This window comes from Dendrobates tinctorius, unplaced genomic scaffold (genome assembly GCF_039654945.1).
Source record: "Dendrobates tinctorius isolate UK_male_01 unplaced genomic scaffold, ASM3965494v1 ptg000038l, whole genome shotgun sequence".
NCBI classification, from domain to species: Eukaryota; Metazoa; Chordata; class Amphibia; order Anura; family Dendrobatidae; genus Dendrobates; species Dendrobates tinctorius.
Window position 1 is genome coordinate 2853511 of NW_027361706.1, and position 72089 is coordinate 2925599.

The 72089-nt window shown below is 46.8% G+C and overlaps 1 protein-coding gene and 1 pseudogene across 1 annotated transcript; both read left to right on the plus strand.

Moving 5' to 3' along the window:
- The first annotated feature begins 19401 nt into the window (after positions 1-19401).
- On the plus strand, positions 19402-28830 carry LOC141088180 (NADP-dependent alcohol dehydrogenase-like). Its single transcript, XM_073574103.1, has 3 exons — positions 19402-19422; positions 23206-23291; positions 28206-28830. The coding sequence occupies exons 1-3, from the start codon at positions 19402-19404 to the stop codon at positions 28828-28830; spliced, it is 732 nt and encodes a 243-aa protein (XP_073430204.1).
- Positions 28831-29045: 215 nt separating this feature from the next.
- LOC141088181 (NADP-dependent alcohol dehydrogenase-like) lies at positions 29046-44350 on the plus strand (annotated as a pseudogene).
- The last annotated feature ends 27739 nt before the right edge of the window (positions 44351-72089 follow it).

A 72089-nucleotide genomic window follows, 5' to 3' on the forward strand; every position in this document is an offset into this window, starting at 1 on the left:
GAGTGCCCACCATGGAGGGAAGCGGAGTCCCGTCAGGCATGCTGCATTACTGCCAATGATTTCTTCTCCTGTGCCCCACGAGATCCAGGAAACTCGCCCGTTGCCTGTCTCGTTCTGCACAACCGCGTTCTACAGCGGAACGCACGCCGACCTGCTCTGGCATTACCGGAGGAGCGACGCCTTCTTCTCCCCCGATTTCCGTAAGTAGCAGTGGCTTGCAGGCCGGCGTCAGAGCCGAGAGCCTCGACTGTGGGAGGAAGCGGCTCTACCCAGGAGCCTCGTCCGCACCCTGGTCTCTGTGGCTGAGGGACCCCCCTAGGAGGGTTTCAGCCCCGGGCTGCTTGACAGGGGGAAGGTTTGGCCCAGCCGCCCGATCCCCCTGGGCCCGTCAAACGTTCACCTTCTATCTTCACTCCTCCTGGAGCAACCTCTCCTATGACCGTCCCCTTTGGGACAGGAAAAACACTGGAGGCTGGAGGGACCTTTTAACCTCTCTGTGATCCTGTCCCGCTATAGGTCAAGGGAGGACTTCCTCCATGGTGTTGTCCAGAGGGACGAAATGGAAAACATGAATATTTCAATGTGAAGCGAAAAAAAGAGAAATATGCAGCACTCCAGTCTTGGACCCGTAGAAGCGAGTAATCGCGAAATGGCCGTTGTCCGGCACCTCCCTCCCCTAGCATTCCTCTAACATCCTGCATGTCCACTTAACTATTGATGGAATTTATGTGAAATAAAGACGCACAGTTTTTCAGCTATATCGGTGAGTGCTGCATATTTCTCCTTTTTTCGCTTCACATTGAAATAGATCTGTGGCTGACACCGCTGAACCCACAGCCAGGCATGGTTGTGTGTGACAATGGCTGGAACCTGGTGGCTGGTCTGTGGCGATGCGAGCTCACACATGTGCCATGGCTGGCTCATGCGCTTAATCTCATTAGTCAATGTTTTCTGAAAAGCGACACAGAGCTGACAGATCTGCTAGAAAAGTACAACTCTCTGCGTACCCATTTTGAAAGTCATCTCCATCTTCATCCGCCCTTGCTGTGCCTCAGCGGCGCTTGCAGCTTCTGGCTCACTGACTGGTGTGTGATGTCCTCAGGGGATGGAACTCTACACTGCAGATGTTGGAAAGGATTTGTGAGCAGAAGAGGGCATTTGGTGACTAATCTACCAGCATCAACAAGGTTGTCGGTAATCAGTTCTGACTTCACACATAAGATCTCAGGAGTGGACATGGATTTCAGACATATGTGCCATCCTCCAAAACTTTGAGGAATCCACCAAGTTGGTGGTTATTTATATAGAGCAAACATATTTTCAGTTTAACAGTTTCAAGCACAACAGTCCTAAGTAATAACGACAACAATAATACAATAATTAAACCAAAATAAAATGACTCTGCTCGTGACAGCTTGCATTCTACACTAAGTAACAACGATATCAATAATTAACCCCCAAAAATGCAATCCTGCTCGTGACAACTTACAATTTACAATGAGGTGGGGGAGATAAAAACTACAGGGGTATATTTACAAGAATGTATTTACAACTAGCTGAAGAGCCCGGCGCTGCCTGGGCATAGTTACTAACTGTGGTTAGTTATAGCAAATTATAATTATCCTCCATCCCATAGTCCCGTGCCCATATACCCATCGTACATAACCACTATCCCATAGGCCTGTGCCCATATACCTGTAGTACATATCCTCCATCCCATAGTCCAGTGCCCATATACCCATCACACATCCTCCATCCCATAGTCCCGTGCCCATATACCCGTCATACATATCCTCCATCCCATAGTCCAGTGCCCATATACGCATCACACATCCTCCATCCCATAGTCCCGTGCCCATATACCCGTCATACATATCCTCCATCCCATAGTCCAGTGCCCATATACCCATCACACATCCTCCATCCCATAGTCAACCATTATGACATCATAATGAGCGGCAGGGCTTGCAACCTATGATGACATCAGCGTCGCCATGGCAACCATTATGACATCATAATGAGGGGCGGGGCTTGACATGCACACACTCTTTCCCCATTATGTAGATAGGGGCATTATGACATCATAATGAGGGGCGAGGCTTGACACGCACACTCTTTTTCCACATTATGTAGATAGGGGCACAATTATTTGGTAAATTGGAATGCGCAGGGTTAAAATTTCACCTCACAACATAGCTTAGGACGCTCTCGGGGTCCAGACATGTGACTGTGCCAAATTTTGTGGCTGTAGCTGCGATGGTGCGGATGCCTATCCCGGACATACACACACACACACACACATACATACATACACACTTTGAGCTTTATATATAAGATGATGTTTTTACAATGATATTACTGAGGTTAGTCGAAAGTCGTGGAGGCCTGAGGACAAGGAGGAGGAGATCATGGTCAGTCGTACTCTTGGTAAGGACACGGAAGTATTGACTGTTAGCAGTCTTACACGCATGGCTGAGTTTATGTTACGCTGCTTTTCCCGTCACCCTTGCATTTTCAAAATTTTGCTTGATGGGCAATACTGATTGGTGACACTTATAGACCCACGCTACAAGGAGAACTTTATATCTCTTATTCCAGAGGCAGACAGGTGTACTAAAATGTTGGAGGACCAGAGGGCCCTTCTTGCGGAATTATTAAAAAAATTCCCATATGAAAACGCTGACAGCAGAGGTCTCAGTTCATTGGCGAAGCAAGGAGTACAGGTGAGAGAGACACAACTCCAATCCAGCAGACGCAGTGGTACACTGGCAAAGTTCGGGGAGAGTTTTCTCAGACCATCCCATCGCCCTGACCCCGAGGCACGGGGGACTCTCACAAAGAGTGCAAAGTTTGGGAAAATGCTGCGGGAGTACCTTGCTGACCGCACAAACGTCCTCTGTCATTCCTCTGTGCCTTATAATTATTGGTTATCCACGCTGAACACGTGGCATGAACTTGCTCTCTCTACTGCGCACGTGCGTGGTACTCATGGTCAAGGAACGCACAGCGCCTCGCTCTCTGGTGGTCAGTGGGCACACAGCGCCTCGCTCTCTGGCAGTATCACTTTTAGTGGCGGGAGCCAACGGGAACAGCCCTTTGCAGCGCCAGTGCTCTAAGGATGGAGCACACTGCTCAGCCTCCTATGCGCTGCTTGTCCACGCCAAAAATCTCTGCTGTCATGCCCGCTTTCTCTTAAGCTGGCCCCCTGCCTCTAGGTCACTGGGTCTGTCCGTCTGCTACAGTTTGACGCGGCGTTGGCACTTTGGGTGCGTAGTGCACTGCCCCCCTTGCTGCTCACACGCTCACAGCTGGGGACTCACTCCTACTTTGCATTTTTTTCCTCAGCTTCCGGACAGGTTCCCTGTCTAAACATGCCCCCTCTTCCTGGGTAATGGGGTCTGTCCGTTCCCCTATTCCTTCCCCTGGGAAATAGGGGACGCAGCCTTGACAATTCCAGACCCGATGCAGCACATGTACCCGCAGCCCGGTCATCCTGACCCCGTACATATCTGGCCAATCAGTTCTTTAATGCAAGCATCATTACATCCAGAACAGTTTCATTTTGAAGGACTTTGTGGCTCATATCAATCCACAAGATGACACTAGTCATCTTGTCTCCTAGTCTCCAGCATCCATACTACCCAGTTGCACACAGTATGTTATCTGCCTCACTAGAGACAACAAAACAATGGACTTGTTCTTTGCCAATGTGAGAGGGGCATATGCCTCGTCAGCCCTACCGCACCTTGGAAGATCGGATCACAACCTAGAGCACCTCCAACCCGTGTACAAGCCACTTGTACAGAGAACCTGCTGTCACTCGCACAGTGAGGATATGGACTGTCCTCAGTGATGATGCTCTGAGAGACTGCTTTGAAACAACCACTTGGGAAGTGCTGCAAGATTCATATGGTGATGACATGGATGGTCTCACACACTGTATAACAGACTACATTAATTTCTGTGTAGACAACATGGTACCCACAAAAGTAGTGAGGTGCTTCTCTAACAATAAACCAGGGATCAGCCCCGGAATAAAGGCTCTTTTCAAAGAGAAGTTGGCCTTCAGATCAGGTGACAAGGGCAGGCTGAGAGAGGTGCAGAAAGATCTGAGGAATCTAATCAGGCAGGGAAAGGCTAATTATAAGACAAAGATTGAACTGAAATTGTCACAGAAAAGGATTCATGAAGTCTGGGAGGGTCTAAAGCCTATGTCTGGGCATAGACAGACTGTCACCAGGATGGTTGTAGATAAAGAGGGGCTTAATGAACTTAATCTATTCTTTAACAGATTTAATCACACACTGGCTGCTCCTGCCCCTGCATATCATTCACACCTCTCTGCTACAATAACCTCACCCCCTGCTGCAACTTGTCAACTGAGCCAGGGTCTGTTCTTCACAAGTACCCAGGTTGCAAAAGAACTGGATAAGATCAAAGTTTTGAAGGCTGCAGGTCCTGATGGTGTTGAGGTAGGGCTAAATTAACCCTTCACGGTTGAGCCAGTGATTTCCAAATTAATTCACAGGGCGTTGCTAGCAACTGGGAATGACCACACGGAGACGGGGGTCTCTGTACGGGAGGATCGAGGCAGATCACTGAGCCCCTTTACTGAATCTCACATTACATAGCATTCTGCTTAATTATGCAAAGTATACCGCTACCAATAGAATCGTAATACATGTAAGCCAATAGTATTGCAAGAGAATCAGAATATGTCCCTAGCTGCGTGACGTAGAATATAGAACAATAGCACATTCTTTTAGGGTCTCATCTCATATCTCATATCTTGTACAAGCTGGAACAGTCTGGCTTCATAACAGCCGTGAACTTTCATCTAGTTAAGTTACAAAATTTAACTCGTAAACAGCAAAATGGCGTCGCAAGCACAAAAATGGATCCCGGAGAACAAGATGTCCTGTACATCTGAATACTGTACTTCACAATTCCCCCCTAGATAAATTTTGATAACACATATGCAGCATCAGAGGTGCTATCCCAAGCTAACAGCTTGAGGGGTACTGGTCTTCACATGACTGATGCCGTGTTACCAGTCATGGCTGTCGCGGCGCACCCGTCCCCCCCTGTATACTGCAGTTCACAAATAACAATTTTTGATGCCGGTGGTGGAGATCTTTTGTAGGTAGCCATGCGCTTGGCTTCAACATCTTCATCAAGTAGCCTTTTAAGATCGGTGTAGAGAAGAGCAGGGGCAACGACACCTTTGGTATCATCATTATCTGGCTTAGTGCAGAATTTCCTAATACATACAGAAATACACCAAAGAACAAGTTTTAGTATCACATATACAACAAGGATACAGGCAGCAATGTGTAACAAGCTCTGTAAGATCCCAGCTCTCCAGCCCCCAATTCCCTTAAACCAATTGGCTGGATTGAGAAAGGAGAAGGTGTCTGACCACCAACTGTCCTTAGTACGATCATTGTCTTTATCGTATTGATCTCTGAGTCTTTGAATGTCTTCTAACTTTAACTTCATAGTACTGTTAGGATCTATATAATGACAGCAAGCGGGTCCAATGACCTGACACATACCACCTTGTGCTGCTGTTAAGTAGTCCAGCACTATAGTTTGTTGATTAGTGACTATAATAAGTTGATTTTGGACAGCAACAGTAGTGTTAAGTATGTCCAATATATCCCAAATTTGATCATCTAGATAATCTGTGGCCCTAACCAATTTATCCCACATTTGTGTAATCATAGGGTAAATGAAAATGGAACTGACAATTTTATTGGCCACACTCATCTGTACTATATGTGGTCTCCCTGAAGGGCGGGGTGAATTGTCCGCAGCTCTTTTGTATAATAATAATAATAATAATAATAATCTTTATTTATATAGCGCCAACATATTCCGCAGCGCTTTACAATTTAACAGTTTCAAAACACAAGTCATAAGTAACAACGCTAACAATGCAATAATTAAAGCAAAATAAGACGAAATAAGACGACCCTGCTCGTGAGAGCGTACAATCTACAATGAGGTGAGGGAGATACAGAGTACAGGTGTGTATTTACAATGGTGTATTTACAATGAAGGTCCAGCCATCTTGCAGGAGTGAAGGATGGATGGAGATAGTGAATGGGCTACGCACGCACACTTACACAGAGATTGACTTTGATTAGTGAATGTGATAGGCCGCTCTGAACAGGTGTGTTTTGAGGGAGCACCTAAAACTATGCAAATTGTGGATAGTCCTGATTTCTTGGGGTAGAGCATTCCAGAGGATAGGAGCAGCACGGGAGAAGTCTTGGAGTCGGGATTGGGAGGTACGGATTAGTGCAGAGGTTAGTCGAAAGTCGTTTGCAGAGCGCAGCGATCGGCTAGGCCGATAGACAGAAATGAGAGAAGAGATGTAAGGGGGTGCCGCACTGTGGAGAGCTTTGTGGGTGAGAACAAGTACTTTGAATTGGATCCTATAATGAATGGGCAGCCAATGTAAGGACTGGCGAAGAGCGGACGCGTCTGAGTACCGATTACCCAGATGGACGATCCTGGCTGCTGCATTGAGTATGGACTGGAGAGGGGATAGTCGAGTGACGGGGAGGCCAATTAATAGAGCGTTGCAGTAATCCAGGCAAGAGTGGATCAATGCAACAGTGAGGGTTTTTGTTGTTTCCATAGTGAGAAAAGGGCGGATTCTAGAGATGTTCTTTAGGTGTAAGCGGCAAGAGCGGGCAAGGGATTGTATATGGGATGTAAAGGAGAGATTGGTGTCAAACATAACACCCAGACAGCACACCTGCTGCCGGGGTGTTATTGTGGTACCACCCACGGAGAAGGAAATGTCAGATTTAAGGAGGTTAGTAGACGGCGGGAGCAGAAGAAGTTCAGTTTTGGAGAGGTTGAGTTTCAGATAGAGAGCGGACATGATATTGGAGACTGCGGACAGTCACTGGCGTTCTGTAGTACAGCGGGGGTAAGGTCGGGGGAAGACGTGTATAGTTGTGTGTCATCAGCATAAAGATGGTACTGAAAGCCAAATCTGCTGATGGTCTGTCCAATTGGGGCCGTGTAGAGAGAGAAAAGAAGGGGGCCAAGGACTGAGCCCTGAGGTACCCCGACAGCAAGAGGAAGAGGAGATGACGTGGAGCCAGAGAACAAAACACTGATATAATGTATGTTTGGGTATAGCCTGTGTATCCAACTGTTTGTTCGGAATAACTAAGGTGGCCGGGGTCAAGCGACCCAGAGAACAAGTACCTCTTACCCCTACTGGCAACCATTTATAAGCATTGTCTCCACATACCCAGATCATGTCATCAGGTAAATCCCATAGGGCTGAATGTTGCAGTACCAATCTATAAGTTAAGTCTATGAATGCAGATGCATTCTGAAGCATACACCAAGCTGGAGATTGTCCTAAAGGACTACAATCACCTACATCGGGATTTCCACAAGTGGGGGTTCCTGGCACATATTCAGAGGACTCATTACAAGATATATTGCCAGAAATACTGGCACAGGTTTCGTTAGAACCCTGGGGAAACAAATTAGAAAATTCCCATGACGTGTTATGTAACCTTCTTTCTAGCAACATTGGTTTGAAGGCATCAGTAGAGTGTGAAGTTACATTGAAACTGACTTGTAGACCATACGTTGGAACTTGCCCCAGATTGGTTAGACTAGTCTTATTCTTAGGGACCCAAGCCCCCCCTTTGTAGGCCAAATATTGAAGTTGTGTATTACTTCCTGAAAGGTTACCTTGCCACCAGGGGTATCCCACCCATCCCACAATAGGTATACCAACAGTTAAATTCCATAATTTAGCATTATCTGTGGCACTATTAGCGAGTGTGTCAGAACAGTCAGTCCAAGCAAATAACTCCTCGGGTGGAACAGGGATAGCCAAAAAGGGGATGCTTGTGGCTGACACTGGTGAATACGTGCAGATCCAACAGTCTGCCAGAGACTGGGAATTGTCCAACAAAGCTCTCAGTAATTTTTCATGATGTTGTATAAACTTATTATTCAAGGACGTTGGGGAATTTAGGCTGTCCCATGCGGTTACCAATAATAACATGGAAAATGCGAAAGTCCAAAACATTATGCCCCTTCATTTGCTATTGGCTTGTTGGGTGATGAGGAGGACTTCATAGGGACCGTCATACAAAGGTTCTAGTCCGTGCTTCCTGACATGCCTTTTCACGACTACCAAATCACCAGGCTTCAGGTTATAGCAGGTGTCGGTTTCTGCTGAATCTGGAAAAGAAGAGGAAACTAGAACATGGGGACATGGGTGTTAGTAAAAAATCTTGCTAAGCTGAATAACATATTGAACAGCACGGTCAGTTTCTTCTGATAACTGCTGAGGCTGGAAATTTGCAACTGGGGGCCTAGCACCAAACAATATCTCATATGGGGACAGGCCATATTTTACAATAGGGGTAGTACGAATATGGTATAGTACAATGGGTAGGAGCTCTGGCCATGGAGCCGTAGTCTCCTGCATCATTTTGGTCAATTGTCCCTTCAGTGTGCCATTCAACCTCTCAACTTTCCCACTGGATTGTGGGTAGTACGGAGTATGGAGGGCTACAGTGGATCCAAGCATTGTCAAAACTTCTTGGTACACATGAGAAGAAAAGGCCAGACCTTGGTCACTTTCAACAACTTCTGGAACCCCATATCTGCATATAACTTCCATCACCAGTTTCTTCGCTGTGGTCTTTGCAGTCATGTTGGTAACAGGGAATGCTTTCGGCCAACTGGAGAACCGGGGCCCAGTAGAATTTTTGCACCAGTGCGAGGGCCTGATTCTTTCCTCGATGTGTAGGCCCATGTGCCCATATGGCAATAGCAGGGTACATCCGCTTAGGGAGACACACGAGTTGGTCCTTTTTCCAGAGACCATTATCCATACGTGCCCCATCAGTCTTCCATTGCTTCACCCCTTCCTTTGGAGACATTCTCTGCATCGTCATTAAGCGGTCTCACGGGGTTCGACAGAAAACTTCAGTCTGTTGTAGATCCTCAGGTTCTTGTAGGGTCAGTTCTTCTTGTAACTGTTTACGCTAAGAGCGTGTGGTCACCACAGTTGGTATGGTTGGTTCAACGGGTTACAGAGCGACGGCTTTTGCTTGCATATCCGCAAATGCGTTGCCAACAGTCTGTGGTCTGGTCCTAGGACCGTGCACCTTAACTTTGATAATGGCCAACTGAGTAGGTAATTTGATCGAGTCCATGAAGGTTTTAACAGCTTCAGCATTTTTCACTGGGGTTCCGGCAGTAGTAATAAACCCTCGATTGGCCCATAGAGCCCCAAAATCGTGAGCAATACCAAATGCATACCGTGAATCCGTGTATATATTAGCCCGTCTGTTCATGGCCAAAGTACATGCAGTAGACAGAGCCCGGAGTTCTGCTTCTTGTGCTGACTGTGAGGGCGGGAGCGCAGCTGTGTGCACTACAGTGTCCTCTGTGGTAACAGCATATCCCGAGTGGAATCTACCAAACTCGTCAGCATATCTTGAACCATCCGTGTATAACACCAGATCAGGATTTGGGAGTGGATTCTCACTGACATTTGGTGGAGTAGCTGTTTCTTCAGTCAGAAGTTGGGAACAGTCATGTTGGAGGTAATCCTCATCACTGCCATCTTTCCTTATAGTTCATTATACCGTCTTTCAAGGCGTTGTAAAGGGGTTGCATTATGCGGGATGCATCCGGTATCCACTGACAAAAATAAATACATAGTCCAAGAAAACGCTGGAGTTCAATTTCATCTTTTGGGATAGGAAGGGAGCTGACAGCTATTTTTCTTTCTTCTGCGAGGTGTCTGGCACCCTGAAGGAGACAGTGACCCAAGAATATCACTTGACCAAGGCAGAAGTGAAGTCTCGAGGCCGAAACTCGACAGTTCAGTGCTTCCAGATGCTTAAGGAGGCTAGCAATGGCAGAAATGGCAAAAGACACCTGCTCATATTTTTTTTTTTTTTTTGCAAACTGGTTGGGATTGTTTTAGGCCCCTTGTGGCATAACTGTCCATATTAACTGTCGGCCCTGATAAGTGAATGCAAATAGAAACTGGCAGTCTGGGTGTAACGGAATGCTAAAGAAGGCATTGGTAAGATCAATAACTGTAAACCAAGCAGCATCCTGGGGTATTTGGGACAAAAGAGTATGAGGATTAGGCACCAGGTTTGAGAAACACTTTTACTGGTTCTACAGGCATTTTCCCTATATCAATTGACCCTTTTGACCAGAGTTTAGATAGTATCTCTGAGAGGTATGGGGTGAGTCGTTGATCCTCAGGCAATATTGGGAGTGGATCTGAGCCTATCAGGGCCATCATAACAGTAGGAAGGGCATGCAAAATACAGATTTCCTCACTGTCTTCATCTACATAGGGATTATATAACAAAAAAAACATCTGACCATCATCTTGGAATTGTATTCCGGAGCGGAACTGTGATAATTAATCTACCCCTAGTAAATTTACTGGACATGTGGGAGAGATCACGAACTGAGCAGTAACGAGAATTAGCAGGGAGGGGCCGAGGAGCAAGATTCCCACTAGCTGAAGTCTGAAGAAGGGGGGCGAGAGTTTGCTGTGTGGGCTGAAGGGCACACTGTGTGCTCGCAGCTGCGGTGGGGGCTAGAGGCTGCTGTTTGCTCTTTTCTTTTTTTTTTTCTCTCTCTCTCTCTCCTGAACAGAGCAGGTTAAAGTCTGAAAACTTTTTTTTACTTTCAATGCATCAGCCGGGGTGGAATTCTCAACGTCAAGTCTAACTGAAATTATTGCCTCTTTCAATTCGGGTCTGAGGCCGGACATCAAAGCTGCCACAAAAAGATATGTATGGGCTTCATTATACAGTGAGCATCCTGGGGTATTTGGGACAAAAGAGTATGAGGATTAGGCACCAGGTTTGAGAAACACTTTTACTGGTTCTACAGGCATTCTCCCTATATCATTTGACCCTTTTGACCAGAGTTTAGATAGTATCTCTGAGAGCTATGGGGTGCGTCATTGATCCTCAGGCAATATTGGGGGTGGATCTGGGCCTATCAGGGCCATCATAACTGTAGGAAGGGCATGCAAAATACAGATTTCCTCACTGTCTTCATAACGTAAGAGCCATCTGACCATCATCTTGGAATTATATTCCGGAGCGGAACTGTAATAATAAATCTGCCCCTAGTAAATTTACTGGACGTGTGGGGGAGATTACAAACTGAACAGTAACCTTGGGAAAAGGTCCCACAGAAATAGGGTTTATAAAAGTATATTAATTGGGTCTACCATCTACTCCGATTAAAATAGCAAGGGAATGACAATCTCTGAAAATGTTCGAGTCTGGCACAGTGCCAGCATTAGCAGGGAGGGGCTGAGGAGCAGGTTTCCCAGTAGCTGAAGTCTGTGGGGGGGGGCAGAGTTTGCTGTGTGGGCTGAAGGGCACACTGATACTGATAAGGGACTGTGAACTCGCAGCCTCGCTGGGCACAATGGTGGGGGCTGGAGCAGCTACTGGCTGCTAGCTTGCTTTTTTTTTCTCTGTACGCTGAACAGGCGGGTTAAATTCTTCTGAAAACTTTTTTTTTTTCTTAGCGGGGACTGAGGCTGTCAGCGGTGGCTGATAATAGATACTGTGAGCGTTTAACAAAGAAAAGGTGGGGGCTGCCTCTCGGTCTTCTTGTACAATTCTCATCTAGCAAGGAGACCTCTTCTTTCAAATCATCACTTTTAACTATTAGTCTGCCTAACACATTAGTATCATTAATCTCAGTTCCTTCTTTTAATCACTTCCTCACACCACAGACACTTGCTTGAACCACAATACATCCCGTCCTTGCCATAATAATAGACAATTTTTCCTTCTTCAACATAGCAGTAACAGAAACAATCAGAATTCACTTCCTCTGTTCTTCCTAACACCTTCGTCACACAATTCATGTGCCAAGCCACAAAATTCTTCTTTTCCTACCACAGATTCTCTCATTTAGAGCTAAATATCCTTTAGTTGTGCACAATACTGGAGCGGCCGTCTCAGTTTGTTCCACCAGGTCAACCCCATCTGGGAAGCCCAAAATTCGCGGTACTCAGTGAAAGGAGGAGGGCGTCTCAGACTATCCCTCCGGACACCTCTGGTTATATACAGTTGTGGCCAAAAGTATTAACACCCCTGCAATTCTGTCAGATAATACTCAGTTTCTTCCTGAAAATGATTGCAAACACAAATTCTTTGGTATTATTATCTTCATTTAATTTGTCTGAAATGAAAAAACACAAAAAGAATTGTCCTAAAGCCAAATTGGATATAATTCCACACCAAACATAAAAAAGAGGGTGGACAAAAGTATTGGCACTGTTCGAAAAATCATGTGATGCTTCTCTAAATTGTGTAATTAACAGCACCTGTAACTTACCTGTGGCACCTAACAGGTGTTGGCAATAACTAAGTCACACTTGCAGTCAGTTGACATGGATTAAAGTTGACTCAACCTCTGTCTTGTGTCCTTGTGTGTACCACATTGAGCATGGAGAAAAGAAAGAAGACCAAAGAACTGTCTGAGGACTTGAGAAACCAAATTGTGAGGAAGCATGAGCAATCTCAAGGCTACAAGTCCATTTCCAAAGACCAGAATGTTCCTGTGTCTACCGTGCGCAGTGTCACTAAGAAGTTTAAAGCCCATGGCACTGTGGCTAACCTTCCTAGATGTGGACGGAAAAGAAAAATTGACAAGAGATTTCAACGCAAGATTGTGCGGATGTTGGATAAAGAACCTCGACTAACATCCAAACAAGTTCAAGCTGCCCTGCAGTCCGAGGGTACAACAGTGTCAACTCGTACTATCCGTCGGCATCTGAATGAAAAGGGACTGTATGGTAGGAGACCCAGGAAGACTCCACTTCTTACCCCGAGACATAAAAAAGCCAGGCTGGACTTTGCCAAAACTTACCTGAAAAAGCCTAAAACGTTTTGGAAGAATGTTCTCTGGTCAGATGAGACAAAAGTAGAGCTTTTTGGGCAAAGGCATCAACATAGAGTTTACAGGAGAAAGAAAGAGGCAATCAAAGAAAAGAACACGGTCCCTACAGTCAAACATGGCGGAGGTTCCTTTATATTTTGGGGATTCTTTGCTGCCTCTGGCACTGGACTGCTTGACCGTGTGCATTGCATTACGAAGTCTGAATACTACCAACAAACTTTGCATCATAATGTAGGGCCCAGTGTGAGAAAGCTGGGTCTCCCTCAGAGGTCATGGGTCTTCCAACAGGACAATGACCCAAAGCACACTTCAAAAAGCACTAGAAAATGGTTTGAGAGAAAGCACTGGAGACTTCTGAGGTGGCCAGCAATGAGTCCAGACCTGAATCCCATAGAACACCTGTGGAGAGATCTAAAAATGGCAGTTTGGAGAAGGCACCCTTCAAATATCAGACACCTGGAGCAGTTTGCCAAAGAAGAATGGTCTAAAATTCCAGCAGAGCATTTTTAAGAAACTCATTGATGGTTACCGGAAGCGGTTGGTCGCAGTTATTTTGGCTAAAGGTTGTGCAACCAAGTATTAGGCTGAGGGTGCCAATACTTTTGTCTGGCCCATTTTGGGAGTTTTGTGTGAAATGATCAATGTTTTGCTTTTTGCTTAATTCTCTTTTGTGTTTTTTCATTTAAGACAAATTAAATGAAGATAATAATACCAAAGAATTTGTGTTTGCTATCATTTTCAGGAAGAAACCGAGTATTATCTGACAGAATTGCAGGGGTGTCAATACTTTTGGCCACAACAGTATGTATATATCTATATATACCTGAGTTACGTATCCTACCCATACTGATTGGTGACACTTATAGACCCACGCTACAAGGAGAACTTTATATCTCTTATTCCAGAGGCAGACAGGTGTACTAAAATGTTGGAGGACCAGAGGGCCCTTCTTGCGGAATTATTAAAAAAATTCCCATATGAAAACGCTGACAGCAGAGGTCTCAGTTCATTGGCGAAGCAAGGAGTACAGGTGAGAGAGACACAACTCCAATCCAGCAGACGCAGTGGAACACTGGCAAAGTTCGAGGAGAGTTTTCTCAGACCATCCCATCGCCCTGACCCCGAGGCACGGGGGACTCCAACAAAGAGTGCAAAGTTTGGGAAAATGCTGAGGGAGTACCTTGCTGACCACACCAACGTCCTCTGTCATTCCTCTGTGCCTTATAATTATTGGTTATCCACGCTGAACACGTGGCATGAACTTGCTCTCTCTACTGCGCATGTGCGTGGTACTCATGGTCAAGGAACGCACAGCGCCTCGCTCTCTGGTGGTCAGTGGGCACACAGCGCCTCGCTCTCTGGCAGTATCACTTTTAGTGGCGGGAGCCAACGGGAACAGCCCTTTGCAGCGCCAGTGCTCTAAGGATGGAGCACACTGCTCAGCCTCCTATGCGCTGCTTGTCCACGCCAAAAATCTCTGCTGTCATGCCCGCTTTCTCTTAAGCTGGCCCCCTGCCTCTAGGTCACTGGGTCTGTACGTCTGCTACAGTTCGTCGCGGCGTCGGCGCTTTGGGTGCGTAGTGCACTGCCCCCCTTGCTGCTCACACGCTCACAGCTGGGGACTCACTCCTACTTTGCAATTTTTTCCTCAGCTTCCGGACAGGTTCCCTGTCTAAACATGCCCCCTCTTCCTGGGTAATGGGGTCTGTCCGTTCCCCTATTCCTTCCCCTGGGAAATAGGAGACGCAGCCTTGACAATTCTGGACCCGATGCAGCACATGTACCCGCAGCCCGGTCATCCTGACCCCGTACATATCTGGCCAATCAGTTCTTTAATGCAAGCATCATTACATCCAGAACAGTTTCATTTTGAAGGACTTTGTGGCTCATATCAATGCACAAGATGACACTAGTCATCCTAGTCTCCTAGTCTCCACCATCTATACTACCCAGTTGCACACAGTATGTTACCTGCCTCACTGAGAGACTGCTTTGAAACAACCACTTGGGAAGTGCTGCAAGATTCATATGGTGATGACATGGATGGTCTCACACACTGTATAACGGACTACATTAATTTCTGTGTAGACAACATGGTACCCACAAAAGTAGTGAGGTGCTTCTCTAACAATAAACCAGGGATCAGCCCCGGAATAAAGGCTCTTCTCAAAGAGAAGTTGGCCTTCAGATCAGGTGACAAGGGCAGGCTGAGAGAAGTGCAGAAAGATCTGAAGAATCTAATCAGGCAGGGAAAGGCTAATTATAAGACAAAGATTGAACTGAAATTGTCACAGAAAAGGATTCATGAAGTCTGGGAGGGTCTAAAGTCTATATCTGGGCATAGACAGACTGTTGCCAGGATGGTTGTAAATAAAGAGGGGCTTAATGAACTTAATCTATTCTTTAACAGATTTAATCACACACTGGCTGCTCCTGCCCCTGCATATCATTCACACCTCTCTGCTACAATAACCTCACCCCCTGCTGCAACTTGTCAACTGAGCCAGGGTCTGTTCTTCACAAGTACCCAGGTTGCAAAAGAACTGGATAAGATCAAAGTTTTGAAGGCTGCAGGTCCTGACGGTGTTGAGGTAGGGCTAAATTAACCCTTCACGGTTGAGCCAGTGATTTCCAAATTAATTCACAGGGCGTTGCTAGCAACTGGGAATGACCACACGGAGACGGGGGTCTCTGTACGGGAGGATCGAGGCAGATCACTGAGCCCCTTTACTGAATCTCACATTACATAGCATTCTGCTTAATTATGCAAAGTATACAGCTACCAATAGAATTGTAATACATGTAAGCCAATAGTATTGTAAGAGAATCAGAATATGTCCCTAGCTGCGTGACGTAGAATATAGAACAATAGCACATTCTTTTAGGGTCTCATCTCATATCTTATATCTTGTACAAGCTGGAACAGTCTGGTTTCATAACAGCCGTGAACTTTCATCTAGTTAAGTTACAAAATTTAACTCGTAAACAGCAAAATGGCGTCGCAAGCACAAAAATGGATCCCGGAGAACAAGATGTCCTGTACATCTGAATACTGTACTTCACAACCTCATCAGTGCAAGGCTAATCAAAACCTGCGGGCACCAGCTGAGTGAGATCATTACATATCTGTTCAATATGAGCCTGAGAATAGGTATAGTACCACAATTGTGGAAATTATCGTGTGTGGTACCAGTTCCGAAGAAACCTTATCCGAAAGACCTTAATGACTATAGACCTCTAGCATTGACATCACACCTGATGAAGGTACTAGAGAGATTAGTTCTCACACGTCTCCGTCCTCTAGTGAGCTCGGATATGGACCCTCTCCAGTTTGCCTACAGGCCGGGCATTGGTGTGGATGATGCCATTATCCACCTTCTAGATAGGACTCTCTCTCACCTGGAGAAACTTGGGAACACTGTGAGAATGTTCTTCGATTTCTCTAGCGCTTTTAATACCATACAGCCAGCTCTACTGAGAGACAAACTGGGCCTTGTTGGCGTGGACCTCCAACTCTCCACCTGGATCCTTAACTACCTCACGAACCGACCTCAGTTTGTAAAGGTTCAGGACAGTGTGTCAGACACAGTGATCTGCAATACAGGGGCACCTCAAGGTACAGTTCTTGCCCCTTTTCTCTTCACACTGTACACTGCGGATTTTAAGTGCAACTCATCTAGCTGCTACTTGCAGAAGTATTCTGATGACTCTGCAATAGTAGGCCTCATCTCAGGAGGAGATGAAAGAGAGTACAGAGATACTAACCAAGCTTTTGTGGAGTGGTGTGAGAGGAACCACCTTAGGATTAATTCCGTGAAGACCAAGGAATTGGTGGTGGACTTTCGCAAGGGAAAAAATCCACCAGTAGTGGTGAACATTCAGGGAAATGACATTGAGATAGTCGACACCTATAAGTACCTTGGTGTGATCCTCAATAATAAGCTTGACTGGGCCCATCACTTGGATGCAGTGTACAGGAAGGGCCAAAGTAGGCTTTATCTGCTCTGAAGGCTGAGGGCCTTCAGAGTTAGAGGGGCACTCCTTGCATCCTTCTCCAACTCTGTTGTGGCATCAGTCATCTTCTTTGTTGTGGCGTGCTGGGGTAGTGGCATATCAACCAGGGACAGAAATAGGCTGGACAAACTGATTAGAAGGGTCAGCTCTGTCTTGGGATGCCCCCTTGATCCAGTTCAGGAAGTAGGCGACAGGAGGATACTGGCCAAGGTGAGCTACATGGTGCAGAATGATTCCCATCCCATGCATGAGACCGTGACAAAGATGTGCAGTACTGTCAGTGACCGGCTACTTCATCCTAAATGTGAGAGGGAGCACTATCGAAAGTCCTTCCTTCCTGCTGCAGTTAGGCTGTATAACCAGCACTGTCCAAAATGGAGAACGACCCAAACAGTGAACTGATAGATCCAAAGTTGTGATAGTCCGGTTACATCTTTTTTTTTTTTTTTTCGTATATGTACCTACCTACTGTCAGTGTAATGCCTTTATGCATCTGTATCTGTACTTGTTCCTGCCTTGCTGCTGTAATGCTCTGAATTTCCCCTTGGTGGGACGATTAAAGGATTATCTTATCTTATCTTAGTCTCATACTTCAAAATTTTGGTGGTAAATCAATTCCCCATTGTTAGGTTGTGTATGTTTTGACTTATGACTTTGGACGGCTCAGTCCACATACGCTTTCCAGACGCCAGCCATTTAACATTTCCACTGGCCATCCAGACTCTATACTTTGTCCTTCTTTTGGCTACCATTGCAAGGATTTATTTATTTCAGTAAACGAGATTTTTCTGATGAAGGTCCTATGCTGGACCGAAAACGTTTAAACCTTTCTGTCTGGATGCACAAAATAAAAGTGTCTGAATATTTCACATATTGACTGCAAAGATTTTTGTCATTTTTTGATTGATGGGTTGGATACCCGACTTGAGCACCAACAACCAAGCTATTCCTGAGTGCCGTGCTCTCTTTATAGGATTGATTTGACTTATGTAACATCAATTGGGTGATAATTATTCACACCTAATTGTTTCACAATATATTCATCTTTTTCTTCAAGGCTTCGGAATATAATGTTGTAAAAGTGAAAGCAAATTGGTGAAGAGAGTTTTAACTCAAATGTGAAACTAATTGTCATCTTTACTATTTCTCCATTCCGTGTGCGGCTAACCACCTCATTGATCTTATTGAGTTTCTTTGGCAGGAAAACAACAGCTCCATCAATACCATGTGTTTTTCCTATTAATTCATCATGCTGGTAAAGCAGAGGTGAGATTAGGGATCTAAATTACATTTGTGGACTGTAGTAAAAATGACACTGTGCAAGACCCACTAGGGTCTAGCTACCAATTTGACATACCATATATACTCGAGTATAAGCCGACCTGAGCATCACCCGAGGCCCCTAATTTCGTCACAAAAAACTAGGAAAACTTATTGACTTGAGTATAAGCCGAGGGTGGAAAATGCAGCAGCTACTGGTAAATTTCAAAAATAAAAATAGATACTAATAAAAGTAAAATGGTGGCCCCATAAGATGCTCCATATTAATATATGCCCCATATAATGCTGCACAAAGGTTAATGGTGGCCCTATAAGATGCTCCATATTAACCCCTTTCTGTCATATGATGTACTATCCCGTCCATGTGACCTGGGATTTAATTCCCATGGACGGGATAGTACGTCATAGCGATCAGCAGCGCTCACGGGGGGAGCGCCGCTGATAGTGGCCGGGTCTCAGCTGATTATCACAGCTGACACCCGGCACTATGTGCCAGAGGCGGTCACGGACTGCCCCCGGCACATTAACCCCTGGCACACTGCGATCAAACATGGGCATAGGGAAGAATCACGCAGGGAACAGTGCAGGCCCCTGGATCCAAGATGGCCGCGGGGGCCTTTGGGGTCCTGCAGGGAGGTGGATTTCTCAGTACCTGCTGAGATTAGGCATTGAGAAAGCCTCCTGCAGTACATGTCAGATCGCTGATCTTACACAGTGCACTGCAAAGTGTCAGATCAGTGATCTGACACTTTACAGCAGAGGTCTCAAACTCGGCAGAGTAAATGTGCCGCACATAAAAAAAATTTGAGCTGGCGGGCGCCATTCCTTTCAAACTTAATACACCTCGTACACACACGGCTCCGCTCCATCCACCTCATACATACGTGGCTCCGCTCCGTACACCTCGTACACATGCGACTCCGCTCCGTACGCCTCGTTACTGTAGCCATTATCAAAGTGATCAGACCCATAGAAAACCTTGAAATAATCTTAAGCCAACCTGTTAATAATCATATCAAATTATAGATGTCGATACAGTTGAAAGCAGTAATGAAGGAGAGAGCATCATGTGATGCTCCCTCTCCCATCACTCGCCTCTGACTCAGCATGTACCAACAGGGGAGCTGATTTGAAGCTGAGAAGCTCTGCAGTATGCAGAAGCGAGAGCAGCAGGTAAGTACTGTGTGTGTGTGTCTGCTGTACTATTCTGTGTATGGGGGGACTGCACTATACTGTGTTGTGTATGTCTGCTGAACTATAGTGTGTATGGGGGGACTACACTATACTGTGTTGTGTATGTCTGCTGAACTATAGTGTGTATGGGGGGACTGCACTATACTTTGGTGTGTGTGTGTGTCTGCTGTACTATACTGTGTGTGGGGGGACTGCACTATAGTGTGTTGTCTGCACTATACTGTGTGTGGGGGGGCCTCCACTATACTGTGTTGTGTATGTCTGCTGCACTATAGTGTGTATGGAGGGACTGCACTATACTTTGGAGTGTGTATATCTGCTGTACAATACTGTGTGTGGGGTTGACTGCACTATACTGTGTTGTCTGCACTATACTGTGTGTAGGGGGCTGCACTATACTGTGTTGTGTATGTCTGCTGCACTATAATGTGTATGGGGGGACTGCACTATACTTTGGTGTGTGTTTGTCTGCTGTACTATACTGTGTGTGGGGGACTGCACTATACTGTGTTGTCTGCATTATACTGTGTGTGGGGAGAATGCACTATACTGTTTTTTTGTGTGTCTGCACTATTCTGTGTGTGTGGGGGGACTGCACAATACTGTGTGTTTGGGGGACTGCACTATACTTTGTATGTGTGGGGGCTGCATTAAACTGTGTGTGGGGGCTGCATTATACTGTGTGGGGGGCTGCATTATACTGTGTGTGGGGGCTGCACTATACTTTGTGTGTGTTTGTGGGGGGATGAATTATACTGTGTGTGTGGGGCTGCATTATACTCTGAGGGGGCTGCTTTATACTCTGGGGGTCTACATTATACTGTGTGTGTGGGGGCTGTATTATAATCTGAAAGGGCTGCATTATACTCTGAGGGAGCTGCATTATTCTCTGAAGGGGCTGCATAATACTGTGGGTGTGGGTTCTGCATTATACTGTGTGTGAGGGCTGCACTATGTGTGTGTGTGTGTTTGTGGGGGGCCGCATTATACTCTGAGGGGCTGCTTTATACTCTGAGGGGGGTTGCAGTATACTCTATCAAGGACCATGGGAGCGCATTTTACTATATGTACTATATGGGACCTGCATTATACAGTATCAAGGACTATCTGCACCAATCATTCTCCCTCAGCCAGAGTAAGGGTAGGTGCATACGGTCAGTAAATGATGTGGGTTGGATGCTGCGTACCTGTGCAGCATCCAGATGTTACAGCATAGCGGATGGGATTTCAAGAAACCCCATGCCTACTGTGCGTGCACCGATGCCCGCGGATCACCCAGAGATGGACATGTGGCGTGTCTCTCCAGTTCGCAGCATGTCTATTTATCTTGCAGAGACACAAGCCTCCGTAAGATAAATCTCACCCGTACAATGTATTTGATGGTTTAATTCCGCACAGTTCAATGGACACATTCAGAATCACCTGCATTCAATAGCTGGCAACACTATGGACGTAGCGGACATGCGCTGCATACAAATCGCTGCCAATTACTGAACGTGTGCAGATACCCTAAAAATTCCAGGAAACAAGCGTTGAATGACTTCAATATTGTCGATCGGGCTCGTTTAGCGGCCTGAACTCAGCGCAAGTAAATACAACAGAAATGTTTCTGAGTGATGGAGCGATATGTGAGCATTTGCAGACCCACTTTAAGCTTTTGCCAAGGGCCCCACTTTGTCTAAAACCGACCCTGCATGGCGGACGCATCCCTCAAAGATCAACCCAACCCACCTCGTCAAGGAATCTCTGAAAAGGGACATCTCATTTGGTGTAAAGTTCATTAATAAAACCTAGTTGAAAAAATGATTTTTAGCCCCAAATACATGAATTTTAAGGAAAAAATACCCATATCCCAACAGTAGAAAAGTGAAGGGTATATGTCAAAGACTGAAATAAAAAAAAAAGTTGAGAGTTAAAAAAAATTGGGGGCAATAAATATTATAATATGATTACACAGACAATATTTGTCACAGTAAGTACAGGTATAAATGTGAAACTATCACATTTTCTGCTTTTATTTTTAAGAAAGTTTTTTGCATTCAGGAAACTTTCTGATGTTCTATTCTCTTTAGATTTATTTGTGAGAATACTGACGATCTGCTGACAAAACCGTTCACTGGTGGTATTGATGATGATGGTAGTGATGACCTCACTGGTGGTAATGATGATGATGGTAGTGATGATCTCACTGGTGGTAATGATGATATTGTTGATGTTGTCCATCTTGAACTGTCCTCCCACCTCTCCTCCTGCTCCCTCTTTGACCGCTTACAATCAGGCTTCCGACTGCACCACTCAACTGAAACTGCCATAACTAAAGTCACCAACGACCTACTAACCGCCAAGAGCAAGCGACAATACTCAGTCCTTCTTCTCCTGGACCTGTCTTCTGCCTTCGACACTGTGGACCATTCCCTCCTGCTCCAGATTCTCTCATCTCTGGGCATCACAGGCTTGGCCCTATCCTGGATCTCATCATATCTAACAGACTGATCATTCTGTGTCTCCCTCTCCCACACCACCTCCTCACCTTTCCCATTCTCTGTCAGTGTTCCTCAAGGCTCAGTTCTAGGACCCCTACTCTTCTCCATCTACAACTTTGGCCTGGGACAGCTCATAGAATTCCACAGCTTGCAGTATCATCTCTATGCCGATGACACGCAGATCTACCTATCTGGACCTGACCTCACCTCCTTACTGACCAAAATCCCACAATGTCTGTCCGCTATTTCAGCTTTCTTCTCTGCTCGCTTTCTAAAACTGAACATGGACAAAACAGAATTCATAATCTTTCCCCCATCTCACTCTACCCCTCCACCAGACTTATCCATCAATGTCAATGGTTGCTCACTTTCCCCAGTCCCGCATGCTCGGTGCCTCGGGGTGATCCTCGACTCTGCCCTCGCTTTCAAGCCACTTATCCAAACCCTAACCTCCTGCTGTCGCAATCTCAAAAATATTTCCCGGATCCGTGCATTCCTTGACCATGACACCGCAAAAACACTAGTGCATGCCCTTATCATCTCCGGCCTTGACTACTGCAACCTCCTACTCTCTGGCCTCCCCTCTAGCACTCTGGCACCACTCCAATCCATCCTACATTCTGCTGCACGACTAATCCACCTGTCTCCCCGTTATTCCCCAGCCTCTCCCCTATGCCAAGCCCTTCATTGGCTTCCTATTGTGCAGAGGCTCCAGTTCAAAACCCTATGATATACAAAGCCACCTACAGCCTGTCTCCTCCTTACATCTGTGACATGGTCTCCCGGTACCTACCAGCATGCAACCTTCGATCCTCTCAAGATCTCCTTCTCTACTACTCTCCTCTTATCTCTTCTTCCCACAACCGCATACAAGACTTCTCCTGTGCTTCCCCGATTCTCTGGAATTCCCTCCCCCTACACATCAGACTCTCGCCTACCATGGAAACCTTCAAAAAGAACCTGAAGACCCAGCTCTTCCGACAAACCTATAACCTGCAGTGACCCACAGTCTACTGATCCGCCGCACAACCAGCTCTACCCTCTCCTAGTGTATCCTCACCCAACCCTGTAGATTGTGAGCCCTTGCGGGCAGGGTCCTCTCTCCTTTTGTACTTATGTGTGTCTTGTACTGCTCATGTTTATTGTACTTGTCTATATTTGCCCCTTTTCACATGTAAAGCGCCATGGATAAATGGCGCTATAAATTGTATAATAATAATAATAATAATAATAATGTTGTCTATAAATCTTGATTGTATTCTTTCTTCGTCTCTTTCAGCCTTCCACTGACCTTACCCAGTCCACTATTTCCTCTTTTCTGATATTGAAGGGACGCTCTGTTTGTGAAAAACAGGAGAAGATAATGTAATTATTTCTTTGGGTGTAATGGAGGAGGCCAACTCAAAATTAGTAAAGGTACTGTCACACTAAGCGATATCGCTAGCAATATCGCTACAACTTGTGACGTTATAGCGATATTGCTAGCGATATCGCTGTGTGTGATACTTACCTACAACCCGCTCCCCCCCTGGTTATCGCTGATCGCGCGAGAACGTTCAGGACCGCTTCTCGTCGTCAGCTTCCTGTTGTGATGACGAGCGACGCGTGGAGCCGGGCGGGAGGATGCAGGATCGCCTGGTGTGACAGGTAAGTAGCGACCCCCGTCCCCAGCGATGTCGCTGGTGAGATCTGCCAGTGTGGCAGCTCACTAGCGACCACTTAGCGATGCACCAGCGATCCTGACCGCGTCATATCGCTGGTCGGGATCGCTGGTACATCGCTAAGTGTGACAGTACCTTTAGGCCTCATTCAGATGTTTTGGGGTTGTTTTTGCATGCAAAGAGAAAATTTTCATCCATTTTTGGTCAATGTGTCCGCTTTTTCCATCACGGTACAATCGTTTTTTCCTCTATCCAAAAAATAAGTTCTCCTACCCTTTAAGCAGCAAAAAAAAAAATGCAGTTCATTTGCTTTTTTTTTTATAGACCCACATTATTGTACTTACCTGGGTCATCACTTATTATTTCTATCAGCTCATCTTCTTCCTGAACCTTTGTTTTGTTACTGAAAATAGGAAATAGAGAAAATCTTTAATCTCCTTATCATGGGCAGGAATTCTAGAAGGAAGCAATGTGCAGAATAATGCATTGTCCAACTCCAGGAAATGCACCCTATTAAGAGCGGTTATAGAAAGCTTCGCCCCCAGCAATTTGCCTCCAGCAGTTCGCCCCAGGTACATTTTGCCCCCAGCATTTGGCCCCCAGGATGTTTCGCCACCGCACATTTCACCCCCAGCGTTTCGCCCCTGGATGTTTTGCCCCCGGATGTTTCACCTACAGCATTTTGTCCCTGGATGGGTCGCCATCTGATGTTTCGCCCCTAGCATGTTGACCCCTGATGTTTCACCCTCAGCTTTTGGGGTCAACATGCAGGGAACAAAACATCTAGGGCTGAACATACCTGAGGGTAAAATATACAGGACCCCAATTGCTGGGGATTCCTGTGGCTGCCTTTTCAGCAGCTCACCCAGTGTCTCATCTGGCTGGCCTTAAAGGAGTATTATCACCCTAGAACACAAAAAAACTGACATACTTACCTGTCACAGCTGCAGCTCCTTGGGTATGGGGCGATATGTGCGGGGGTGAAATGTGCGGGGTCGAAACACCCTGGGGGCAAAATGCTGGGGGCGAAATGTGCGGGGGCGAACTGCTGGGGGCGAACTGCGGGGGGCGAAACATCCAAATCCCATATAACACAGTCCACATAGTATATAACACAGCCAAATAGTATATAACACAGTCCACATAGTATATAACACAGCCCACATAGTATATAACACAGCCCACATAGTAAATAACACAGCCCACATAGTAAATAACACAGCCCACATAGTATATAACACAGCCCACATAGTATATAACACAGCCCACATAGTATATAACAAAGCCACATAGAATATAACACAGCCCACATAATATATAACACAGTCCACATCCCCCCCCCCCCCGAGAATGGCCCCACAGTCCAGAACTCACTGATATATTAAAAAACTCCACAATTTTCACCTCTCCTCGTGCCATGCGCTGCTCCCGTCTGGCTCCTACATAAACATAAAAAGTACCAGCACAAAGTCAAGAAAATTTCATGTATATAAACTCAGATACATATCAGAAAATACAGAGAAAAAAATGAGTTTACCATATACAACGAAAAATAAGTATTTATTAATACAGAAGTTCATCAATTACATAAATAGTAAAATGTACAATAAAATATATCATATGTCAATTAGTATGTATGAATACACATGATCCACAAGACTGATGGCCACAGACTATGAGCAGAACATGATAGCAGGACAGAGCAAAAAATAACCTATGTCAAACCAATAGTAATAGAAAGAGTTAATGTAAACATCAGGCAGCTGATTCACTCAGTATCAGGAGGCTCATATAGCCAACCATGCAGTGCAATGGTATGCTGAACAAGTGCCCCTAAATCATAAACATCACCATGGTAGTGTGGGAGGAATGGCCCCCGTCGAGTGTCCGGACCGGAACCAAGGGAGCCGTCATCTGGGTTCCGGGGGAAACTGTCCCCGGGGCACAGAGTTCGAGGACAAGCTGTTGTGACAGACAGATGGGCTGGAGGAGGGAACAATATAAAGGAGGCGGGGAATCCCCGGGACGATGAGTGAGCAGACTGTGACAGAGGCAGCAGGAGACTGTGGGAGCGACTGCAAGATAGAGCGACCTACCAGTGCCAGGGAAGATGCCGACTGAGGACTCCAGAGGGACGGTGGCAGGGCGATCATCCGAGATTTGCTGCCCCGCTCCAGCCCGCGGATGCAGCCTACCCGCGGTCGCCCGCGGCCGCTGCCATCTCGCTCCACCCCGCGGCAGCGACCTGTTACCCGCCACCCGCAGTCGCCCTGCTCTCACCAGTGTTCGCGGCAAGTACAGTGCCGCCGCCGGCCACCACTGTCCCGCAGCGGTTCGCAGCAGGGGCCGAGCCTCTGCTGGCCGTGGACTCCCCGTCGCAGCTGTTAGCTGCGTGGGTGGTCTGTGATTCGCCACCCTACGTCGCTGCCACTTGCCCCAGTCTGGGAACTGCGGCCCATCCGTCCAAGGACTCAGCCGGGGCCTGTGGGGCTCCAGTGTCATCAGAGCGCTGGAGCGTGCGAAGACTACGCCAACGCCTCAGCAACTGGGCCCAGCGACTACTACGCCGAAAGACCACCATCCCGAATGGCGAGGGACGCCTGGACGGCTAAGTTGACTATATATTTACGGACCCGTAGTCAGCCATACCGCAGCCCGATAGTGACCGGCTATTGCCGGAAGTAGTCGTGTTCTACCCGTTTGTGTTTGCTTGTTTTAGAGCCCCTGCGAGGGCAACCCGTGTTACTGTGGCACCCCGGAGGCTTCAGTCGCCACAGAGGTACTGCACCTCCTCCTGAGGTGTGGTGCCCCACCATCCAGGTAAGGTGAGAACTCCTGACCACGCTGCAACACTCGCATCCCACACAACATGGTAGTTCAGCAAAGCCACATTGCGGCTCCTTGCTTAGAGGGTAGCAGAGCACCTTTGGTGGTTCCCTGCTTGGAACACGAAACGTGCTGGGAGGCGGGTGGAGTTTAGACTACATAAAGAGCAGGAAGAGTTAGTTAGTCAGTCAGTCAGTGAGAGAGAGAGTCACTCGGAGAGGAGTGAGGATTCCTGGAAGAGGGATGGAGGAAGGAGTGCTGCAGCTGCCTCAGTGATCTGAGCCAGCTGGCACAGGAAAGGAAAGAAGGAGAAAGACATTGGACTGAAACCTGACCTTCTATGAGAGAGAGGGATTAGTACAGAATGAAGGAGAAAAATGGAACAGAGAGGACGTTGGTTAGAGAAGAACCCTGCCTAGAAGTTCTAAACGCAAGGCCGGGGCCCGGTCCCCGAGGTTGTATGGATACTGAAGGCTCTGCAGCAGACACCGGTGGAGTAGTGAGCTACTCCCATCTAAGACTTGGGGGCACAACAGCAACTTGGATAGTGAGCTGGGACTCAGGAGTAAGGCGTCCCCGAAGCAGGCTACAGCTGTCTGCTGTACAAGTAGAGTTCTTGGGAACATCTGTCAGGAGGCACTCCAGTGTAACTCAGTACTAGGAGTACTTCAGTAAAAGGCGCTATAGAGGAGACATTCAGAAAGGTACATGTTGGCGGAGTGTTCGAAGGGAGCATCCTATCTTGCCTGGAGGTTGACTGAGCCCAGGACCCGGAGGACACAGCACGGAGGCAGGCATCTGTGTGAACTGCAGACTGTGAGTAAAGCTTTGGAACTACATGCCCTGGTGTCCTCCACTTATTCCCGCATCACTACACCCTGCAAAGCTACATCTGGGCAACGGCCTCTACACCGCCTGTGCCTCTCCTCCATTGCTACATCTACACTGCCCTGGGACTACGGCTCCACCTGTGGGGAGCTTCACCATCTTGGCTGCAACCCACCACCAGTCCCAGAGGATCTGCATGCAGCGTCGGTCTAACACCTCACTTGCCGAACACCACAGGTGGCGTCACAAACTATTCATAAACTTTATTTCATTGTTCATTCACCCCCTTTTTTGCCATGGAGCCCCAGGGCCACGGACCGGGTCACAGCTTCCGTGACACTCCCATTGAGATCAACGGGCCCGATACCGAGTACCCCGCTAGGCCCTGGTGTCGGCGCTCCATTACCGCTTTTGGTGATCAAGCCGTGACTGAGGAAAGTTCCCTCTAGTCTTATAAAAGTTATTATAGAAAGCACCAAATTGTCTCGCGACTCGTCACTGCATCCTGCGTACCTGCAATTACCACAGTATCAACAATAAATATATTTATGTATACATTACGTATGCAAAGACCGCTACATGACTAAGTAAAGAATGAAGAGGTTAATTACCCATAATGACTGCCCGTGCTGTGACCACGTTCCCCAACGCACGTTTCGCTTGATATTTCGTCGCTTCCTCAGGGGGCTCCTGTCTCAACGGCTGCACTGCCTGGCACACAGTGAGTGCGCGATGACGTCATCACACACCCGCAGAGTCAGAGGCAGAGGGGAATGATGGGAGAGGAGGCATCAGCTGACGCTCTCTCCTCCATCATTGCTTTGAACCGGAACCACCATGAGCACCGCAGGAAAGGCTATTAAATGCAAGGCCGCTATTGCCTGGGAACCATGCAAGCCCCTCAGCATTGAAGATATTGAAGTAGCTCCTCCAAAGGCTCATGAAGTCAGAATAAATCGTGCAGAGCTTGCGATGGCCAACACAGTAACATCTGCAAAAAATTAGAGTTTGCATTTGGAGCTCAATCAGGACTGATGGATGATGGTACAAGCAGATTTACCTGTAAAGGCAAAGCGATTTATCATTACGCATGCACAAGTACATTCACTGAATACACTGTGGTGTCTGACATTTACGTTGCCAAAGTGGATGCCCGTGCCCTTGTTGAAGTTTGTCTTATAGGCTGTGGATTTTCTACTGGATATGGTGCAGCTGTCAACACTGCTAAGGTGACCAAGCGCTCTAGTTGTGCTGTTTTTGGCTTGGGAGGAGTTGGTTTATCATCAATTGTAGGATGCAAGGATGCAAGCGCTACACGAATCATTGGAGTAGGTTCACATAAGGATAAGTATCCAAAAGCCTTACAACTGGGAGCCACTGAGTGCCTAAACCCAAAGGTTTACGATAAACCCATTCATGAGGTCATTACTGAGCTAACTAATGGAGGAGTGGATTTTGCCGTTGAATGTGCAGGACGCACTGAAACCATGCTGACTGCTCTCCAGTGTACTTACTGTGGAAATGGTGTTGCTTGTTTGCTCATGAAGTCAAAAGAAATCGTGCAGAGCTTGCGATGGCCCACACAGTAACATCTGCAAAAAATTAGAGTTTGCATTTGGAGCTCAATCAGGACTGATGGATGATGGTACAAGCAGATTTACCTGTAAAGGCAAAGCGATTTATCATTATGCATGCACAAGTACATTCACTGAATACACTGTGGTGTCTGACATTTACGTTGCCAAAGTGGATGCCCGTGCCCTTGTTGAAGTTTGTCTTATAGGCTGTGGATTTTCTACTGGATATGGTGCAGCTGTCAACACTGCTAAGGTGACCAAGCGCTCTAGTTGTGCTGTTTTTGGCTTGGGAGGAGTTGGTTTTTCATCAATTGTAGGATGCAAGGATGCAAGCGCTACACGAATCATTGGAGTAGGTTCACATAAGGATAAGTATCCAAAAGCCTTACAACTGGGAGCCACTGAGTGCCTAAACCCAAAGGTTTACGATAAACCCATTCATGAGGTCATTACTGAGCTAACTAATGGAGGAGTGGATTTTGCCGTTGAATGTGCAGGACGCACTGAAACCATGCTGACTGCTCTCCAGTGTACTTACTGTGGAAATGGTGTTGCTTGTTTGCTCATGAAGTCAAAAGAAATCGTGCAGAGCTTGCGATGGCCCACACAGTAACATCTGCAAAAAATTAGAGTTTGCATTTGGAGCTCAATCAGGACTGATGGATGATGGTACAAGCAGATTTACCTGTAAAGGGAAAGCGATTTATCATTACTAGTGTTGAGCTTTCCGATACCGCAAGTATTGGGTATCGGCCGATATTAGCTGTATCGGAATTCCGATACTGACTTCCGATACTTTTTTCGTATCGGATAACGGAATGGGAAGTTCCCATAATGCTATCAGCCCGCTCGCTTTGATTCAGCCAATGGGAATCCTCAGAAGTGTGGGCACATCCTGTTAGGCATGTAAACTATTGGCATGGCTGTGATTGGCTGCTGAAATGATGTCATGATGCACTATAAAAGCCGCCGCCATTTCTGGTCACTCGGCTGTGAATTCAGTTAGGGACAGGCTGCTGTTGAAGACTGTGAGGGACAGTTAGAAATAGCGATTCTCAAAACAATATTGTGCTTTACCCAGGCTACATAAACCACCACTGTAGCTTTCTTTTCCCTAGCAGCAGTGTTCACAGCTGTCTGCAAGGGCTGTGTGAGTGCAGCTCACGCTGTGGAGTGGGTCCTGCAGCCACGTCTGGTTGTAGGCCGCCCAGCGTGCCTCACTGCTGCCTCATACATATTTTTCTTTTTGAGCTGCTTATTTTTAAAAAATTCTATCTAGTGTGCTTCCATCCGTATCAATATACGTTGGTTGCAAACACTAGTAGTAGACAGCGGAGCCTTTCTGCAGCCTTTCAGTGCTAGTGCCCACTTAGCTGCACTATTCACGGCTGTCTGAGAGGTCTCTGACTGTGTGTGAGTGCAGCTCACGCAGAGTAGTGTGTCCTGCAGCTACGTCTGGTTGTAGGCTGCTCAGCGTGTCACTGCCTCACACATTTTTCTTTTATTGCAGCTCATTTTTTCTCCTATTAGTGTGCATCCATCCGTATCCATATATGGTGGTTGCAAACACTCTAGGAGTACACAGCGGAGCCTTTCTGCAGCCTGTCAGTGCTAGTGCCCACTTAGCTGCACTGTTCACGGCTGTCTGAGAGGTCTCTGACTGTGTGTGAGTGCAGCTCACGCTGAGTGGTGTGTCCGGCAGCTACGTCTGGTTGTAGGCTGCTCAGCGTGCGTCACTGCCTCGCACATATTTTTCTTTAATTGCAGCTCATTTTTTCTTCTCCTATTAGTGTGCATCCATCCATATCCATCTACATTGGTTGGTTGCGAACACTATATAGGAGTAGAGGAGCCTTTTTTCTGGCTTGTGCCCTTCAGCTGCAGCCAGATTAGTATTACCCAAATTTTTTGGAGCCTCATCTTTTGCATTGTAGGTTACCTGCCTGCATTGTAATAGCTCCATAAAGTTGGTGATACTCTCACTTTCAAATCTTTGATCACATCATTTTAGTTTTTTTTCCCCCCAAAAAAAACAGCAAAGTTCACCAAACACTACAGTTGAAAGTTGTGTAGGCCACATTAGCTCCCATTAAAGTGTAGTCGATACACACACTTCATAAAATTAGTGTTTCTTATACCTGTAAACAGCTGTTCAGGAATAAGCACACTAAGGCCCCCCTTTGTACTTTTCTGCCTATCTTTCTCAGTCTAGCAAGATGAAGAAGGCAGGGAGTAAGGCACGTGGGCGTGGAGTTTCAGCAGGGAGAGGACGTGGGGATTCTGCAGGGAGAGGACGTGGGGATTCTGCAGGGAGAGGACGTGGGGAGTCTGTGCCTGCTGTTGGCACCAGTGAGTCAGCATCCCCCAGTTTTAGCAGGCAACAGTCCTTTAAGCGCAGCTTTGTAGGACCTCACCGTACCCCACTGCTGCGGGAGGAACAAATTGAAGCCGTTGTGGGATGGATGCCAGCTAACGCATCGACTTCAATTACTTCCACATCCTCTCAGGGCCAGAGCACCGAAGAGCAACCATCTGTCTCTTCACCACCTGCCAAAGTGCCCAGGCAGTCAGAGAGCACTGGACAGGAGCCATCACAGTCTCTACTTCTGTTCTTGGAATCTGTTGGTTTGGAAAGAGGGGACCAGCCAAGCAGCATTCCAGATTGTGAAGAAGAGGGAGTATGCAGTGATGCGCAACTTCTTTGTCCCTCTGAATCTGAAGAGGCGGGTGGGCCAGTGCCTATGGTCAGCACACCTCAGTACGCATCAGATGATGACGAGACACAGTTGCCACTTTCTGTTGCGTACGGTGCTGGCGAGACAACCCAGGAGAAGCAGGTGTTTGAAGAGGGGAGTGTAGATGATGAGGTCCTTGACCCATCATGGCGTGAGGAACAGGAAGGTGGTGGGAGCAACTCTGAGGAAGAGATTCCCCGAACGGCCAAAACCGGAGGGAGAGGGAGAGGGGCAGACTTGGTTGCCTGTAGCCTCCACTTCGGCACACGTTAGGAGCATTCCACTTTCAAAAGGCAAAACGGGCGCTCCCAAGACTTGCAGTGCGTGGTCCTTTTTTGACACAGTTGCAGATGACATTTGCTTTGTCAAATGCAAGCTGTGTCATCAGAGAGTCAAAAGAGGGAAAAATGTCAGCAACCTCAATACCACTAATATGTGGAAACATGTGCGGACCAAGCACGAGGTGGAGTTACACAGACACACTGAAGACGTAGGCCAATGTACAGCACCACCTACCACCTCTTCAGCTCGTGTTGGGGCCTCTTCCTCCAGCTCACACACAGCTGGTTCGGCTTCCTCACAGGATCGCCAAGGAAGAACCTCTGGCACTGTTGTCCGGAGACCCTGTGACATTCCACCCACAGCACCACATTCCAAGTCATCCTCACACTCCCAGGCCACTCGACAGCCATCGGTAGCACAGGCATGGGAGAAAGGTGACCATACTCGGCAAACCATCCCCGAGCACAGGCTATGAATGCTGGCATTGCCAAACTACTGGCACTTGAAATGCTGTCATTCATGCTGGTTTTGACTGACACCTTCCGGGACTTCATGGCATTGGCGGTCCCACAATACACCGTGCCCAGCCGCTTTTATTTCAGCAGGCGAGCCGTCCCTGCCCTGCAGAAACATGTGGAGGCAAACATAAAATATGCGCTACTAAACGCCGTCAGTAGCAAGGTCCACCTGACCACCGATGCGTGGACCAGTAACCATGGACAGGGACACGATACCTTTCCCTCACTGCCCATTGGGTCAATGTTGCTGAGCCGGGTACAGATCTGGAGAGTGGCGCTGTACGTGTTCTGCCAACTCCATGGATTGCAGGAATCCAGTCTGTACACATTGACTCCTCCTCCTACTCAAGTTCCTCTGAAACAGCGCAGCAGGAGCCTGTTATGACTGATATGACCACAGCCGTCGCCAAACGTCAACAGGCCGTACTGAAATTAATTTCTTTGGGGAATCGAAGCCACACAGCGCAGGAGCTCTGGAATGCCATCAAGCAGGAGAGCGACGTGTGGTTTCTGCCAGCGAATCTCCAGCCGGGCTTGGTAGTGTGTGACAATGGCCGAAATCTGGTGGCAGCTCTTGGCCTTTGCAACCTCACTCACATCCCATGTCTGGCACATGTGCTCAACTTGGTCGTGCAGAGCTTTCTGAGCGACTATCCGGATCTTGATGCACTGCTGCACAAGGTCCGCATAGAGTGCGCTCACTTGCAGCGTTCCAGCACGGCAAGGTCGCGCCTTGCTGCTCTGCAGCGCCGATTACGCCTTCCGGAACATCGCATCATATGTGACTTACCCACCAGGTGGAATTCTACGTTACATATGTTGGAGCGGTTGTGTGAGCAGCAGGCAGCAGTCATAGAGTACCAGCTGCATCAGGCGCAAACAAGTCGCACTGTGCGCCGGTCACACTTCAGCACCACTGACTGGGCCTCTATGAAGGACATCTGCCTCGTTTTGCGTGCCTTCGATGATTCCACGCGGATGGCGAGTGCAGATGATGCACTAGTCAGCATGACTGTCCCCCTTATCTGTCTACTTCAAAAAACACTGCAAGCACTAAGGGATGAGGTTTTGGAAGAGGTGGAGGATAAGGAGTCCCAAATGCCATCTGCTACTGGACAGTCTGCGCTACGTGCTTCCTCACAAAGGCCTAGGCAGGGGACACTTTGTGAGGCGGATGAGGAGGATTCGATGGAGGAGGAAGACATCTCTCCAGAGGAGGGAGGTACACAAAGCTCTAGTCAGTATGTACAGCGAGGGTGGGGTGATGCAGAGCAGGCAGAGATCACGCCTCAAGCAGGGGACAGCGGTTCTTTGGCAGTTGGGAGTCTTCAGCACATGGTTGACTTCATGCTGCAGTGCCTGAGAAACGACCGTCGCATCGCCCACATTCTCTATACGGCTGATTATTGGGTGTACACCCTCCTAGATCCTCGCTACCGGGACAACTTGCAAACCCTCACACCAACGTTGAACCGGGAGTGTAAACTGCGGGAGTACCAAGACACACTGGTGCAGTCCATCATGTTTTCCATTCCACCCGACAGCAGTGGTGCTAGTGCTTTACAAAGCACCTCTGTGCGTCGAGCCAGTGGAGGAAACTCGGCACAAAGAGGGAGCAGAGGCAGCGCCTCAGCACAAGGCAAGACCACTATTGCCCAAATGTGGCAAAGTTTTGTGTGTCCGCCACAATTGTCTACACCATCACTGACGGCTCCAGTCAGCAGGAGGCAACGTTTCCATCAGATGGTGACAGACTACATGTCTTGCCCTGTGAGTGTACTCCCAGATGGCTCTTCCCCCTTCAAGTTTTGGGTCTCTAAGCTGGATACATGGCCAGAGCTTAGCCAGTATGCATTGGAGGTGCTGGCTTGCCCTGCTGCCAGTGTATTATCGGAACGCGTCTTTAGTGCCGCAGGTGGTGTACTAACAGACCGTCGCACGCGACTTTCTTCCGATAACGTTGACCGGCTTACTTTTCTGAAAATGAACAAGGCCTGGATCTCCCCAGAATTTGCCAGTCCTCTTCCCGACTAAATAATTGGTTGGCAACTGTATCCAGGTCTCCTGTTGTGTTCATGTTTCTACCACCTGAACTATAATCCCTGGGCTTCAACACAGCCAGTTGTCGCTCAGATGTGTCGTCTGCACAGAGAAAAACACTAGCTCCTGTGTTATTGGGGTTCAGTAATGCCAGCTGCTCCCCTGCTGTGTGGACTGCAAAGTCTCCTGCTCCATCCACATTCAAACTACTACTGATTTTTAACCGTGCTTCACTTAGGCCTCTGGCTCCACTGTCTCTAGTATTTCCCCTGGCCTCCAACCCCGCCAGTTGCTGCTCTGAAGTGGCGTCTGCACAATCCACACTTCTTCCTGAATTACTGGGGCTCAGTGACGTCAGTTGATCCCCTGATGTGTGTCCGGCAAGGTCTCCTGGTCTGTCCACATTCCCATTACTAGTAGTATGAATGAGGACAGAGCAGGAGACCTTGCCGGACACACATCAGGGGATCAACTGACAGGACTGAGCCCAAGTAACACAGGAACAAGTGTGGATTGTGCAGACGCCACTTCAGAGCTGTCACTGGTGGGGTTGGAGGCCAGGGGAAATACTAGAGACAGTGGAGCCTGAGGCCTAAGTGGAGCACGGTTACAATCAGTAGTAGTCTACAACCTCTATAAAACGTGCTGCAAGTTGGCCTCAGCCTGCTCCATGCTTCATCCTGGGCTCCAACAACGCCAGTTGGTGTTCAGAAGTGCCGTCTTCACAGAACAAAACACACTAGCTCCTGTGTTAGTGGGATTCAGTAATGCCAGCTGTTCCCCTGCTGTGTAGACGGCAAAGTCTCCTGCTCCATCCACATGCCAACAACATCAGACCTCAGCCTGCTCCATGCCTCATCCTGTGCTCCAACAACGCCAGTTGGTGTTCAGAAGTGCCGTTTTCACAGAGCAAAACACACTAGCTCCTGTGTTAGTGGGGTTCAGTAATGCCAGCTGTTCCCCTGCTGTGTAGACGGCAAAGTCTCCTGCTCCATCCACATGCCAACAACATCAGACCTCAGCCTGCTCCATGCCTCATCCTGTGCTCCAACAACGCCAGTTGGTGTTCAGAAGTGCCGTCTTCACAGAGCAAAACACACTAGCTCCTGTGTTAGTGGGGTTCAGTAATGCCAGCTGTTCCCCTGCTGTGTAGACGGCAAAGTCTCCTGCTCCATCCACATGCCAACAACATCAGACCTCAGCCTGCTCCATGCCTCATCCTGTGCTCCTACAACGCCAGTTGGTGTTCAGAAGTGCCGTCTTCACAGAGCAAAACACACTAGCTCCTGTGTTAGTGGGGTTCAGTAATGCCAGCTGTTCCCCTGCTGTGTGAATGGCAATGTCTCCTGCTGCCTCCAAACTCACACTGCAACGCATTTTCTCCTCGCTCCAAGTAGGCCTCAGCCTGCTCGGAGCATTGATCCTGGGCTACAACACAGCCAGTTGTAGCTTGGAAGTGCTGTCCGCACAGATTCAAACACTCGCTCCTGTGTTTGTGGTGTTCAGTAACGCCTGCTGTTCCCCTGCTATGTGGATGGCAAAGTCTCCTGCTGCCTCCAAAATCACACTACTACTGATTTTCCACCGTGCTCCACTTAGGCCTCTGGCTCTACTGTCTCTAGTATTTCCCCTGGCCTCCAACCCCGCCAGTCGCTGCTCTGAAGTGGCGTGTGCACAATCCACACTTGTTCCTGTGTTACTGTGGCTCAGGCACGTCAGTTGATTCACTGATGTGTGTCCGGCAATGTCTGCCGCTCTGTCCCCATTCCCATTACTAGTAGTCGGAATGTGGACAGAGCAGGAGACCTTGCCGGACACACATCAGTGGATCAACTGACGTGACTGAGCCCCAGTCACACAGGAACAAGTGTGGATTGTGCACACGCCACTTCAGAGCGGCGACTGGCGGGGTTGTAGGCCAGGGGAAATACTAGAGACAGTAGAACCAGAGGCCCAAGTAGAGCCCGGTTAAAATCAGTAGTTGTGTACAACCAATATAAAACTAGCTCGAAGTAGGCCTCAGCCTGCTGCATGATTGACCCCTGGGCTCCAACATCGCCAGTTGCAGCTCAGAAGTGTCTTTGGCACGGGTACTCCCTCCTGCTCAGCCTGGTTCCAGCACCGTCAGCTGGTTCCCGGCAGAGCCTTTGGCCTAGGTGCCTCCTTATTGGTATCCGAGTTCCAGCAACGTCTGCTGGTCCTTGGTAGTGCTTTTTAGCACAGGTACCTCCTGCTTAGAAACCGTGTTCCAGCACCGTCAGCTGGTCCACGGTTGTGCCATTGGCTCTTGTTCCTTCTGCTGCCCCTCTGAGTTCCAGCACCGTCAGCTGGTTCTCGGTAGTTCCATTGACTCTTGTAGCTTCTGCTACCCATCCGGGTTCCAGCACCGTCAGCTGGTTCTCGGCAGAGTCTTTGGCATGGGTACTCCCTCCTGCCCAGCATGGTTCCAGCACGCCTGTTTCCGGGTAGTGTCAATGTAACTTTGCCACCGATACGTTGTCCTGTCGTGTTGCGGTCGGGTTTGCCGAGTCTATGGTGCCTGCAGTTTTGGTGCTTTCTATGTTGGCTGCGGGTTCTGGTAATAAAGGCTGGTTCTGTAGTGCCAATAGGACAAGCACCCCCTGTTGGACTGTGGGTTTCGGAAACTGCGTCCTGCTCGCGGCCTTGCAACTTTGTTGATCATGGGTACCTTCTGCTACCCATCCGGGTTCCAGCACCGTCTGCTGGTTCCCGGCAGAGCCTTTGGCATTGTTGCCTCCTTGTCGGTATCCGAGTTCCAGCAACGTCTGCTGGTTCTTGGTAGTGCTTTTCAGCACAGGTAACTCCAGCTTAGAAACGGTGTTCCAGCACTGTCAGCTGGTACACGGTTGTGCCATTGGCTCTTGTTCCTTCTGCTGCCCCTCTGGGTTCCAGCACCGTCAGCTGGTTCTCGGTAGTTCCATTGACTCTTGTAGCTTCTGCTACCCATCCGGGTTCCAGCACCGTCAGCTGGTTCTCGGCAGTGTCTTTGGCACGGGTACTCCCTCCTGCCCAGCCTGGTTCCAGCACGCCTGTTTCCGGGTAGTGTCAACGTAACTTTGCCACCGATACGTTGTCCTGTCGTGTTACGGTCGGGTTTGCCGAGTCTATGGTGCCTGCAGTTTTGGTGCTTTCTATGTGGGCTGCGGGTTCTGGTAATAAAGGCTGGTTCTGTAGTGCCAATAGGACAAGCACCCCCTGTTGGACTGTGGGTTTCGGAAACTGCGTCCTGCTCGCGGCCTTGCAACTTTGTTGATCATGGGTACCTTCTGCTACCCATCCGGGTTCCAGCACCGTCTGCTGGTTCCCGGCAGAGCCTTTGGCATTGTTGCCTCCTTGTCGGTATCCGAGTTCCAGCAATGTCTGCTGGTTCTTGGTAGTGCTTTTCAGCACAGGTAACTCCTGCTTAGAAACCATGTCCCAGCACTGTCAGTTGGTCCACGGTTGTGCCATTGGCTCTTTTTTCCTTCTGCTGCCCCTCTGGGTTCCAGCACCGTCAGCTGGTTCTCGGTAGTTCCATTGACTCTTGTAGCTTCTGCTACCCATCCGGGTTCCAGCACCGTCAGCTGGTTCTCGGCAGTGTCTTTGGCACGGGTACTCCCTCCTGCCCAGCCTGGTTCCAGCATGCCTGCTGTTTCCGGGTAGTGTCAACGTAGCTTTGCCACCGATACGTTGTCCTGTCGTGTTGCGGTCGGGTTTGTCAAGTCTATGGTGCCTGCAGTTTTGGTGCTTTCTATGTGGGCTGCGGGTTCTGGTAATAAAGGCTGGTTCTGTAGTGCCAATAGGACAAGCACCCCCTGTTGGACTGTGGGTTTCGGAAACTGCGTCCTGCTCGCGGCCTTGCAACTTTGTTGATCATGGGTACCTTCTGCTACCAATCCGGGTTTCAGCACTGTCTGCTGGTTCCCGGCAGAGCCTTTGGCTTTGTTGCCTCCTTGTCGGTATCCGAGTTCCAGCAACGTCTGCTGGATCTTGGTAGTGCTTTTTAGCACATGTAACTCCTGCTTAGAAACCGTGTTCCAGCACCGTCAGCTGGTCCACGGTTGGGCCATTGGCTCTTGTTCCTTCTGCTGCCCCTCCTGGTTCCAGCACCGTCAGCTGGTTCTCGGTAGTTCCATTGAGTATTGTAGCTTCTGCTACCCATCCGGGTTCCAGTACCGTCAGCTGGTTCTCGGCAGTGTCTTTGGCACGGGTACTCCCTCCTGCCCAGCCTTGTTACAGCACGCCTGCTGTTTCCGGGTAGTGTCAACGTCACTTTGCCACCGATACGTTGTCCTGTCGTGTTGCGGTAGGGTTAGCCGAGTCTATGGTGCCTGCAGTTTCGGTGCTTCCTATTTGGGCTGCGGGTTCTGGTAAAAAAGGCTGGTTCCATAGTGCCAATAGGACAAGCACCCCCTGTAGGACTGTGGGTTTCGGTAACTGCGGCCTGCTCGCGGATGCAAAACTTTGTTAATCATGGGTACCTTCTGCTACCCATCCGGGTTCCAGCAACGTCAGCTGGTTCCCGGCAGAGCCTTTGGCCTAGGTGCCTCCTTGTCGGTATCCGAGTTCCAGCAACGTCTGCTGGTCCTTGGTAGTGCTTTGGAGCACAGGTACCTCCTGCTTAGTAACGGTGTTCCAGCACCGTCAGCTGTTCCACGGTTGTCCCATTGGCTCTTGTTCCTTCTGCTACCCATCCGGGTTCCAGCACCGTCAGCTGGTTTTCGGCAGTGCCTTTGGCCTAGGTGCCTCCTTCTTGGTATCCGAGTTCCAGCAACGTCTGCTGGTCCTTGGTAGTGCTTTGGAGCACAGGTACCTCCTGCTTAGTAACTGTGTTCCAGCACAGTCAGCTGGTCCACGGTTGCGCCATTGGCTCTTGTTCATTCTGCTGCCACTCCGGGTTCCAGTACCGTCAGCTGGTTCTCGACAGTTCCTCAGCCTTCTTGTAACTTCTGCTACTTTTCCAAGTTCAAGCTTGTGGAAATGGTTTTTGATTCTCACTCTGGATCTCCATGAAAATGACCCTGAAGACAAATACCCTGAAGACCACACAGAAGAATACCTAAAAGATGACCCTGAATAAGATGACCAAGAGGACAAAGAACAGGAAGACAACCACCAAGATGCAGAACAACAAGAGACAGAAGACCAAGAAGCATAAAAACAAAAGCAGAAGAACATTAAGCATAAGACTAAAAATCTGAGCAAAGGATATTATCAAATTTATTAGCAGAAGAAGACTAAGCAGTGTATGGGGGTGTGTTATGAAAGAGTCACCGAAGGAGGAAAAAACAAAAATACAAGCTAAGTCCAGAAAAACTGGAGAGATTGGTAGCTATCGGATTGCAGACCCCTGATCCTATCCACAACAACTAACAGTAGCCGTGGGGGGTTCCTACGATGCAATAGACCCCTCGATCACAGACGGAGAACAAAATAGGCCTAAAGAAAGAAAGGTGAAATCTAAACTGCCCCAGAGCAGACCCCAAAGCAATAGGCAGCCCCCAACAAATAATGACGGTGAAGCAAGATGAAAACACTAACACAGATAGAAAGATAGGTTGAGCAAACGATGGGGCCTAAGCTAACTAAAAAGGACAGGATAGAAAAGCTGCTGTCTGCAATCCGTAAAAAACCCTACCAAAAACCCTACCAAAAAATGTCCCAACCGTCTGATAGGAAAAACAGGCCCTGAAGTCGCTATATCAGCACTCAGGTAAATTCTGAAGACAGAGCCAAGAGACCACCATAGTATCTTTTACGGTTTCTGACAAATGCTTCCGAAAGAGAGCTGCCAAGGCACCATCATTCCAGGTAGTAAGGACCGCCCACTTTTGGAATTTTTGACAGTACAACTCTGCAGAATCCCGACCCTGGCTCAATGCCAACAGGGCCTTTTCAGCCTGATCAATAGCATTAGGTTCATCATACAACAACCCCAAGGCTTGAAAAAATGCGTCCACATTAGTAAGAATAGGATCATCAGGTTTCAAAGAAATCCTGGGGATCGCCGCGCAGCAAAGAGATGACAATTTTAACCTGCTGCGCGGAGCTCCCCGACGAGTTAGGCTTCAAGGCAAAAAATAATTTACAATTATTCTTAAAATTCAAAAATTTAGACCGATCCCCAAAAACACATCAGGAGTAGGGTTCTTTGGTTCAGCAGCATGAGAATGAGCAAGATAGGCGGAAATTCCCCGCACTTCAGCAGTGAGCTGCTCCACACGATCAGACAATTGCTTCATCTCCATTGAGAAAGAAAAAAAAAAATTCCCCCTACGGCCTCAGAGACATAGAGGAAGAAATATACACAAAAAAAAAAAAAAAAACATTCTGACAAACTCTCTTTTTTTTTTTACAATTCTTTCCTGCTATTGAGTACCCTAGGATCTGCGGTATGGCTGGTAATTCTGTTATGAATGAGTCACCGAAGGAGGAAAAAACAAAAATACAAGCTAAGTCCAGAAAAACCGGAGAGGTTGGTAGCTATCAGATTGCAGACCCCTGATCCTATCCACAACAACTAACAGTAGCCGTGGGGGGTTCCTACGATGCCCTAGACCCCTCGATCACAGCCAGAGAACTAAATAGGCCTAAAGAAAGAAAGGGGAAATCTAAACTGCCCCAGAGCAGACCCCAAAGCAATAGGCAGCCCCAACAAATAATGACGGTGAAGCAAGATGAAAACACTAACACAGATAGAAAGATAGGTTGAGCAAACGATGGGGCCCAAGCTAACTAAAAAGGACAGGATAGAAAAGCTGCTGTCTGCAATCCGTAAAAAACCCTACCAAAAAATGTCCCAACCGTCTGATAGGAAAAACAGGCCCTGAAGTCGCTATATCAGCACTCAGGTAAATTCTGAAGACAGAGCCAAGAGACAAAAATGGAACTCAGCACACCCCCGACCGGGGATGGCTGAACTCCAAAAAACAAGGTAAACAAAACAAAACTAATAAGTTCAATAGCAGAGCAAAAATTTATCTTTGGGAAGCAGGAATCAGACTGGTCTCCAAGAATCCAGCAGAGAAATCACCAGCGACTCAGAAGGGCGTCGGCTGCCTTATATCCAGTCAGAATTTCCTGTTACCCAGTCATCATCTACCAGATCAGGTGTTTGGTAATCAGCCTCACTACCTTCCTTCACCAGAAGAGGGAGTTCATCAGACAGCGACGGTGAAGGGGAAAATGAACTCACAACAGGGGTGTGTCCGTTCCTCCTCGTGGTGCCCCTGGAAAAGGCCTGCTGCTGCAGGACAAACTGAACGTGGACAAATCCTGTTGTAAATCTTTTGTGACAGGCTGAACGGAAGGTGTAATCTTCAAACTTTTATAGATAACAACTACAGGAATGCCTGACACAAATAAGAATATGATGAAGAAGAATAGGAAGAAGATGAAGAAGTAGAATATGAAGAAGAGTAATAGTTGAATAAGAAGAATATGAAGAATGTAAAAAAAAAAAAAGAAAAAGATGAAAAAAAAGAAGAAAAAGAAGAAGTTGATGAAAAAGATGCTGCTGCTGAGGATCATGAAGGAGAAAGTGTGGGAGAAGTAAAAAAGAAGGTAAAGAGCATGGAAGTAGTGAAACATACATATCTGACAAAAAATTAAAGACTTTAACATAGTCAATATCTTTGTAACTACGAACGTCTTTAAAAAAAATAAAAATCCTGCTATTCCATTTGATTGGGCTAAACCTCTATGGCTTTAATGTCTCCTACACCTCCCACAATACATTCTACATTATTATTAGTTGTTTTTCTTCATGTAGAATTAACCTACAAGGAAAGAAAGGGTTTTTTTTAATTCCGATATTTCTGTTCCATTGACTTGAATGGGACTTCCGGGATCGGAATCTGCGATACCCGATACTTTTTTTTAGATCGGCCGATCCATTCCGATACGATATTTTTCAGTATCGGGTGGTATAGCTCAACACTAATCATTACGCATGCACAAGTACATTTACTGAATACACAGTGGTGTCTGACATTTGCGCTGCCAAAGTGGATGTGTGGCGCCCCTGAGGCTCAGTCGCCACAGAGGTACTGCACCTTCTCCTAAGGTGTAGTGCCCCACCACCTAGGTAAGTAGGGAACTCCTTTCCACACTCCAACACCTGCACCCCACACACAGGATAGTTCAGCAGGACCACATTGCGGCTCCATGCTTAGAGGGTAGCAGCGCACCTTTCGTGGGTCCTTGCTTCGTAACACGAGATGTGCTGGGAGGTGGGTGGAGTTGAGATATATAAAAGGTTGGGAAGGTTTAGAATTACAGATCAGTCTGGAGGTTCAGTCTGACAGAGGGTCAGAAAGGAAGGAAAGGAGCCACTCGGGAGGAGTGGGGATCCCTGGAAGAAGGGATGGAGGAAGGAGTGCTGCAGCTGCCTCAGTGACCTGAGCCATCTGGCACGGAAAAGGAACAGAAGGAGAAAGATGTAGAACTGCAACCTAAGCTTCCATAAGAGAGAGAAGAAACAGTGCGGAACGAAGGAGTAGGAGAACAGAGAGGAGTTGTGGGTTGGAAGAGGAACCCTGCCTATAGGTTCTCAGCGCAAGGCCAGGGACCGGTCCCCGAGGTTGTATGGACACTTATGGTTCTGCAGCAGACACCGGTGGAGTAGTTGGCTGTAAATGCACTACTCCCATCTAAGACTTGGGGCACAACAGCAACTGAATAGAGAGCCAGGACTCCGGAGAAGGGAGTCCCCAAGAGAGGCTACAGCTGTCTGCCATACGAGTAGAGTTGTTAGGAACATCTGACAGGAGGAACTTCAGAGTACCACGGTGCTCGAGCTCTTCACACTAAAAGGCGCAATAGAGGAGTCGTTCAGGAAAGGTACATGTTGGCGGAGTGTTGGAGAGGATAATCCTGACTAGCCCGGGAGGTTGATTGAGTCTCTACCCCGGAGTCAGGCACCAGTGTGTACCATGAACTGTGAGTAAAGCTTTGGAACTGCAAGCCCTGGTGTCTTCCATTCATTTGTGCGCCAACACCGTCAGCACCGCTACATCTGGCTACCAACATTCCTCACACCGCCTACGCCTATACACTGTCCTGGGGTTACAGCTTCACCTGTGGGGAGCTACACCATCTATGCTGCAACACACCATCAGCCCCAGAGGATCTGCACGCAGCGTTGGCTTACCATCTTGCTTGCCAAACACCACAGGTGGCGTCACAAACTATCACATAAACTATATTACAAACCACCATTGATTTGGGCGCCCAGGGCCACGGACCGGGTCACAGCTGCTGTGACTTATCCCACTTACACTGGCCCGGTACTGAGTACCCCACAGCCCTTGGAGGGCGACCCAGATGCCCGTGCCCTTGTTGAAGTTTGTCTTATAGGCTGTGGATTTGCTACTGGATATGGTGCAGCTGTCAACACTGCTAAGGTGACCAAGCGCTCTAGTTGTGCTGTTTTTGGCTTGGGAGGAGTTGGTTGTTCAGCAATTGTAGGATGCAAGGATGCAAGCGCTACACGAATCATTGGCGTAGGTTCACATAAGGATAAGTATCCAAAAGCCCTACAACTGGGAGCCACTGAGTGCCTAAACCCAAAGGATTATGATAAATCCATCCATGAGGTCATTACAGAGTAACGGAGGAGTGGATTTTGCCATTGAATGTGCAGGACACACTGAATCCATGCTGACTGCTCTCCAGTGTACTTACTGTGGAAATGGTGTTGCTGTTGTGTTGGGTGTGGCATCTCCCAAGGACACACTTTGTTTGCATCCAGGTTTGCTTGTCACAGGGCGTACCTTGAAAGGATCTATATTTGGAGGCTACAAGGGTTCTGATATCCCAAAACTGGTTACAAATTATATGAACAAAAGGAACAATCTGGAACATTTAGTAAGCAAGAAGCTAGCCCTGGAAAAAATCAATGAAGCATTTGAACTGCTTAGCAGTGGGGCAGGAGCTCGGAGTATTGTGATATTCTAATCATACTGCAAGTGAAAATATGGAAGTAGACCATGGAGCAGTCCTTGTAGAAATGCACTTTACAGCTTCTGATTAATCATATCTTATATGCATACATTCTCCTATCTGATTGGTGTATGATTTTTTTGTTCACAGTGATAGAATCCACTTAAGAATTTCGGCATTTGCTTTGGTTCAACTTCTATACTAATGCAGACACCGGTATAGTTCAATGTGGCGGCGGTGGGGGGAGTCGCCACTAGCGGCAGGTGGGCCCCCCCGCCTCACGGGCCCCATAGCGGATGTGTGATGTGCCGCTACCCGGGGGCCCCTGGGTTAGCGGGGAACCTAGGCAGCTGCCTGGTCTGCCTGCCCCTAACGCCGTTACTGCTCCTGGGACTCGCCATGGTGGGAGGAAAGAGGATCAGGGTGAGGATTCTGTGGTCCAGACTCCTGGCTAGTGAGACTGGACCGTGTGGAAGACAGGTAGTGCTGGGAAATACTGGAAGCATTATCTGCCATTTAACCAACCACCCACTGATCTGGCTTTAAGAGTGGTGTCCTGCAACCCTCTGCAAAATGGGACAGGAACCTACGTCTCATGGATGATCATGTTTGTTGTGTTCCCAAAGCATGCATAGTTTCACTTGGCCAACGGCTTTGGCCTCTGCGTGCACCATCAGCAGCACGTAAACTTCTCTGTCCCTTACCCCACGCCTTGTGCTTTTTTAAATTACGTATATAATTTATGCATGCAAATTTTCTGGTATTAATAGGTAAAAGAAAATATGTTGCCTTGAAAAGGACTTTTGTTTTTAGCTTACAGCAGCAGTATACCTATGGAAGGCCTGTAAGGCAATAAATCCTGCCTGTATGCCTCTAATCCAAAACTACTTGAGAATGGCACTTGAGCACCCGCGATACTCAATCGAGTAACGAGTGTAACCAAGCACCACGATCAGTGGCGTAGCAACTGTTTGTGGCGCCCGGGGCGGTCGAAAAATTTGCCGCCCCTTTGGTCGTTGATAATACATAAGGGGATGGGGGCCCCACCTATAGCGTCAGACAGAGGGCCCCCACCAAACAGCGCCACACAGAGGGTCCCCACCAAACAGCGCCACACAGAGGACCCCCACCAAACAGCGCCACACAGAGGGCCCCCACCAAACAGCGTCACACAGAGGGCCCCCACCAAACAGCGCCACACAGAGGGCCCCCACCAAACAGCGCCACACAGAGGGCCCCCACCAAACAGCGTCACACAGAGGACCCCCACCAAACAGCGCCACACAGAGGGCCCCCACCAAACAGCGCCACACAGAGGGCCCCCACCAAACAGCGTCACACAGAGGACCCCCACCAAACAGCGCCACACAGAGGGCCCCCACCAAACAGCGCCACACAGAGGGCCCCCACCAAACAGCGTCACACAGAGGGCCCCCACCAAACAGCGCCACACAGAGGACCCCACCAAACACAGTCACACAGAGGGCCCCCACCTACAGCGCCACACAGAGGGCCCCCACCACATAGCAAGTGCCAACCATGATGCTACCAAAGAAAGGAAACCAAAATAAATGTCTCACGAAGATAAACCCTGTATACCCGTCATTGCGAGGTGGTCACCTGCCCAGGACCCCTATGCATTAGCAAGAGCTGTGTGGATTAAAGATGTTTGTGTATTAATACCACAAATATCTGGCCGTCCCCAGTAAAGGTGGATTAACAGCGAAACCCTGTCTGCAATGAAACAATCCAATAAAATATCACAGAAGAAAATAATAAATCCAAAACCTGTTGGTCGCGTTGCTGTACGTCCTGGTGTGCAGTAGCGTGACAGCGCAAACACCGGCACCAGGGCATCCAGAAAGCTCATCCAGCAATTTGACCATTCTGCATTTATAATGCTTTTGCTTAAATTCATCTTACTTACAGATGTAGCAGAGCCATGTTTGTCATTTGGCATAACTCACTCATCTAATATATAAAGCTCAAAGTGTGTATGTATGTATGTATATATGTACAGTTGTGGCCAAAAGTATTGACACCCCTGCAATTCTGTCAGGTAATACTCAGTTTCTTCCTGAAAATGATTGCAAACACAAATTCTTTGGTATTATTATCTTCATTTAATTTGTCTTAAATTAAAAAACACGAAAGAGAATGAAGCAAAAAGCAAAACATTGATCATTTCACACAAAACTCCAAAAATGGGCCAGACAAAAGTATTGGCACCCTCAGCCTAATACTTGGTTGCACAACCTTTAGCCAAAATAACTGCGACCAACCGCTTCCGGTAACCATCAATAAGTTTCTTACAATGCTCTGCTGGAATTTTAGACCATTCTTCTTTGGCAAACTGCTCCAGGTCCCTGATATTTGAAGGGTGCCTTCTCCAAACTGCCATTTTTAGATCTCTCCACAGGTGTTCTATGGGATTCAGGTCTGGACTCATTGCTGGCCATCTTAGAAGTCTCCAGTGCTTTCTCTCAAACCATTTTCTAGTGCTTTTTGAAGTGTGTGTTTTGGGTCATTGTCCTGCTGGAAGACCCATGACCTCTGAGGGAGACCCAGCTTTCTCACACTGGGCCCTACATTATGCTGCAAAATTTGTTGGTAGTCTTCAGACTTCATAATGCCATGCACACGGTCAAGCAGTCCAGTGCCAGAGGCAGCAAAGCAACCCCAAAATATCAGGGAACCTCCGCCATGCTTGACTGTAGGGACCGTGTTCTTTTCTTTGAATGCCTCTCTTTTTCTCCTGTAAACTCTATGTTTATGCCTTTGCCCAAAAAGCTCTACTTTTGTCTCATCTGACCAGAGAACATTCTTCCAAAACGTTTTAGGCTTTTTCAGGTAAGTTTTGGCAAACTCCAGCCTGGCTTTTTTAATGTCTCGAGGTAAGAAGTGGGGTCTTCCTGGGTCTCCTACCATACGGTCCCTTTTCATTCAGACGCCGACGGATAGTACGGGTTGACACTGTTGTACCCTCGGACTGCAGGGCAGCTTGAACTTGTTTGGATGTTAGTCGAGGTTCTTTATCCAACATCCGCACAATCTTGCGTTGAAATCTCTTGTCAATTTTTCTTTTCCGTCCACATCTAGGGAGATTAGCCACAGTGCCATGGGCTTTAAACTTCTTGATGACACTGCGCACGGTAGACACAGGAACATTCAGGTCTTTGGAGATGGACTTGTAGCCTTGAGATTGCTCATGCTTCCTCACAATTTGGTTTCTCAAGTCCTCAGACCGTTCTTTGGTCTTCTTTCTTTTCTCTATGCTCAATGTGGTACACACAAGGGCACAGGACAGAGGTTGAGTCAACTTTAATCCATGTCAACTGGCTGCAAGTGTGATTTAGTTATTGCCAACACCTGTTAGGTGCCACAGGTAAGTTACAGGTGCTGTTAATTACACAAATTAGAGAAGCATCACATGATTTTTCGAACAGTGCCAATACTTTTGTCCACCCTCTTTTTTATGTTTGGTGTGGAATTATATCCAATTTGGCTTTAGGGCAATTCTTTTTGTGTTTTTTCATTTAAGATAAATTAAACGAAGATAATAATACCAAAGAATTTGTGTTTGCAAAGATTTTCAGGAAGAAACTGAGTATTATCTGACAGAATTGCAGGGGTGTCAATACTTTTGGCCACAACTGTATGTATGTATGTATGTATGTGTGTATGTCCGGGATTGGCATCCGCACCGTCGCAGCTACAGCCACAAAATTTGGCACTGTCACACGTCTGGACCCCGAGAGCGTCTTAAGCTATGTTGTGCGGTGAAATTTTAACCCTGTGCGTTCCAATTCACCAAACAATTTTGCCCCTGCCTACATACTGGGGAAAAAGTGTGTGCGCGTCAAGCCCCGCCCCTCATTATGATGTCATAATGCCCCTATTTGCATCCTGGGGAAGCAGTGTGTGCGTATCAAGCCCCGCACCTCATTATGATGTCACAATGGTTGCCATGGCGACGCTGATGTCATCATAGGTTGCAAGCCCTGCCTCCGCTCATTATGATGTCATAATGGTTGACTATGGGATGGAGGATGTGTGATGGGTATATGGGCACGGGACTATGGGATGGTGGATATGTATGACGGGTATATGGGCACGGGACTATGGGATGGAGGATGTGTGATGGGTATATGGGCACTGGACTATGGGATGGTGGATATGTATGACGGGTATATGGGCACTGGACTATGGGATGGAGGATATGTATGACGAGTATATGGGCACGGAACTATGGGATGGAGGATGTGTGATGGGTATATGGGCACTGGACTATGGGATGGTGGATATGTATGACGGGTATATGGGCACTCGACTATGAAATGGCGAATATGTATGATGGGTAAATGGGCACGGGAATATGGGATGGAGGATATGTATGACGGGTATATGGGCACGGGACTATGAGATGGAGGATGTGTGATGGGTAAATGGGCACGGGACTATGGGATGGAGGATGTGTGATGGGTATAGGGGCACGGGACTATGGGATGGAGGATATGTATGACGGGTATATGGGCACGGGACTATGGGATGGAGGATGTGTGATGGGTATATGGGCACGGGACTATGGGTTGGAGGATGTGTAATGGGTATACGGGCACGGGACTATGGGATGGAGGATATGTATGACGGGTATATGGGCACGGGACTATGAGATGGAGGATGTGTGATGGGTAAATGGGCACGGGACTATGGGATGGAGGATGTGTGATGGGTATAGGGGCACGGGACTATGGGATGGAGGATATGTATGACGGGTATATGGGCATGGGACTATGAGATGGAGGATGTGTGATGGGTATATGGGCACGGGACTATGGGTTGGAGGATGTGTGATGGGTATATGGGCACGGGACTATGGGATGGAGGATATGTATGACGGGTATATGGGCACGGGACTATGGGATGGAGGATGTGTGATGGGTATATGGGCACTGGACTATGGGATGGAGGATATGTATGACGAGTATATGGGCACGGAACTATGGGATGGAGGATGTGTGATGTGTATATGGGCACTGGACTATGGGATGGAGGATATGTATGACGAGTATATGGGCACGGAACTATGGGATGGAGGATGTGTGATGGGTATATGGGCACTGGACTATGGGATGGAGGATATGTATGACGGGTATATGGGCACGGGACTATGAGATGGAGGATGTGTGATGGGTATATGGGCACTGGACTATGGGATGGAGAATATGTATGACAGGTATATGGGCACGGAACTATGGGATGGAGGATGTGTGATGGGTATATGGGCACGGGACTATGGCATGGCGGATAATTATAATTTGTTATAACTAACCACAGTTAGTAACTATGCCCGGGCAGCGCCGAGCTCTCCAGCTAGTTGTCACATAATAAGGCAATTGTTTTTGCATTGGGTCCTACTATATATCAAGCAATTGCATTGTGAGCAATTCCCTGGCAATCTTTCTTTTTTTCCCCTCAGTTCTCATCAGTTGTGTCAACCGCCTGCTGTACGACATGCACAAGGGGTGTAAAAAAGTCAAGTCGTAAGGGTACGTAAAATTCAGGCTCCTAAACTGGGCTACAAGATGTGGAATGGGAAAGTGCTTACAATGCAATTGCTTCACTGCTTGTACAGCATGCAGTTATATGACACACCCAACTCTGCTATATCTGTGCATAACCACATCACTATTATCAGCTCTGAGCTGCTGCTGCAGAACCTCTTGGCAGGGATCACACATACAGAGGGCATGCAGCCTGGTGAAGCAGTTTTTTCCATTAATAATAAAAAAAGAAAAAAAAAAAACTTCATGAGTTTTCTACTAGTTGCACATACTAATAGGATTAGCAGGGCTGCCCTGCTCTCCCCCCATGCCTGGGGCACAGATCCCTGCAGCAGAGCTTCCTGGCACTCTATAGCCCCTCACCCACACAGTGCCCCCAGCACAGCAGGGGGGCAGCTTACCTGCAGGGCAGGAGTGGGCATCAGCCTGGCAGAGGACTTGTTTCCCAGGCTGTACAGCTCCTGTCCCGGGCACATTCAGCATGAGTGAGAGCATGGAGCAAACCCTGCCCTGGATCCAGTGTATACACATCAGACTGGGCTGGCCTACAGCAATCCCAGCCACCCCCATAACTGGAGGAAGGAGGAGACCTCCAGCACTGCTGCACCATCCACAGCCAGGGAGACTGGGCGGAAATGAGTTCTCCCACAGAGGAGAGGAATTGCTGCGGCTGCTACCGCGCCGCCCCCACACACGTGCCGCCTGGGGCGGACCACCCCCCCTGCCCCCCCCACGCTACGCCACTGACCGCGATGCTTGATCAAGTATTGAGCAGTGGCAAGCAGGCTTGCTCATCACTTCTAGATACACCTCTGGCTCATACTGTATATAGGGGGCTATGTGTGGTCTCATACTATATACAAAGTGCTATGTGAGGGCTCATATTGAATATAGAGAGGCTATGTGGGGGATCATACTATATATAGAGGCTATGTGGGGGCTCATACTATATATTGAGTGGCTATGTGTGGTCTCATACTATATACAAAGTGCTATGTGAGGGCTCATATTGAATATAGAGAGGCTATGTGGTGGCTCATATTATATATAGAGGCTATGTGGTGGCTCATACTATATATAGAGTGGCTATGTGGGGGCTCATACTATATAGAGGCTATGTGGGGGCTCATACTATATATAGAGTGGCTATGTGGTGGCTCATACTATATATAGAGAGGCTATGTGAGGGCTCATATTGAATATAGAGAGGCTATGTGGTGGCTCATACTATATATAGAGTGGCTATGTGTGGTCTCATACTATATACAAAGGGCTATGTGAGGGCTCATACTATATATAGAGAGGCTATGTGAGGGCTCATATTGAATATAAAGAGGCTATGTGAGGGCTCATATTGAATATAGAGAGGCTATGTGGTGGCTCATACTATATGTAGAGGCTATGTGGGGGCTCATACTATATATAGAGGCTATGTGGGGGCTCATACTATATAAAGAGTGGCTATGTGGGGGCTCATACTATATATAGAGGCTATGTGGGGGCTCATACTATATTTAGAGTGGCTATGTGGTGGCTTATACTATATGTAGAGGCTATGTGGGGCTAATACTATATATAGAGGCTATGTGGGGGCTCATACTATATATAGAGTGGCTATGTGGGGGCTCATACTATATATAGAGGCTATGTGGGGGCTCATACTATATATAGAGTGGCTATGTGGGGGCACATACTATATATAGAGGCTATGTGTGGTCTCATACTATATACAAAGGGCTATGTGAGGGCTCATACTATATATAGAGAGGCTATGTGAGGGCTCATATTGAATATAGAGAGGCTATGTGAGGGCTCATATTGAATGTAGAGAGGCTATTTGGGGGCTCATACTATATACAGAGTGGCTATGTGGAGGCTCATACTATATATAGAGGCTATGTGGGGGCTCATACTATATATAGAGAGGCTACGTGGGTTCTGACAACGTATATAGAGGGGCTATGTGAGGAATCATACTGTATGTAGGAAGCTAAGTGTGAGCTCTTACAGTATAAAGAGGTATAGAGGAGAGCTGTATATGGGCTCATATGGTATGTATGGGGTGTCAGCATATTTAATTCTGCTCAATATTAAGTTATAAAGTTATTATTACTATAAAATAATAATTGTAATTAATATGTTACAGTCTACCATGTAGCCCCTTGGGATAAGTAATAGCCCAACCCTGGTATATAGTAACATTATCCTACAGTAGCATGTCCACCTCCCCATCCAACCATCCATATAATCTAATCTTCTATAATACTGGGATATATGAGTTATTATTATTGATTTATCACTGTTCAAATTAGTAGGAACTACTCCGGAATTACAGTGTATGGTAACATTGTGGCATTTTATAAAAGTTTTAAGAAGCCAAGGTGGATAATTAGAGTCCATTTCATGTATATGGTAATGAATTGGTTGTATGGCCTGCTCTGGTCTCTTTAAACAGCTGCTGCTCCTGCTGATGATGTCACAGAATGTTGAGGTTTCTGGCTCTGCCCCCTTGCATTATGACATCACACACAAACATTGTGTAAAGAGCTGCAGAGCCAACATTCCATCAGACAGTTGCAGACGGTGGAGAGAGATAAGTCGGCGCTATGTCATCTCTTGTTGTGTCCTTCATTTCCTTCTATCATCTATTTCTCATTTATTTTTTATTCACTAAGGAGTCTTTATTCTCTATAATACAAGCAGGTCCAAAATAAATAGTGAACCCCTCATATTAGGAGATGTCCAAATTTTACAGCCTTTCTTCCAACAGTAAAGAGATACATAGGATGTGACGGGATTTATCTTCAAGTACAGAAATGACAATGATTTACCGATTATCCATCACATTTTACTGGTTTCTGACTTTCTTGCTCATCAGGTCCATAGATTAGTTATAATTAAGAGAATCCCCTCAGCCATAACTGGAACATGACGACTTCTTGATTTTTAGGCCATGTATTGTTATAGAATCATCCATATCTGGGAGATTAAAGTTACATCCTGTAAAGGGAACACATGTAACATGAAGATAATTATGTAATTGTCGGATGTTATAGAGACACATAGTAAAATACAGTCCAGGTCACAAATATAAATCCAACCAATATTGGGAAATCCTTGTACAACACCGATGTATATACATATTAGCTCCATATGTAGTAAAACTATTCAAATATTCCCCCACATTGGTAGGATTCATATAGTTTGATCTCTAATATATTGGACAATGCACTTCAGTGGAAGTGAAGTTGTTGGATCCGCACCCACTAGCTGCTACTTGCGATGTCACGGAATGTGGTAACTGTTGGCTCTGCCCACATTAGCTGTTCCTTGTTATGTCTTAGAGCAGCGTTCCCCAGCTCCAGTCCTCAAGAGCCACCAAGGATTCATGTTTTCAGGCTTTCCTTAGTATGGCCTATGTGATAATTGCAGTACCTGCACAGGCAAAAATTCCATCACCTGGGCAATACGAATGAAATCCTGAAAACATGAACCGTTGGTGGCTCTTGAGGACTGGAGTTGGGGAACACTGTCTTAGAGTGATGGGATAGTTGATCCACCCCAAATAGCTGTGTCATATGATGTCACGGAAGATTATGGTTGTTGGCTTCATTCACATTAGCTCTTATTTTTCATTTCACGGAATGTTTTGGTTGTTAGCTTTGCCCCCATAAGACACTACTTGTGATGTCACTAAATGTTTTGGTTGTTGGTTTCACCCCCATTACCTTCTACTAGTGATGTCACTGAATGAATAAAAGTAATAGAAATGTTAAGCTAGTCCTACCTGTATGCCTCAAATTAATGGTCTTGTTGTGGATAAATTTTACATTCTGTCTTTATACTAATGATCACCCCAAAGACTTATAATAACGCACAATTTCATCTGCTTTTTAGGTGGAAATTGGTCCCCTTACCTCTTGTCCTGTCTGCAGTTGTACAAGTTGCACCAACATGTCCGCCCCTGTCCACCCCTGAATGGAGAGATAGGAAGGATGACACTACAGCTACAGAGGTGACCGTATGATAGCCTAGCTTGACAATCCATTTCTCACGAAGACCCTTTCAGCTTTTCAGACATGGGTGGAGCACATGATCTCTGAAAATAGGGTCCCACAGCTGCACCCCAACAGTTTGAGCATCACTCTTAGAAGAGTACATACCCTCAGAGCAGAAGGCGGCGAATCGCCCCTCACTGTGTCACTGAGGAGGATAGCATTCGCTAGGGATTACTCCGGAGTGGTGGTTGTGGTGGGATGCAGGTCAGGACAGCTGTCGTCATCCTAGTAGATAGATAAAAATTTATATATGTCTGTTTATGCTTTAAATAGAATCTGTCATCCCCCCGTGAGACGTCTATGGCCTATTAATATGGGCATACAGGTAATATAAATGTTAAGATACTCCTACCTGTATGCCTCATATTAATGGTCTTGTTGAGGATACATTTTAGATTCTGTCTTTATGCTAATGATCAGCCCAATGACTCATCATAACGCACAGCTTCATCAGCTTTGGAAGTGGAAATTGGTACCCTTACCACTTGGCCCGTGTGCAGTTGCACAAGTTGTACCAACAACATGTCCACCCCTGTCCACCCCTGAATGGAACCATAGGAAGGATGACACTACAGCTACAGAGGTGACCGTCTGATAGCCTAGCTCGACTACCCACCTCTCCTGAAAACCATTTCAGCTTTTGAGACTTGGGTGGAGGACATCATCTCTGAAAATATGGTCCCATAGCTGCACCCCAACAGTTTGAGCATCACTCTTAGAAGAGTACATACCCTCAGAGCAGAAGGGGGCGCGTAGCCATTCACTTTGTCACTGAGGAGGATAGCATTCGCCAGGGATTACTCCGGAGTGGTGGTTGTGGTGGGATGCAGGTCTGGACAGCTGTTGTCATCCTATTAGATAAATAAGAATTTATATATGTATGTTTTATGCTTTAAACTGAATCTTTCCCTCCCCACCCGAGACGTATATGACTTATTAATATGGGCATACAGGTACTAGAAATGTTAAGCTAGTCCTACCTGCATACCTCATATGAATGGTCTTGTTGTGTATAAATTTTATATTCTGTCTTTATGCTAATGATCACCCCTATAACTCATCATAACGCACAGCTTCATCTGCTTTGGAGGTGGAAATTGGTCCTCTTACCTCTTGGCCCGTGTGCAGTTGCATCAACAACATGTCTGCCCTTGTTCACCCCTGAATGGAACCATAGGAAGGATGACACTACAGCTACAGAGGTGACCGTCTGATAGCCTAGCTCGACTACCCACCTCTCCTGAAGACCCTTTCAGCTTTTGAGACTTGGGTGGAGGACATCATCTCTGAAAATAGGGTCCCACAGCTGCACCCCAACAGTTTGAGCATCACTCTTAGAAGAGTACATACCCTCAGAGCAGAAGGAGGCGCGTAGCCATTCACTGTGTCACTGAGGAGGATAGCATTCGCCAGGGATTACTCCGGAGTGATTGTTGTGGTGGGATGCAGGTCTGGACAGCTGTCGTCATCCTATTAGATAGATAGATAATGATTAATATATGTACCTCATCGCCCGTGTGCAGTTGCACAAGTTGTACCAGCAACATGTCCTCCCCTGTCCGCCCCTGAATGGAACCATAGGAAGGATGACACTACAGCTACAGAGGTGACCGTCTGATAGCCAAGCTCGACTACCCACCTCTCCTGAAGACCATTTCAGCTTTTGAGACTTGGGTGGAGGACATCATCTCTGAAAATAGGGTCCCACAGCTGCACCCCAACAGTTTGAGCATCACTCTTAGAAGAGTACATACCCTCTGAGCAGAAGGGGGCGCATAGCCAGTCACTGTGTTACTGAGGAGGATAGCATTCGCCAGGGATTACTCTGGAGTGGTTGTTGTGGTGGGATGCAGGTCTGGACAGCTGTCGTCATCCTATTAGATAGATAGATAAGAATTAATATATGTACCTCATCGCCCGTGTGCAGTTGCACAAGTTGTACCAACAACATGTCCGCCCCTGTCCACCCCTGAATGGAACCATAGGAAGGATGACACTACAGCTACAGAGGTGACCGTCTGATAGCCTAGCTCGACTACCCACCTCTCCTGAAGACCCTTTAAGCTTTTGAGACTTGGGTGGAGGACATCATCTCTGAAAATAGGGTCCCACAGCTGCACCCCAACAGTTTTAGCATCACTCTTAGATGAGTACATACCCTCAGAGCAGAAGGGGGCGCGTAGCCAGTCACTGTGTTACTGAGGAGGATAGCATTCGCCAGGGATTACTCCGGAGTGGTTGTTGTGGTGGGATGCAGGTCTGGACAGCTGTCGTCATCCTATTAGATAGATAAGAATTTATATATGTCTGTTTATGCTTTAAATAGAATTTGTCACCCCCCCCGCGAGACGTATATGGCCTATTAATATGAGCATACAGGTAATAGAAATGTTAAGCTAGTCCTACCTGTATGCCTCATATTAATGGTCTTGTTGTGGATAAATTTTAGATTCTGTCTTTATGCTAATGATCAGCCCAATGACTCATCATAACGCACAGCTTCATCAGCTTTGGAAGTGGAAATTGGTACCCTTAACTCTTGGCCCGTGTGTAGTTGCACAAGTTGTACCAACAACATGTCCGCCCCTGTCCACCCCTGAATGGAACCATAGGAAGGATGACACTACAGCTACAGAGGTGACCGTCTGATAGCCTAGCTCGACTACCCACCTCTCCTGAAGACCCTTTCAGCTTTTGAGACTTGGGTGGAGGACATCATCTCTGAAAATAGGGCACCACAGCTGCACCCCAACAGTTTGAGCATCACTCTTAGATGAGTACATACCCTCAGAGCAGAAGGGGGCGCGTAGCCCCTCACTGTGTCACTGAGGAGAATAGCATTCGCCAGGGATTACTCCGGAGTGGTTGTTGTGGTGGGATGCAGGTTTGGACAGCTGTCGTCATCCTATTAGATAGATAGATAGATAAGGATTAATATATGTACCTCATCGCCCATGTGCAGTTGCACAAGTTGTAAAAACAACATGTCCACCCCTGTCCACCCCTGAATGGAACCATAGGAAGGATGACACTACAGCTACAGAGGTGATCGTCTGATAGCCTAGCTCGACTACCCACCTCTCCTGAAGACCCTTTCAGCTTTTGAGTCTTGGGTGGAGGACATCATCTCTGAAAATAGGGTCCCACAGCTGCACCCCAACAGTTTGAGCATCACTCTTAGATGAGTACATACCCTCAGAGCAGAAGGGGGCGCGTAGCCCCTCACTGTGTCACTGAGGAGGATAGCATTCGCCAGGGATTACTCCGGAGTGGTGGTTGTGGTGGGATGCAGGTCTGGACAGCTGTCGTCATCCTATTAGATAGATAGATAAGGATTAATATATGTACCTCATCGCCCGTGTGCAGTTGCACAAGTCGTAAAAACAACATGTCCACCCCTGTCCACCCCTGAATGGAACCATAGGAAGGATGACACTACAGCTACAGAGGTGACCGTCTGATAGCCTAGCTCGACTACCCACCTCTCCTGAAGACCCTTTCAGCTTTTGAGACTTGGGTGGAGGACATCATCTCTGAAAATAGGGTCCCACAGCTGCATCCCAACAGTTTGAGCATCACTCTTAGATGAGTACATACCCTCAGAGCAGAAGGGGGCGCGTAGCCATTTACTGTCTCACTGAGGAGGATAGCATTCGCCAGGGATTACTCCGGAGTGGTTGTTGTGGTGGGATGCAGGTCTGGACAGCTGTCATCATCCAATTAGATAGATAAGAATTAATATATGTCTGTTTATGCTTTAAATAGAATCTGTCACCCCCCCGCGAGACGTATATGGCCTATTAATATGAGCATACAGGTAATAGAAATGTTAAGCTAGTCCTACCTTTATGCCTCATATTAATGGTCTTGTTGTGGATAAATTTTAGATTCTGTCTTTATGCTAATGATCAGCCCAATGACTCATCATAACGCACAGCTTCATCAGCTTTGGAAGTGGAAATTGGTACCCTTAACTCTTGGCCCGTGTGTAGTTGCACAAGTTGTACCAATAACATGTCCGCCCCTGTCCACCCCTGAATGGAACCATAGGAAGGATGACACTACAGCTACAGAGGTGACCGTCTGATAGCCTAGCTCGACTACCCACCTCTCCTGAAGACCCTTTCAGCTTTTGAGACTTGGGTGGAGGACATCATCTCTGAAAATAGGGCACCACAGCTGCACCCCAACAGTTTGATCATCACTCTTAGATGAGTACATACCTTCAGAGCAGAAGGGGGCGCGTAGCCCCTCACTGTGTCACTGAGGAGGATAGCATTCGCCAGGGATTACTCCGGAGTGGTTGTTGTGGTGGGATGCAGGTTTGGACAGCTGTCGTCATCCTATTAGATAGATAGATAAGGATTAATATATGTACCTCATCGCCCATGTGCAGTTGCACAAGTTGTAAAAACAACATGTCCACCCCTGTCCACCCCTGAATGGAACCATAGGAAGGATGACACTACAGCTACAGAGGTGACCGTCTGATAGCCTAGCTCGACTACCCACCTCTCCTGAAGACCCTTTCAGCTTTTGAGACTTGGGTGGAGGACATCATCTCTGAAAATAGGGTCCCACAGCTGCACCCCAACAGTTTGAGCATCACTCTTAGAAGAGTACATACCCTCAGAGCAGAAGGGGGTGCGTAGCCAGTCACTGTGTTACTGAGGAGGATAGCATTCGCCAGGGATTACTCCGGAGTGGTTGTTGTGGTGGGATGCAGGTCTGGACAGCTGTCGTCATCCTATTAGATAGATAGATAAGGATTAATATATGTACCTCATCGCCCGTGTGCAGTTGCACAAGTTGTAAAAACAACATGTCCACCCCTGTCCACCCCTGAATGGAACCATAGGAAGGATGACACTACAGCTACAGAGGTGACCGTCTGATAGCCTAGCTCGACTACCCACCTCTCCTGAAGACCCTTTCAGCTTTTGAGACTTGGGTGGAGGACATCATCTCTGAAAATAGGGTCCCACAGCTGCACCCCAACAGTTTGAGCATCACTCTTAGATGAGTACATACCCTCAGAGCAGAAGGGGGCGCGTAGCCCCTCACTGTGTCACTGAGGAGGATAGCATTCGCCAGGGATTACTCCGGAGTGGTGGTTGTGGTGGGATGCAGGTCTGGACAACTGTCGTCATCCTATTAGATAGATAGATAAGAATTAATATATGTACCTCATCGCCCGTGTGCAGTTGCACAAGTTGTACCAACAACATGTCCGCCCCTGTCCATCCCTGAATGGAACCATAGGAAGGATGACACTACAGCTACAGAGGTGACCGTCTGATAGCCTAGCTCGACTACCCACCTCTCCTGAAGACCCTTTCAGCTTTTGAGACTTGGGTGGAGGACATCATCTCTGAAAATAGGGTCCCACAGCTGCATCCCAACAGTTTGAGCATCACTCTTAGATGAGTACATACCCTCAGAGCAGAAGGGGGCGCGTAGCCATTTACTGTCTCACTGAGGAGGATAGCATTCGCCAGGGATTACTCCGGAGTGGTTGTTGTGGTGGGATGCAGGTCTGGACAGCTGTCATCATCCAATTAGATAGATAAGATTTTATATATGTCTGTTTATGCTTTAAATAGAATCTGTCACCCCCCCGCGAGACGTATATGGCCTATTAATATGAGCATACAGGTAATAGAAATGTTAAGCTAGTCCTACCTTTATGCCTCATATTAATGGTCTTGTTGTGGATAAATTTTAGATTCTGTCTTTATGCTAATGATCAGCCCAATGACTCATCATAACGCACAGCTTCATCAGCTTTGGAAGTGGAAATTGGTACCCTTAACTCTTGGCCCGTGTGTAGTTGCACAAGTTGTACCAACAACATGTCCGCCCCTGTCCACCCCTGAATGGAACCATAGGAAGGATGACACTACAGCTACAGAGGTGACCGTCTGATAGCCTAGCTCGACTACCCACCTCTCCTGAAGACCCTTTCAGCTTTTGAGACTTGGGTGGAGGACATCATCTCTGAAAATAGGGCACCACAGCTGCACCCCAACAGTTTGAGCATCACTCTTAGATGAGTACATACCTTCAGAGCAGAAGGGGGCGCGTAGCCCCTCACTGTGTCACTGAGGAGGATAGCATTCGCCAGGGATTACTCCGGAGTGGTTGTTGTGGTGGGATGTAGGTTTGGACAGCTGTCGTCATCCTATTAGATAGATAGATAAGGATTAATATATGTACCTCATCGCCCATGTGCAGTTGCACAAGTTGTAAAAACAACATGTCCACCCCTGTCCACCCCTGAATGGAACCATAGGAAGGATGACACTACAGCTACAGAGGTGACCGTCTGATAGCCTTGCTCGACTACCCACCTCTCCTGAAGACCCTTTCAGCTTTTGAGACTTGGGTGGAGGACATCATCTCTGAAAATAGGGTCCCACAGCTGCACCCCAACAGTTTGAGCATCACTCTTAGAAGAGTACATACCCTCAGAGCAGAAGGGGGTGCGTAGCCAGTCACTGTGTTACTGAGGAGGATAGCATTCGCCAGGGATTACTCCGGAGTGGTTGTTGTGGTGGGATGCAGGTCTGGACAGCTGTCGTCATCCTATTAGATAGATAGATAAGGATTAATATATGTACCTCATCGCCCGTGTGCAGTTGCACAAGTTGTAAAAACAACATGTCCACCCCTGTCCACCCCTGAATGGAACCATAGGAAGGATGACACTACAGCTACAGAGGTGACCGTCTGATAGCCTAGCTCGACTACCCACCTCTCCTGAAGACCCTTTCAGCTTTTGAGACTTGGGTGGAGGACATCATCTCTGAAAATAGGGTCCCACAGCTGCACCCCAACAGTTTGAGCATCACTCTTAGATGAGTACATACCCTCAGAGCAGAAGGGGGCGCGTAGCCCCTCACTGTGTCACTGAGGAGGATAGCATTTGCCAGGGATTACTCCGGAGTGGTGGTTGTGGTGGGATGCAGGTCTGGACAACTGTCGTCATCCTATTAGATAGATAGATAAGAATTAATATATGTACCTCATCGCCCGTGTGCAGTTGCACAAGTTGTACCAACAACAAGTCCGCCCCTGTCCATCCCTGAATGGAACCATAGGAAGGATGACACTACAGCTACAGAGGTGACCGTCTGATAGCCTAGCTCGACTACTCACCTCTCCTGAAGACCCTTTCAGCTTTTGAGACTTGGGTGGAGGACATCATCTCTGAAAATAGGGTCCCACAGCTGCACCCCAACAGTTTGAGCATCACTCTTAGAAGAGTACATACCCTCAGAGCAGAAGGGGGTGCGTAGCCAGTCACTGTGTTACTGAGGAGGATAGCATTCGCCAGGGATTACTCCGGAGTGGTTGTTGTGGTGGGATGCAGGTCTGGACAGCTGTCGTCATCCTATTAGATAGATAGATAAGGATTAATATATGTACCTCATCGCCCGTGTGCAGTTGCACAAGTTGTAAAAACAACATGTCCACCCCTGTCCACCCCTGAATGGAACCATAGGAAGGATGACACTACAGCTACAGAGGTGACCGTCTGATAGCCTAGCTCGACTACCCACCTCTCCTGAAGACCCTTTCAGCTTTTGAGTCTTGGGTGGAGGACATCATCTCTGAAAATAGGGTCCCACAGCTGCACCCCAACAGTTTGAGCATCACTCTTAGATAAGTACATACCCTCAGAGCAGAAGGGGGCGCATAGCCCCTCACTGTGTCACTGAGGAGCATAGCATTCGCCAGGGATTACTCCGGAGTGGTGGTTGTGGTGGGATGCAGGTCTGGACAGCTGTCGTCATCCTATTAGATAGATGAGAATTAATATATGTACCTCATCGCCCGTGTGCAGTTGCACAAGTTGTACCAACAACATGTCCGCCCCTGTCCACCCCTGAATGGAACCATAGGAAGGATGACACTACAGCTACAGAGGTGACCGTCTGATAGCCTAGCTCGACTACCCACCTCTCCTGAAGACCCTTTCAGCTTTTGAGACTTGGGTGGAGGACATCATCTCTAAAAATAGGGTCCCACAGCTGCACCCCAACAGTTTGAGCATCACTCTTAGATGAGTACATACCCTCAGAGCAGAAGGGGGCGCGTAGCCCCTCACTGTGTCACTGAGGAGGATAGCATTTGCCAGGGATTACTCCGGAGTGGTGGTTGTGGTGGGATGCAGGTCTGGACAGCTGTCGTCATCCTATTAGATAGATAGATAGATAGATAAGAATTAATATATGTCCCTCATCTCCCGTGTGCAGTTGCACAAGTTGTACCAACAACATGTCCGCCCCTGTCCACCCCTGAATGGAACCATAGGAAGGATGACACTACAGCTACAGAGGTGACCGTCTGATAGCCTAGCTCGACTACCCACCTCTCCTGAAAACCATTTCAGCTTTTGAGACTTGGGTGGAGGACATCATCTCTGAAAATAGGGTCCCACAGCTGCACCCCAACAGTTTGACCATCACTCTTAGATGAGTACATACCCTCAGAGCAGAAGGGGGCGCGTAGCCCCTCACTGTGTCACTGAGGAGCATAGCATTCGCCAGGGATTACTCCGGAGTGGTGGTTGTGGTGGGATGCAGGTCTGGACAGCTGTCGTCATCCTATTAGATAGATAGATAAGGATTAATATATGTAGCTCATCGCCCGTGTGCAGTTGCACAAGTTGTACCAACAACATGTCCGCCCCTGTCCACCCCTGAATGGAACAATAGGAAGGATGACAGTACAGCTACAGAGGTGACCGTCTGATAGCCTAGGTCGACTACTCATCTCTCCTGAAGACCCTTTCAGCTTTTGAGACTTGGGTGGAGGACATCATCTCTGAAAATAGGGTCCCACAGCTGCACCCCAACAGTTTGAGCATAACTCTTAGAAGAGTACATACCCTCAGAGCAGAAGGGGGCGCATAGCCAGTCACTGTGTTACTGAGGAGGATAGCATTCGCCAGGGATTACTCCGGAGTGGTTGTTGTGGTGGGATGCAGGTCTGGACAGCTGTCGTCATCCAATTAGATAGATAACAATTTATATATGTCTGTTTATGCTTTAAATAGAATCTGTCACCCCCCCGCGAGACGTATATGGCCTATTAATATGAGCATACAGGTAATAGAAATGTTAAGCTAGTCCTACCTGTATGCCTCATATTAATGGTCTTGTTGTGGATAAATTTTAGATTCTGTCTTTATGCTAATGATCAGCCCAATGACTCATCATAACGCACAGCTTCATCAGCTTTGGAAGTGGAAATTGGTACCCTTAACTCTTGGCCCGTGTGCAGTTGCACAAGTTGTACCAACAACATGTCCGCCCCTGTCCACCCCTGAATGGAACCATAGGAAGGATGACACTACAGCTACAGAGGTGACCGTCTGATAGCCTAGCTCGACTACCCACCTCTCCTGAAGACCCTTTCAGCTTTTGAGACTTGGGTGGAGGACATCATCTCTGAAAATAGGGTCCCACAGCTGCACCCCAACAGTTTGAGCATCACTCTTAGATGAGTACATACCCTCAGAGCAGAAGGGGGCGCGTAGCCTCTCACTGTGTCACTGAGGAGGATAGCATTCGCCAGGGATTACTCCGGAGTGGTGGTTGTGGTGGGATGCAGGTCTGGACAGCTGTTGTCATCCTATTAGATAGATAAGAATTTATATATGTATGTTTTATGCTTTAAACTGAATCTTTCTCCCCCCACCCGAGACGTATGTGACTTATTAATATGGGCATACAGGTAATAGAAATGTTAAGCTAGTCCTACCTGTATACCTCATATTAATGGTCTTGTTGTGGATAAATTTTATATTCTGTCTTTATGCTAATGATCACCCCAATGACTCATCATAACGCACAGTATCATCTGCTTTGGAGGTGGAAATTGGTCCTCTTACCTCTTGGCCCGTGTGCAGTTGCATCAACAACATGTCTGCCCTTGTTCACCCCTGAATGGAACCATAGGAAGGATGACACTACAGCTACAGAGGTGACCGTCTGATAGCCTAGCTCGACTACCCACCTCTCCTGAAGACCCTTTCAACTTTTGAGACTTGGGTGGAGGACATCATCTCTGAAAATAGGGTCCCACAGCTGCACCCCAACAGTTTGAGCATCACTCTTAGATGAGTACATACCCTCAGAGCAGAAGGGGGCGCATAGCCTCTCACTGTGTCACTGAGGAGGATAGTATTCGCCAGGGATTACTCCGGAGTGGTTGTTGTGGTGGGATGCAGGTCTGGACAGCTGTCGTCATCCAATTAGATAGATAAGAATTTATATATGTCTGTTTATGCTTTAAATAGAATCTGTCACCCCCCCCGCGAGACGTATATGGCCTATTAATATGAGCATACAGGTAATAGAAATGTTAAGCTAGTCCTACCTGTATGCCTCATATTAATGGTCTTGTTGTGGATAAATTTTAGATTCTGTCTTTATGCTAATGATCAGCAAAATGACTCATCTTAACGCACAGCTTCATCAGCTTTGGAAGTGGAAATTGGTACCCTTAACTCTTGGCCCGTGTGCAGTTGCACAAGTTGTACCAACAACAGGTCCGCCCCTGTCCACCCCTGAATGGAACCATAGGAAGGATGACACTACAGCTACAGAGGTGACCGTCTGATAGCCTAGCTCGACTACCCACCTCTCCTGAAGACCCTTTCAGCTTTTGAGACTTGGGTGGAGGACATCATCTCTGAAAATAGGGTCCCACAGCTGCACCCCAACAGTTTTAGCATCACTCTTAGATGAGTACATACCCTCAGAGCAGAAGGGGGCGCGTAGCCAGTCACTGTGTCACTGAGGAGGATAGCATTCGCCAGGGATTACTCCGGAGTGGTTGTTGTGGTGGGATGCAGGTCTGGACAGCTGTCGTCATCCAATTAGATAGATAGATAAGAATTAATATATGTACCTCATCGCCCATGTGCAGTTGCACAAGTTGTACCAACAACATGTCCGCCCCTGTCCACCCCTGAATGGAACCATAGGAAGGATGACACTACAGCTACAGAGGTGACCGTCTGATAGCCTAGCTCGACTACCCACCTCTCCTGAAGACCCTTTCAGCTTTTGAGACTTGGGTGGAGGACATCATCTCTGAAAATAGGGTCCCACAGCTGCACCCTAACAGTTTGAGCATCACTCTTAGATGAGTACATACCCTCAGAGCAGAAGGGGGCGCGTAGCCTCTCACTGTGTCACTGAGGAGGATAGCATTCGCCAGGGATTACTCCGGATTGGTGGTTGTGGTGGGATGCAGGTCTGGACAGCTGTCGTCATCCTATTAAATAGATAAGAATTAATATATGTCTGTTTATGCTTTAAATGGAATCTGTCACCCCCCCCCCGCGAGACATATAGGACCTATTAATATGGGCATACAGGTAATAGAAATGGTAAGCTAGTCCTACCTGTATGCCTCATATTAATGGTCTTGTTGTGGATAAGTTTTATATTCTGTCTTTATGATAATGCTTTGTTGTTTCTCTGATCCCACAAAATGACCTTATTTTCATTGTTCTGATTGGTTATAAGTGTTGTCTTTGTTTTGTCTGTTTTCTTTATTTGTTTGTTTTCTTTTCTGTTATTGGTACTGTAATTTTGCACTTTATGTATTTGACCAAAGGGTTAAACTAAATGACTCTAAAGAAAATAGATTTAATTAGCAAAATGTTTAGTGGGAATGTGTTATTAAGCTTTTAGGTTTTGGACATTGACCACTATCTGGTTATTATTAACCAATGTGTATATTATTGCCATTATTTATTATTATAGCTCCATTTTTTCCATCGTGCTTTACATGTGAAAAGGGGTGTCCATAATAAACACAAGTACAACAATCTTAACCCCTTAATGTCCAATGACGGACATAGTCCATCATTGGACATCTCCCCCGCTTTGATGAGGGCTCCGGCGGTGAACAGCTGACATGTGCCTGCAATAGACGCAAGTGGAATCGCGATCCACCTTCGCCTATTAACTAGTTAAATGCTGCTGTCAAACACTGACAGCGGTATTTAACAAGCACTCTGGCCGCGTGGTCAGAAATACGCGCACCGCTGTCCTCCGTCACGTGATAAGGGGGTCACAAATGCGTTGGCACAACAATCAGAGGTCTCCTGGACACCTCTATGGTTGTTGATGCCGGATTGCTATGAGCGCCACAATGTGGACAGCGCTCATAGCAATGCTGTATTTCTTCTACATGTAGGCGATCTGCTCACCGCCTAGATGTAGCAGTGGCGATCAAGCTTTGGCAGCTTCTAGCCTCCAATGGAGGCTATTGAAGCATGCTAAAAGTAAAAAAAAAATGTATTTAAAAAGATGAAAAAAAATAGAAAAATATAAAAGTTTAAATCATGCCCCATTCAAAATTAAACAATAAAAATAAAATTAAACATACACATATTTGATATCGCCACATTCAGAATCGCCCGATCTATCAATAAAAAAAAGGATTAACCTGATCGCTAAACGGTGTAGCGGGAAAAAAATAAAAAAAACAGAATTACTTTTTTTTGGTCGCTGTGACATTGCATTAAAATGCAATAACGGTCGATCAAAAGAACATATCTCCGCAAAAGTGGTATCATTAAAAACGTCAGCCTTATCATCTCAAAAACATTCGTCAACAATAACCAGAAAATGTCCAATCCTTTTAATCATAGTTTAAAGTTTTGCAAGAATTTACTTTAAATTTTGTCACCCCTTGTATCATAAAATAATAAATCAAAAGAAACGACTTTTCTAATAGACTGGCATGTCCAGAAGAGATCCCTTATTAGCAGTCACCTCATTATCATAATAGGCAGGATTACAATGAGAGTTAATAGAATTCACCATTCACAGTAGGTAGTGTCACAGCTCACCTCTTCCCCCTTCCTGCACAATGACATCTGCATGTCACTAAACATGAGAACATGAATAGAAAACTCTGCCAAGGAAATAGAGTCCCTTATAATGTCTTATGATATATATACTGTACATGTATATGTCCAATGTCCATATCTTCAAACAGGCAAGAGAGCAGCTTCCATAAATGTACAGGAAACAGAATACAATGATCTGCAATCAGAAATACAGATTATACAAAAGATTATAACAATCTGATTTCAATTAGTTTAAAAATTTTATAAATGTATGTGACACATTCCCTTAAAGAAAAATAAGTAAAAAATATACCTAAAAAGATTATTGGATATTTTAAGAAATGTTTAATACGTTAGAGTAGAGTAGGGCCCTGCCAAAAGAGTCTACCTTGTCGTGGTGGCAGGCTTAAAAAACCTGTTGGTCAAAACAAAAGCTGATGGTTACGTTTGTGGTATCGTTACATGGGAACTATTAATGTGTGATTGGTGACGACGGGGCAGAAGAGTTTTTCCAAGAGTGGGCGATGGGACTGTGCAAAGTTCGAGGGGTGTAGGCGGGGCTTGGGGGTAGAGGCAGAACTGGGGTGGAGCCTGGGTGGAGTCTCAAGGGAGCCCGAAAATTTTGCCATTATGGGGCCCTGAAATTCCTTTTGGTAGCCCTGATCAGGAACATAGCTAGCTTTCATAATATGTGATAATGAAACTATCAAACTGGTGAGATACTGTCAAAGAAATGATAATTCCATTGTTTTACCCTTGATCTTAATATCTCTTGGTACATGTATCAGAGACACAATAACTGTTATTGCTTTGTGATAGTTCCTTCTCCCATTTTCCTTTATTTTCCCTTGTTTCACCATATTTTTCCTTTTCTCTTACTTCATGTTGTTTAACTCCATTTTATATAATAATTAGAACATTTTCAATAAAAACAGTTTGAGCAACAAATGGAATATCTGCTTAGTAAAAAAATGCTTTTGTGACTCCTTCGTGAACCTCATGTGCTAAAGAAGAGCCACGTCCAGCTGAACCACGGAGAAGGATGATAATGGACTTTATCTGGTCACTTCATGAACATTCTTGATGGTGCCCATCAGGACGTGGCCAGGTGGCATTGCTGCGATTTTTTTTCTCATGCCAAATTAGTATGAGAAAAAAATAGCAGATCTGCTCTGCCCAGGGGTATAACATTGGGTCTTGTGCTATCTGATAAAACATCAGATAGTTCTAGGCCATATTATATGGTTATGTGAACAAACTCTTATTGTAATAAACTATTTTTTTTTTTAACTTGGAACTTCTGTGATCATGTTGGCTTACTATCCAAAACAGGACCCCTCTATTACTGACACCTGTAGAAGGTCACTTACACACCTGCAGTAAACAGATTTCCCTTGTGTAATATTGTAAGAGGATAGTTGGATGCAGTGAAGAGCCGGAGGCAGAGAAGGGGTTAACAAGATTTACTACAACAGGTTATGGAAGTACAAGGAATACTCAGCGCAGGGAGATCAAATCAACAGTGGGAAAATGCAGAAACTCTGAGCGCAACAACAGGACTTCCACAAAAAACACAATATTTTGAAAAGGGTGATCGAAAAAGAGATAACTTATCGCTTGAAGATTTTGTTGGGGGAAGGCTGGAATATCTCCCGCCGACGTCATAGACCGTGGACAATGACTCTGGCTCTGTTATGGAGGAACGAAAAGCACTGTCTCCCCACTAGGAAATGTCATTGCAACATTTCACAACCCTAGCTGGCCATGTGGTTTGTGACACATAAGCAGACACATCTTGTTTCATTTATGAAGGATGGACTCTTAAAGTGAAAGAGCCTATTTTTACAGGGGCATCAGGCAGCATTAATCTTCTTAAAGGGACATTATTAAACAGTGGGTCTCCTATGTTGTTATTGCCTATGCAGTGAGTGGATGGACTGCCAAGAATTACGACACACCCCAATACCCCTTTCACGAGAGGTACAAGAGGGCTTCCTGAAAAAATGTTGCATTTAATGCAAGGCCTGCCCTGCCCCAAAGTTACATGCACCCCAATAAGCTTTTGAAGCCATGTACCGGAAGGGCACAGGAAAATCCACTTTACATTATTCATTTCGTACTCCAATACTATTTTTTTATACATTGACAGCAAAGCCTGTTGTTCTGCCTTCTTCCATGTATGACGCTGTGTGGATTCCAGCATACGGCTAAACCCTTCATCCACTCCCAGTAACAAGACTGTATTGGTTGCTTAAGTCCATATTTATTAGGATGATGTGAACAACAATGGTAAATGATAAAAGATGATATATTGGAGGAGATTGGTGAACACAATATGGATGAGATCGGAGATATAGAAGTGGATGATATCGGAGATATAGAAGTGGATGATTTTGGGTAAAAACTATAAATAAATAGACAGTGCAATATGTCAGTGCTGGCAGATAACATCACAGCAATAATACAAGGTGCTATCATAACAGTAAAGCAATGATACACAGCAGGCATTATTACAAAGTGCTGTTACATCAGTAGGCATCACCACAGAGGCTGAACAATACAATACACAATGCAGTGAAAAGAGAAAAGAGATATATAAACAACTTAGGCTTCAAGCATTGTGCTAACTGAATAATGGGGCATCTGTCTAACATGCAGTGTAAAAGCTTTACAAGGAACTGAAAATACATTGCAACATCATGGGGCTGCATCATGGCCAGCCAACACAGATACACAACACATATCACATAGCTGCATTAAACCCTCACCGGAATCCGCTTGATATAAGCAGTGATTTTGCAGGGAGCTGGACACGTGTGAGCAGCTCTGGGATCTGAGGGAAAATGGCTACATCCTTCAGCACTGGAAGATGAAGGGGCGGTTCTGAACAGAATAACAATTAAGGGGAAGGAGCCCCTAACTCCAAGAATAGGAAAAAGAAGGGCAACTATGACATCTAATGGCCATAGCTGGAACAGCACTTAAGAAATGTCTTGCTGCACATGAATGGGCAGAGCGCTTTGCTGCCAAGTCATATGCACCTCAATAAGCCTTTGAACCCAGGTACTGGATGGGCACAGGAAAATCCACTTCACATTATTCATTTTGTACTCCCATATTCTTTTCTTATGCATTGACTGCAAGGCCTGGCCCGCTGCCAAGTCATATGCACCCCAATAAGAATCTGAAACCACGTACTGGATAGTCACATGAAACAAAAGTTTCCATTATTATTTTAGTTTTTATTACCATAAAGTTTGTCCCTAAAGTGAATGCAAGACCTGGCCCTAATTTGCACTCACCACAATCCCCCTTGTAAGAAACATGGGGGAGGCTTTCATAAAAAATTCACATTACAAAGGAGCATTTCATCTATACTTGGAATGCCCATACACAAACATTTCCCCCTGGGGGTACATATCAACATAGCATGTAATTTTTTTTTTTAGGGGCATCATAAACACCTTGCAAAACTGTAATGTGGTTTACTACACAGTTGCTGCTGGGAAGGTGCAGGTTTTCAGTAAAAATATGGCAGACGAATCACTGGATGAAGTGATCAGGAAAAAGGGCATGGTGATGACAGGAATGGGAACATACATGATTAATAACAGTAGTGGCTATGGGAGGTATGAGATCTAGGATACAGCCTACAATGATTCGTCGTTTAGCCACCATTAATTACCAGAATGGTTTTCATGCCCGTCAGAAGATCGGTGAAACAGATGCACGTGTGAGACTCGGCCTAAAAATTGCCCGTCCAAAATATGTTGCCAAAGATGCACGTGTCTGTATAAAGGGCAAAGTGCAACATGTTCGTGAGATGCTAAATTAGAGAAAGCAGGTTAGTGTTGGAGGAAAACCAAACAAACTGATGCTCGTGGAAAACTAAGTTTAAAAAGGAGTGAACCGTCCGTGACTACACTGGGTGCAGAATTATTAAGCAAATCAGTATTTTGATCACATCATCCTTATTATACATGTTGTCCTACTCCAAGCTGTATAGGCTTGAATGCCAACTGCCAATTATGTAAATCAGTTGATTTGCATCTCTGTAATGATGAGGGGTGTGGTCTAATGACATCAACACCCTATATAAGGTGTGCTTAATTATTAGGCAACTTCCTTTCCTTTGGCAAAATTGGTCCATAGAAAGATTTGACGGACTTTGAAAAGTCAAAAATTGTGAGATGTCTTGTAGAGGGATGCAGCAGTCTTGAAATTGCCAAACTTTTGAAGCGTGATCACCGAACAATCAAACGTTTCATGGCAAATATTCAACAGGGTCCCAAGAAGCGTGTTGATAAAAAAGGCGCAAAATAACTGCCCATGAATTGAGGAAAATCAAGCGTCAAGCTGCCAAGATGCCATTTGCCACCAGTTTTGCCATATTTCAGAGCTGCAACGTTACTGGAGTATCAAAAAGCTCAAGGTGTGCCATACTCACGGACATGACCAAGCTAAGGAAGGCTGAAAAACCACCACCTTTCAACAAAAAAGATAAAACGTCAAGACTGGGCCAAGAAATGTCTTAAGACTGATTTTTCTAAGGTTTTATGAGCTGATGAAATGAGAGCAACTCTTGATTGGCCAGATGGATGGGCCCGAGGTTGGATCAGTAAAGGGCAGAGAGCTCCACTCCGACTCAGACGCCAGCAAGGTGGAGGTGGGGTACTGGTATGGGCTGGTATCATCAAAGATGAACTTGTGGGACCTTTTCGGGTTGAGGATGGAGTGAAGCTCAACCCCCAGACCTACTGGCAGTTTCTGGAAGACACCTTCTTCAAGCAGTGGTACAGGAAGAAGTCTGTATCGTTCAAGAAAAACATGATTTTCATGCAGGACAATGCTCCATCACATGCATCCAAATACTCCACAGCGTGGCTGGCCAGTAAAGGTCTAAAAGAAGGAAAAATAATGACATGGCCCCCTTGTTCACCTGATCTGAACCCCATACACAACCTGTGGTCCCTCATAAAATGCGAGATCTACAGGGAGTGAAAGCATTACACCTCTCCGAACAGTGTCTGGGAGGCTGTGGTGGCTGCGGCACGCAATGTTGATCGTAAACAGATCAAGCAACTGACAGAATCTATGGATGGAAGGCTTTTGAGTGTCATCGTAAAGATAGGTGGCTATATTGGTCATTAATTTTTTTGTTTTGTTTTTGAATGTCAGAAATGTTTATTTCTAAATTTTGTGTTGCTCTGTTGGTTTACCTGGTGAAAATAAACACATGAGATGGGTATATATTT

What these genes read in the sequence shown, in the direction of transcription:
- LOC141088180 (XM_073574103.1), top strand. Translation starts at nt 19,402, where the DNA reads ATGCAGAAGCGAGAGCAGCAG. An exon ending in TGCAGAAGCGAGAGCAGCAG is followed by an intron (nt 19,423 to 23,205) that starts GTAAGTACTGTG and finishes CGTCTCTTTCAG; the next exon opens with CCTTCCACTGACCTTACCCA. An exon ending in GAAAAACAGGAGAAGATAAT is followed by an intron (nt 23,292 to 28,205) that starts GTAATTATTTCT and finishes TAAATCGTGCAG; the next exon opens with AGCTTGCGATGGCCAACACA.